Genomic DNA, 72,089 nt, shown 5'->3' on the forward strand with positions numbered 1-72,089 from the left:
AATAATGTACTGTTCAGAAAATCAAATAGAAAAACTCTGCTACACCGTTTCACATCAACGGAAACAAACTGGTGCTGATGGCAAATAGATTCTACTAAATATGAACCAACTAATTAGACAGACAACGCCCTGGTTATGCAGGTTGAATGAAGAATGTGGCGGCTTTATTTTTTTTGTATAATCTGGGAAAAGCAAGTGAGTGACTCTTTGAGAGTCTCTTTCTCTGTGTGTGTGTGTGTGTGTGTGTGTGTGTGTGTGTGTGTGTGTGTGTGTGTGTGTGTGTGTGTGTGTGTGTGTGTGTGTGTGTGCGTGTGCGTGTGTGTATGTATGTATGTATGTGTGCGCACGTGCAGGATCTTGTGCTTTCTGAGATGCCTTTACCGATCTGCTTCTCTATGTCTGCAGCCTCCTCCGGCGTGGCCCGGGGCAGGATGCCTGGGTCGGTGAAGCTGGTCTGCAGGAGGGTGACCACCACGAACACGAACAGCACACCTCCGATGGCAGGGATGCAGCGGGTCAGGTGCTTCACCAGGAAGGGGCAGCTGTGGCAGGACAGAGGGGAAAAAAAAGAGGACAAGATTGATTGCGGCCCACTGCAGCGATGGGACAGTACTTAACTGGCCACATGAGAATGTTCCATCACCTGAGGGTCTGTGTCTGTCTATAGTGAACCCAACTGACATACCTGTGAAAAACACAGACTTTACCACCCAGGGATTGAGTTTTAATCAACTTGTAATGTTTTTAATCACCACTTTATTTCCCCGGAGATGTGAAACATTTTACTTCATAGGAACCATTAAATGAGAAATGAACAATATGCTTTAATTTAAATATTTTTGAGAACAATTCTTTCCAGGAGGAAGGTGATATCTCCCATCTGTTGTGTTGTGGCTTGCCAGGGGTTGAGGCCAGTGCAGCTTCAAAGATATTACATATTATAATTAATATATATGTATCTGGGGTGGATACATCACTTACTCAAAATATTATAATTAATATCTATGTATCTGGGGTGGATATATCACTTACTCAAAATATGATAATTAATATCTATGTATCTGGGGTGGATAGATCACTTACTCAAATATGAAGAATAATCCACTTGTGACCAGAATAAGGCCAAGCGTGAGAGGCAGGACGCCACTCTGGCGGGCCACGATGATTCGTCCATCGCAGTAGAAGCGATTCTTACCGGGGAAAACTTCCCATTTTCTCTTGGCTTTCTTGACCTTCTTCTTGTCGTTTTCGGGAGCGGGTGGTGGAAGTGGAGTTGGGGTGGGGGCTGACAGTGCCTGTGGGACGATTTGCTGATATTCGCAATTTTTCATGATTTACGAAATACAGTGATGTCCTTCCAGATTCGTACGTTCAGTTGGGCAGCAGCTGGTTAATGCTTGACACCATCCAGCCAATCAGCTGACCTTACATCGCATGGCTAGCAGCTAACGTGTTTACAGTATACGGACAGGAGCTGGCTAGTTAACTAGCTAACGTTAGCTCCCCTAACAAAACCCCCAAAGACACTTTCATGACAAAGTACTTTGATATGACTTTATGATGATAAACTTGACTGGTGCATGCCATCACCAAAACGTCTGTTTAGAAGATGTAACATGACGAGCTACCCGTTTCGCTAGCCATTCTGCATGGTAACATTAGTAGGGTAACGTAGCTAGCAAAACAGTGACTATGAACTGAGAGATGGTGGCTAGCACAGCTAGCGAACACATTACTAACGTTAGTTGTCTCGCTGTAAACAAGAGCACTGCGTTGTAGCGTGTTAAAGTTGAATGTTGTGCTAATAAATAAGCAAAACAGGCGGATCCTACCAGGGCTCAATGTGGTGCTCTTTGTTCCCCAGGACCAGCCAGCTAACTGAGCTCTGGCTCGAGGACCACGGGGACTCGTTAGAACCTGCGGAACCTGGCGCTCGTGCCACCCTGATAATCACCCTGATAATCACCCTGATAATCACCCTGATAATCACCCTGATAATCAATGCACTGGCAACAGATTTCCTCCCAAAATGTACGCCACTTTTCCGTGCTACCATTGATCATTTCTAATCCACCGTTGGCTTTCACGCACTTTCAGCTGTGCGCAGCTAAAGTTAGCTGCTAGTGGTGATGTAGCTGCTAGTGGTGATGTATGAGAGCGAAGTTCCGAGGCGTTTGTCGAACACGGAGGGCAGGTCACAGTATCGAACACGGAGGGCAGGTCACGGTATCGAGACTCGATTGGTTTTTTAAAGCACGTGACCGGTGACAAACGAGGCCTCGGTCACGTGATCGGTTTGGTTCGAGATTGATTCGAGTTGATGTACGGAAGCGAAAGGTTGTAATAGTTGGTTGGTTTGTTGCATCGAGTTGAAAGTGGAGTAGACGTGTTCAAGGATTGTTTTGCAGGGCTTTGTTGGAGGAGTCGGAGTTGAGGAGTAAGAGTCACTGCCACTGCCCAGTTATAGTCTACAATCAATCACTCAGTCTCCAGTTTCACTGCCCATATATGCCTACTGAAGCACATTCGCGGTCACTGTCCAGTTACAGAAGCTCACAGTCCCCAGTTACAGAAGCACATTTAGCCTACTGCCCAACTGCACCCCTCACAATGTTGTCCCTCTTTATTTTATTCTTCCTGCTTTGCATGTTTAGTCAACATGGTCAGTCAAATAAATGTAATAGGCTAATTACCAGTTTTCATGTGTTGACCAATAGACCCATGTTATAATACATGTCATTGTCATCCACTTTAGTTTGAAATAGTTACAACAACAAACATACTGTAGCCTAATGATAATTTTTACTATGGATTATGAGTAGCCATCATACAGTGAAGTCACAACCATCCTCATTGTTTAGTGTTGTGGCTGGATATTCCTTTGGTAAATTCTAGCCACTGCCCCAGCAATAGAGCAAGAGCTGTTTTAACACAACTTTATCATATATCTGGGCAGATGAAGATTATTCTAAGACGCATATTAAGGGAAGATGGTTTGTTCTCAAATACAGCTTGGACTCTGTTGTTCCGCTATTCAATTTTATTGCAGACAGGTCCAGATAAATAACCAGACCCCGATAGGCATACATTCCCCCTTCCCTTGGTTTGTATGCAGCACACGCCAATTAGGCTCGGCCTACAGGTGTAGTGAAACAAAAAAAATCAGTGATGAAGTTGTCAATCAAAATCAGTTATATCAGTAAATGTTTCAGCGCTCCAGCAGGTGCGCGGTGATATTGGCTGCTCTAAATGATCTTTGCCAGCAGGTGTCAGTAGCCTACAAAACATTTAATGAGGCTTCGAGTAATGAATCTGTTTGCGATGTGCCCAAAGGGCTCGGGGTTTCAGAAAGCCTCGTTTCGCCATCACTAGCTGCTAGTGCTAAGCTCACAACTATGGCAAGCCGGTACAACGTTGCTCCGTTCAGATGTTTACGCATAGATCTACCACTCATCAGCACGAGGGGGGCCTGGTGACGCGAGGCTAGCTAGATGCATGGTTTCGCGATAAACCCATTTCCTAAGGGAAAAAGTGACGTTGACGCCCAAATCATGAATTATTAGAAGCACTGCGACAAATGGACTGCATATGACACGAACTTTGGCTTAATTCTAAATTTTCTCCAAACAATAAACAGTAGGCCTACAGGTGTTAAAATGGTCAAATGTTCTGTATAAATAAATGTACAGTATAAATACTGTGAGTCGCACAATGACTCACAATATTCACCTTCAATGCTGTAAATTCACATAAAAAGTGAACATGTTTTGCATATTATTGTTTTAATAGGCTTTTAAAATTGAGGGGGAAAACTTTCTGCATTCAGGTGCAGTAAACAATTTCATGAGGCAAGAGGTCTTCTATCTAAGGATATCTCCTTCTATAGTGAGGAGATCTTTGGTATGATATCTAGGCCTCTGTCGATGACCTGAGGTCAGGAGAATCCTCCTTTAACAGCTTGCACATTACCTCCTTGGTTATCTCAGATGCAACCAGGGATGTGTTGGAAGAGGCACAAGAGGAACTGAGAGGTGTGGATGTGTCACTGAGACTGTCACTGCTCTTCACTGCATGGACGATCCTGCTGCTGGTCCCGGAGACATGAAGGGCCATGGAATTAGGTACCCGTTTGGCAGCCTGAAGAGTGCGGAGAGATCGACCTCTCCTCCGGTTTCCCAGGGAATCCTCATGTGGGTGCCTATCTTTTTCATTCTTGGTGACAGAGGGCCGAGGAGGAGGAGTTGGCACTAGAGTTTCAGAATCTATAGATTGAAAAAGATTAATTCATTTAAATAGTATAATAATAATAATAATAATAATAATAATAATAATAATAATAATAATAATAATAACAATAACAATAATTATTATTGTTAAGGTTTATAGGCTATCTATTCTGTGAATTAAATGGAGGTAATGGCTATTCATAAAGATCTGTTGTTATGACTTGAAAGGATTATCTTTCTAATGAATAGAACTAACAATTAAGTTTGGTCATCGACTCACACGGTGTGGCCATCAGTTGATCCCGGGTGTTCTGTGGCGAGCACTCTCCTGACCTTGGCTGAGGACTAGAGGACATCCCTCCCAGGAGGGCCTTGTGTTCACCCAATAGCTTGCAGGCAAACTTCTCCACAGTCATTTGCAAGAGGTTGAAAGAGGATTTGGACATTCTAGCCTTCAGGAAGCATCTCTGGTCAAGATCGCTGGTTTGACCTGTGACCTCTGTTACCTCAGAGCCAGAGGTGAAACTGTCCAAACGTAGGTTCGGCATGCCCAAGCCTGACACTGTGGCTATGTCTCTCTCACAGCTTTTAGGTAGAAAAACGTCCTTGATTATCTTTTGGCGGGTTGCCATCAAACTATTGGGATGGAACTGCTGCAATGGTGCATCTGTAGTGGACGCAGTGGTGGTGGAAGACAACGGCTGACTGTCTGACTTGCCATTTGCTGGCTCTTTAAGCTTATAGTGTGGTAGAGACCTGGTTACAGGTGAGTGAGTGTGGAGGGCGCTGGTGACTTGAGCTGCAGGATCTTGCTGTATATTCTTGGCCTTCACCTGAGAAGGACGAGCTACACATGCGTGTTTGACCATGGTGTCCGATAAAACCGTGGACAGATGATCGACTGCCTGCTCACCACCAGCATCCACCTCCTTTCTGTGACCCTTGAGTGTCTGAAGAATCTCTGTGAAGGCACATTCTACCTCCAGGCAGCTCTCAGCCATCGTCTCTGCCAGGCGCTGTCTTGGCTTGTGGGACTGACCCTGAGTGATGAAACTCCTCAGCTTGTCCATAACCAGTTCTAGGACCTCCTTATATACATGGTTAATCTTGTGCTCTTGTGAGGTCTGCTGTATATGCTCTGCATGGCTGTTTGACAAGCCTCTGACAAACCCACGCAGGTTGGTCATGGAGCTGTTGGTCTTACTACTGCCTAAGGCCTCAGTGAGCTTCTCAACGACACTAGAACTAATATCAATGGCCACAGCTGACGTCAAAGTATGGCTCAGGTCAGTGAATGAAACGCTCTTCCTGACGGAGCTGGGGGACCACTTGTTATCTGCTCCAAGGCAAGACTTGGGTCTGATAATGTTGGCAGACATGTGTTTAAGGATATCACTTATGAGACCAACTGTGGCTTCCTGCAACTTTACATTGAAGCTGTTCGAATGATTAACATTGCTGTCATTGACCTTTAGGGCATCTGTTAGGGTTGGTAACTTCATATCCTCAGCTGGAAAAATGCCTGCATACCTTTGTTTGAGCTTATCAAGCAGGATTTGGATGACCTCACAGAGAAGACGACTCTCTGTTGCTTGCTTGCCACTGAGATGAGTCTGTCCCAGCCATCCATGTCGTCTCTGAATGGTCTGCAAAACCCACATGACCACCCTGATGGAATTCGGATTGGCTTCTGAAAGTGATCTCACGTCAGCCTTCTTCAAGACACGAAGCACGGGGATCTCAGACATTGACGGGCGGCAGTATTCAAGGAACCCCGGGTGCAGCCTCCTCCTCAGCAACAGGCTTCTCTTCCCGCACCCCACGGACTCATGAAAGTGGCCATCGCCATTTTGCATGTCCTGCATGAGAACATTGATGATGCTGTTAGCGTAGGGCAGTATCTCCCCGTCTGACACATCCTCCTGGTTCAGGGACAGCAGGGAGCTGGAGTAACCTCCTAGAAGCTTGCAGGGGGTGTCGGGGTCTTCGCCCGGGCGTTGAATGTGTGGTTCCTGACCACCAGACACACAGCAGAGGGGCTCGTTGCTAGGCCTGGACTCTGGGGGGCTGGTGATCATGCTGTATGAGGTGGCTGGTCTGTCCTCTGAGAAGATGACCTCATGTCCTTCTTCCGTCAGGACCCCTATGACACTGTCCAGGATTTCATCCACCTGATGAGAAGATAATGATGTGCTCTTCAACAGGCTTACCCAGGGGCCTCTGTGAGGACTACACCCTTCCTCTTCATCTGACTGAAACATCTCAGGGCTTCCTTCGCTGCCAGAGCTCGCCTCAGTTTGTGCATTCCTATCAGCGTCGTTTGCGCCTGTATTTTCATCTATGACATTTGCCAAAGGTTCTCCAGCTGCCTGGATTAGCAAATCACTCCCAAAGTTTCTCTCAGCTGTGGTACCAGGCTCATCTGCGTTGACCTCAATCTTGGCCTCCTTGTCTATCATTGTATTCACTCCCAATGCCCCGGTCGGTTTGGCTTCTGTATCTAAAATTCCTTCTGCTTTAGCCTCTTGGGTGTCTTTGTCCTTGGCCATCACATCCGCAATAGTCTCCTCTGCCTTCACATCCATATAGGCAGTGAGCTCCTCTCTAATTTCTGTCCTGGCCACAACATCCACAATACTCTCCGCGCCCATGACTTCTCTCCTGTCTATAACATGGGCAATGTACTGCTCTCCCTTGGCCTCAGTCTTTCCTATCTCATCCACACAGGTCTTGACCCTCTCAATGTTGCTTTCTCCCACTGCATCCACAATAGCCTCCTTAGACTCAATATTGTGCATGGTATCTATCGCATCAACCATGGTCTCCACACCCCTTACTTCAGTCTTGGCCATCACGTCATTAGTTGTTTTGTGACCTTCCTCTACCTCAAGCTGAGACATTGCATCCACAGTGGTCTTAGCCTCCCTTATTACAGTCTTGGCCATTACATCTACTATTATCTGAATTTCTTCAATGTCCATTTGGGCCATCACAGTCACAGAAGTGTCCACTTCCTCTGCCTCCATCTTGGACATCATATCCTTAATGGTTTCTACCTTCTTAATGTCCGTTTTGGCCGTTACATCAGCCACTGGGTCCAATACCCTGAGTCTCATTTCATCATTTGTGTCTCTTGATGCAGACTCAACACTTTTGGAGTTTATGGCAGCCTGTTCCTCCGGACTCATGTTGGTGCTTGTCCTCTCATCCTCGTTGTCCCCCTCTGCCTCAAATTCATGCACTGCTCTATAGACAACATCCCGTAGGAGGCCTTCCACTTTCAGTAGCAGGTCTCCTGTAGGAGATCCCAAATGGCCAGGGCACATCTCGGGTGAGGCCTCACTCTCTGAGGTGATCAAAGGTGAGGCCTCACTCTCAGGGCTGATCGAAGGTGAGCGCTCCCTCTCTGACTCCCTAGGGAGAGTCACAGTCCAGGTTCCTTCTCTGACGATGGTGGGATTAGTGAGCACAGGGGGGGTTGCGCTGGATGTTATTATTTGGGGTGTGGAGGACTGCAGACTGTCACTGACAGATGACCGGTAGTAGTCCGATGAAGACAGGCTGGTGTGGGTAGTAGATATATCACTGGAGGTCATCAGACACTCATATTCAAAGGCCATAATGGCTGGGATAAGGATACCATTCACCTCCTCAACCACTGTAACAACCATATCCTGTATGATAGCGTGCAGCTCTTCTGTGGTGATCTACGTTAAGATAGAAAAGAAGAGTCATTGAGCAATGTCTATGCAACACTCAACCAATACGATATATCCAGTAGATGTGATAAGAATTTAGTTGAACTTCTATAGAGCTTCGATAACAGGAAATAAGTCCAAACTCACAGTTCCTTTAAAATGCTCCAGTAATTTATGTTCTCTGTAAAGAGGAATAAGAAAGATTCACTTCACATGTTCTGCTTTTTTTTGCATGAAAGCTCATTACTCATATTGTTTATTTTATATATCAGCTGTTTTGTTTCTCTTTATCAGGAGTGTGAATAAAAAATGAGTCTACTGTTATCCTTCCCAATGCATTCTTGAAACAGCCTGAATATGGCTTCAAATGTATATCAAATATTTACAATCAGACATTTTGTATAATAAAATAATGTAGAACAATAATGAAAGATTGTATAACAATAAAACTTATAGACAAAAAACAGATTACTTGAACTTTGACTTACATGTCAGACAGTTGCTGGGTGATGGACTGGAGTGAGCCAACATTCCCAATCAAACTACTACAGGTTGCCTGCGTGGACGAGGTCACCAATCCCTCGTCAGCTAGGGTAAAAGTTCCACATTTGCACAATACAATGAACACAGTAGGTCTCTCATGATGTCCGTGTTATTCAATTGTGAAAGGCTTTCATGAAAAGATTTTATTAAAGAATATAGTTACATTATCTGACTTACATGAACAAAGACCATGGGCAGAAACAATGGATCTCTTTGTCACTCCCACAACCAGGTTTTGACATAAAGCTGAGAGTTCCTACAACAATAATACAGCTTTTACTGAGCACAATGTTGATTGATGTGTCACACACAGCGGATTCAGGCTGAATAGATATACAGTACTTACTGTCTTTGAATTAGTTTGTGGTTCCATTTGAGAAGGTGAGGGTTGGTTTTCAGAGGAACATGGGCAAGTGGATGCAGTCAGGTCCACTGATGGAGCATACAACAAAAGTTCATACTAAGTATACATTTTCACTTAGTAGACTGCTCTGTGCACTCACCAAGGGGGAACTATCACCTTGTGTATTGTCAGGATCCAATGTGTTGTTTTCTGGGCTTGATGGGTTGTATTGTGGAACAGTCTTTGTTTGACATTTTTCTTTCCTCTTCCCTTTGAGATGCATTCTCCTTTGGTGTCTTTCTTTTTTCTGAGGCAACAGACAAGACCAAAGCCTTTCATGTTGAATACATATTCTAGCTGTCTCTTAGGAAAAAGGGCACTGATGCTTCTCACAAAAAATGGATAGGATCAAATGAACTGAATCAAAATAAACACAAAATGTAGCACAGCTTTACCCGTTCCTCCTCCTCCTGCTGGCCTCTGGCCCAGTGACGTTCCAGCCTCATCTCTCTCTTCACCTCTCTGGTCACCTCCTCCAGCATCTGCCGGCCCTTAGCATTCCACACCTGGGAGATAAAGCCTCCGGGTGAATCAGCACAACGTCTTGTGAATGCATCAAAAATAAAACTGTTTCACAGAGCATTATTGGCCTAACACAGATGGCAGAGACCCTGATGACAGAATCTGCGTCACTTACCAGCTCAGACCTGCAGGTGGAGTTCAGGCAGCAGTGTAGGTTCACCATGTTGCTCCTTGCAGAAACGCTGGGCAGCCTCAGGGGGGAGCATTCGGGCTGCAGTTCACCAGGGGCAGGGAACCTGCAAGGCATGTTTCACAGTCTATTTAATCACCCATACACTGCCCACTTCAGAGGTCTCACCTCACGCGCTCCTGTATGTTCGCTCACCTCAGCCTGCTTGCCTGCTGCTGCTTATTGAAGAGGCTCCTCCCTCTCTGCAGAAGCCATTCAGTGACATCAGACCAGGTCACAGTGTGAGAAATCCTCCCCTGTTCCTGCAGGGTCAGAAACTTCCGCACCAACTCTTTCTGTAACCAGGAGAGAAATACAACAAATCTATCCATGTTCCAACCATCCACAAAAGGACTGTACTTGGTACCTGTATTATGTATGACAAATAAACAACCTCGAACCTACCTAATCATTAAGTGTGGAGTGAGTCCACTGTAATGCAGTGTCTCAAAAGCTGGCCTCTCATGTTAGACTCACCTGCTCTGTCCTAAATCTGCGCTCCCAGTCCAATTCCACCTCAGTTAAGTGACCCCTGTACAGATTTAACTCCTTAACTGAACAAATGACCTGTGGGGGCAGCGGAGAGGGAGAGGCGTTGAGACAAGGATAGGCCAAATAGTTCACTCAAAATAAATATCACTTTTCTTTTCTCGGTTAGGAGCTCACTTTTTCGTCTTTAGTGATGAACCCTCCAGCTATGAGTCTTTGATGGATGTCTTTGCGCTGGAGGTAATTCTTAAGATTGGGGTCATGCAAGTTATTATACTCGGGGTTCAGCAGGTATCCATTGGGATCAGTCAGGTCAAAGTCACTCTTGGGCTGGACCAGCTAGCAAAAAAATAAAATATCAAAGGTGAAATCAAAGTGGGGATTAACACTGACCAGGACAAAGGCTATAATACTGTATAATGCCTAATTGAAATATCTATGGCCTGGGTGGAGAGTTATAGCCTTGTGAGTTATGCCTGGGGATTCCCTTCAGCCTTTACCGCGTACCCTCTCACAGAGTCGGGTGGTGTGGAAGACATTTGACACCCCAGAGACATGTATCTTTCCTCGGGCAGGCAGGTCTAGTGGATGAGCGTGATTCAGTCTTCCATCATTCTAGGAAGGATTATAAAAGCAATGAGTCTGATGCACATATGAAGTAAGTCACCAAAGAAGTAGCCTCATAGCCTTAACAGCTTTTCCCATAGGTCTATTTAGATGGTTGATAAAACATGATTATATTATCCATAACAGCACAACAGGCCATACACATAGGTATATCACTGAATCAAACAACGACAAATAACACAACAACCATTAGGTTACGAGTGGGCTACCCGTGTCAACTTAAATAAATCAGAAGCCTATTTTCAGTAAATTTCAGAAACTTTACCTTACGGTTCATGTTGATCATTCAGTTGATGTAAACTAAATCATTGTGATAGGCTAGTTCTACATTTCTGAAATGTTTACTTAGTCCTTGAGACGAAATGTCTCACAAAATTGCCCATGGCTTGCATGTGCCGTTTCTGAATGCAAAAAACTATAGCCTATTCTGTCATAATGAAATGAATGTAGGCTAATATCATTTTTACGCAATAATGATCGCGTTCTGATTGGCCGCCTGATCATTCTGTAATTGTAGCCTAGGCTACCAAACCGCCAGAGAGCGCTATCACACAAACTATTTACACAACCCAGATATCTCATTCCAATAGTCTGTTCCTTTAACACAACGCCGCATTTTAACAAATGAATTATGTTTACACGATGTCGTCTTCATAAACATCTCGAAATTATATTTTTTTTAACCATTTTTGCAGACGTTCTTGCCATTTGCATTCACGAGACGCAGCCCGAACGTCGGTAGATTTGGCCCATTGCCATGCATATATGCATTATGTTAATATCTAGGCTACATGTGGCCAATAGAGCGAGGCGAGATGCAAGGACCATCAATATTCATCATCGCAAAATCATTAGGCTATAGTCAATTGTCTCATTTCATAATATGCATTTTACACAACTGTAATTGAGATTCAATTATTATTCTACGCATGAGTATCCCAAGCACAACCCCACGAGTCCTAGCTGCCAATTATTATGGTCGTTTACTTGTATGGCAGGGGCCATTAAGAGACCACGTTGTAGTGTAGGAAGTCTTGCATTCTGTAGCATGGTTTACTGTAGTTGCATGATGATACATGAGGATGAGACATATGGATCAGCCATTATAAACTGTCACAATTGTGAAAGATATACACTTGTGATGAGTAAGGAGCATCTAATGTGCATCTGATAAAACAATGTATATGATCATCTCTCGTGGACATTAACAGTAACAGTGCATATTTACCCAAAGGCACAGTGAGTCATGATTAAGTAATATAATGAATAAAGCCATCACAAACGTCTTACGAAGATTTAATGTACATTTATTCTTAACACGTGGAACATATAGTATAAAGATTTCATACTGAATAAATGATATTCATTAAGCCAAAAAAGGAAAAAAAGGAATTTACATCAAGTTTTTAGCTACATCGTCTGAAATACAAATATGCAGAATCCATATCACTGGAGGGGGGAAAAACAAAATAAAAGGAAAACAAAATTCAAACGGTTTCTTCATAAGGGTCTAGCTTTGTTGTTGAAGGAGCTCAAATGGAACCGCAGACATGATTTTTGTTATGTTATATTCTCTACACCTGTACTGGAGACCAACTGAAACATGATCTGTGTGGGGTCGCCAGGGACAGCAGCTGCACACCCCTGGAGCGCAAGACTGGTGGGGTGAGACGCCAGGGGAAGGGGGGGGTGGTTAAGTAATCACATGGCGTACTTGATGCAGGGAATTTCACTTGAGTGTAACCTTTAATTCATCAAAGATTAAAAATGGTGAAGAGCAACAGAAGGTGAGAAAGAGAGAGGGAGAGTGTGAGAGAGAAAGAGAGAGTGTAATGTACAACATCATATATACACTGCAGCTTGGACTGCATCTAGAGTTGAGGACCAGTCCTAAGAGGTGACTTCTTTTATAAGGGTCAAGTCATACAATCAAGGGACAAAGAGAAGAGGTCGGGGTGTTGTACGTTTCACGATACTTTGGGGGGAAAGCCTTTTTTCTCTCTCAACATGAACTAAAATCGGTTTTTAAAAACTACAGTTTGCTGCCAAGCCAGCGTATCTCAGTGTGAAACAGTATTATTACAGTATGTTTACAGTTTTTTTAAGGTGTACAGTACAGAAAAAAGTCCTACAATCTACTGCACAGGCCTCCCATAAGATGTCTGTTCACAGCCGATAACCTGGTACCTGTGGGACTGAGTATATAGCATCCAAGTTACAGCAATTATACCACACCAGAGTCCATGAGTCTATTTAGCCTCCAAACATGAACCAAAATATTGTTTTCCCCCATGCCCTACCCCCCCCAACCCCCCCCGCCCCCCACCCCAACCCCCACCAACTTTAAGGGGAGGACCCGGGCACATATCCCCCAAACTCACTGTAAACGAGACAGCAACTTTGGTTACAGTTTTTGTTTTTATTTTTTGTGTAGGTTTTTCTTTTCATTAAAAAAGTCCTTCCCGCGGGGCAGCACAACGCTCTCTCCTAGGCCAGGGTCCCGATCTACTCCTCTCGTCCGTGCTAGTTGATCTTTTTTCGTTTTCAGACTTTTTAAATCCACGGCTACTTCATGAAATTCCTTCTTTAGTGAGAAGTGGGGTGGGGTAGAAGGGGCAGACAGTGGAATCCGAGGTTATTTTTGCATAAATTAAAAAAAGGACAGTCAGTTTTGCTCTTAGTTCTCTCCACTCGCACGCAACAGACACACAAAACAAAAGAAAAGAAAGGGGGTTCTGGGAACGGAAAGAGACGGAGCTGAAAGCCCACGGCTGTCATGACTGGCCGATCAGAAACAGTACGTCACAGATCACGTGGGACACCAGCGAGTTCATGAGGGGGGACACGGAGATGTCCAGTAGCCGCGACTCGTACAGCGTGAACTCCGAGTGGTTCTCCTCCACCTTGGCCAGGGCATGCATGGCCCGGGCCGCCCGCCGCATCATGTCCACGCTGGTGGGCTCAAAGTGGGGGCCGCCCTGCATGTGCAGCAGGGAGCTCTGGCTCTGCTGGTACTGGGTGGCCGCCAAGCTGTCCTCCAGGAAGCCCAGCAGGTTCCCCACGCTGCCCTTCTGCACGGCGATGGCGCGCGCCGCCAGGCTGTCCCCCTGGGCCAGGTTGGCCAGCAGGACCACCGCCATCTCCCGGCAGACGGCCACCTTGCGCTCCCCGACGAGGCGCACCAACATGCCGTACAGCTTCTCCAGGCGGCTAAAGGGCGGCGTGGCCAGAATGAGGTCGACGTTGTTGTCTTGGATGCTGAGCTTGCTGAGGGTCTCGAGGACCAGTCTCTGGGGGGACAGCGCCCCGTGGGGCCCCAGGGAGGGGAAGGGGTCCAGGGCCTCGGCCGAGGGGCACACGGCCCAGTGGAGGAGGCCGTCCAGCAGGGGCAGGCAGATGCTCTCCGGGTAGACGGAGAGGTCCAGCTGGCCGGAGATGTTGGCCATGGTGACCAGGCAGTTCTCGCGCAGCGCCTCCAGGCAGTCCCACCACCACTCGTCCCGCTCGCAGCTCACGCCCTCGTCCTCCTCGTCCTCCTTCTCGTAGGTGACGGGCGCCTGCTTGCGCTCGGGGTGCCGGTGGTGGAGCAGCAGCAGGCGTCCGAGCAGCAGCAGCAGACCCGGGTGTTTGGACATCTCCAGGTCGTTGCCGGGCACGAAGGACAGGCTGCGCAGGACGTTGGACACGCAGACGCAGCGGCGGGACAGCGAGTCCTGCCAGTCCAACAGCGTGCTCAGGGGCGTCTCGTCCTTGCTGTGCGGCTCGTCCTCCAGGATCGTGAGGTGGCGGCGGCCGTACTGCTCGGGGTTGATGCCGAACGGGAACTTGCCGTCCTCCCGCCGTTCCCCGGCGACGCGCACCGCGCCCTCCGTCACCGAGCCCGGCCGGGCCAACAGCACGTCGTCGATGGTGGCGGTGACCGGGGCGCTGGCGGGCCTCTCGGCGGGGGCCTGTTGGGACGCAGACGACGACCGGGGCTGGGGCTCCTCCCCCTCCTCCTCCTCCTCCTCCCCTTGCTCCTCCTCCGCCTCGCCGGCCTTGGCTTTCTCCGGGTCTTCGGTCACCATCTCGGGCACGCCGACCTTTTTCCTGCTCTCGGCGGCCGGCGTCGTCGGTTTCCGCTGATTGAGGGGGTCCGCCCGTCTCTCGAAGTGAGTCTGGATGTGCTCCGTGGTGTCGCCCCCTCCGATGCTCCAGTGGAGCAGGCCGCTGTCGAAGCTCTGCCGCCGGCCAAACTTGGTGGAGCGCCCCCCCAGGAACGGGTCTTTCTTCCGCACCACCTTGATGGGGAGCTTGTCGAACTTGCTGGCCTGCTTGGGCTTCTCCTGGGGCGGGCCGGGGTCCTGGGCCGAGCTGGAGCTGCCTGGCTCCTTAGAGGAGGAAGACGGTCCTTCCCTGTCCTCCTCCTCCTCCTCCTCCTCCTCGTCCTCCTCCGACGCAGACTTCTCCTTCTGCGAGCTCTCCTCCTTCTCCTGCTTGACCTGGACCAGTGACGGGACGTCCACGCTGATCTTCTCGTCCTCCTCGTCCTCGTCCTCCTCGCCCTCCTCCATGTCCTGGGCTTGTTGCTCGGGACCCTCCTCGTCGGAGCTGTCTTCGTCGGCGGCGTCGGGGTCGATGAGGGTGCGCTGCCCGGGGTCTCCCACCTCGTACTCCTTCAGGATGCCGAAGATCTCGATGAGGCAGCGCCTGAAGTACTCCACCACCAGCTCCAGGAAACCAGGCAGCTGGAACAGCATTGGAGAAGACATCGGTCAGAGGTTCCCATCACTATCAAGTGTTTGAGGTCACATTCCACCTCAATCACCTCGACGGCCATTACCAGGCTACGTACAGAGAATACTGGTCAAGTGTGTGCTGTTTACTACACAAGCTTCAAGGATATGACGTCAACCCTCTAACCACTAACGGTGTTGTGTTGGCGTGACTCACCTGGCAGAGGTTGAAAGTGGAGATGCTGTTGTCATCATACAGTAGAATATTAATGGTGTCCAAGGCCCAAGTGCTTTCAGCTAGTAAGCCTGATTTTAGGGACATCATCACTCGCCAAGCTTCTGGTGTGCCTGTGACATACAGCAGAGAATGGTGTGAGTGTGTATGTGTGTGTATATGTGTGTGTGTGCCTCATCTCACGAGACGACATGATTTTTAAAGCGAGGCGACGTCGCCCGTACCGATGTCTTTCATGGTGAGCCGTCTGCGGGGCTTGAGGAGGGGCTGCGAGGCCTCCACGGACCCCGGGGGGAACGCCACATCCCTCCTGATCAGGGGAGGCTGCACAGGGGCCTGGCCGATGTGCGAAGCGGGCACCGGGGGTCCGGCTTTCTGCATCTTGATGCCCGAGTGCATGTAGGGGGACTTGCTGGGCGACGTCCTGCTCTCCATGGGCCGGGGCATGGGCGCGGGGCTGGACACCTGTGGAATGTGGTTCTGGGAGGACTGGTAGTTGGACTGCAGGGGTCTGGACATGGGCGGTCCCGGGGGGCCCCCGGGCCCGTAGGGGGGCTGCCGCTGGTTGACGTGGCCGGGCCACGGGCCCTCGTGGTTCATGCGCTGGTCGGCGGGCATCATCTCCTCGGAGCGGTTCATGCCGTGGTAGCCGGGGCCCTGGCCCGGTACCGGGGGGCCCTGGCGGTTAGGGTAGTTGGGGTAGCCCATCTCGTTGCGGCCCTGCCACATGGGTCCCTGGGGGCCGTCGGGGGCCGACTGCATGGGGCTGCCCATCATCTGAGGAGGCATGGGGGACTGGGAGTTGGGCCCCCCGGAGGCCGGCCCCCGTTCTCGGCCGAAGGGGAAGGGGAACTGGTTCTGCGGGCCCGGAGGCCGGCGCTCCCCTCCTGGGTAGGCGTTGTACTGGTTGTACATGTCCTGCTGGCCCTGGGGGCCGGAGGGCTGGGGCCCCGGCTGCGGCTGGCCGCTGAAGGGAACGTTGTACATCTCCCCCTCGTGGCGCTTGGCAGGAGGGCCGTAGCCCCCGTCCACTGGCCGCTTGTAGTTCTGGAAACACACGGGACCGAGTGTTCAAACATCAAATGCACTCACAACTCAAATACATTAGTTATCTTCTAAACAACAATAATCAGTCATAATGTTAACTATTAATAATATATAAATATATATATATGAATCATAGTGATGATATAAAAAATACACAACGGCATCACTGTTTGAATTGTTTTTAGTAGCCTTTTGCGAGGTCTACTGAGCAGCACTGGGTGGGCAGCAAGCAATGGACAAAATGTTCTCACCGGTTGTTGCTGTGGATACATTCCTGGCTGCTGATTGGGGTAAGGGCCACTAGGGGGTACTCCTTGGCCAGGGTACTGATTACCATAGGAATCATGCCTGGAACCAACCAACAAACAGCAACCATCACACACATGAATATTCATAATGAAAACATATCAAGAGAAAAGCTTCATTATTTAATTCCTGGACTGGGAGCTGCAGGTGTGTGTGTGTCCTGCTTGGTCGGAACTCGGTACTGACCGTTGCTGCTGTGGGGGTCGGCTGGGAGAGTACATCCCTGTGTCGGCACCAGAGGGCATCATGTTGGGCTGGGGCGCTGCAGGGCCCATGCTGGCGTCTGGGCCCATCCCCGGCTCCTGTCTGCAGGCGAACAGAACCGAGGGAGAGGGGGTCAGAGGTCTGGACGTGGAGGGGTGGGCGACCACCAGCGCGCACCCAGGGGCTCTGGTGGCTGTGAGAGAGTCGGTACACTGAGACAGACCGGTGTGCCTCTAGGTGTGCGGTATTGTGGGGATGGTGGAGGGGAGGGGGGGGGTCTTACCTCCTGTCGTATCCTGGTCCGTAGGGGTACTGCTGTCTCTGGCCCATCTGAATGTTCCCCATGGGTCCTGGGGGCCCCCGGTTGAACTGCTCCGCCATGCCGCTGTTGGGGCCCGGGCCTGGAGTCATGAACGGCTCTCCAGCTGCAAACACGAACACACACACACACACACACACACACACACACACACACACACACACACACACACACACACACGGGTTAAAGACCTTGCACCGTCTCAGTGTCGATGGCTTTATGTTGATACTAATCCACAGTTACACTGGCTAAGCCAGCAGGAGCCAGCGCTTACCTTTCCTCATGCCGCTGAAGGGGTCCTTGTTGGGCTCGTAGGGCCCCCCCATACGGCCCATCATCTCCGGCCCCGCCATCCCGGGCTGGTAGCCCGAGTTGGGGGTCAGGGCGTTCCGTCGGGCGAAGGCAGGGTCGCCCCCGTCAGCAAAGGGGTCCTGCAGGTTCACGCTACTCCTGAGAGAAGACCACAGGGAGCAAAAGGAGACCGTTAAGCAGTTTCATTGCGGTGGTCAAATGTTGCGTCTCCTTCGGATGACAAGAACATCAATATTGATGTGTGCGTATGAACGTGTCCTCGGTTGTGGGGGGAGGGGGGTGTCACTGGGACGTACCTGACCCCTGGCATGGGGGGCATCTGGCTGTGAGGGGTGGAGGCTGGGGTGGGGGGCTTCAAGTCTCCCCCCTCCGCCATGGAACTACTGGTGGACTGGGGCGTCTGGGGGCCTTGCAGAGATCCGGAGCCGGCTGCAACGACGGAACACGCACGTTATGCACAACACATACGCTACGCACAACACACACGCTACGCACAACACACACGCTACGCACAACACACACGTTACGCACAACACACACGCTACGCACAACACACACGCTACGCACAACACACACGTTACGCACAACACACACGCTACGCACAACACACACGCTACGCACAACACACACGCTACGCACAACACACACGTTACGCACAACACACACACTACGCACAACACACACGCTACGCACAACACACACGCTACGCACAACACACACGCTACGCACAACACACACGCTACGCACAACACACGCTACGCACAACACACACGTTACGCACAACAAACACGCTACGCACAACACACACGCTACGCACAACACACACGCTACGCACAACACACACGCTACGCACAACACACACGCTACGCACAACACACGCTACGCACAACACACACGTTACGCACAACAAACACGCTACGCACAACACACACGCTACGCACAACACACGCTACGCACAACACACACGCTACGCACAACACACGTTACGCACAACACACACGCTACGCACAACACACACGCTACGCACAACACACACGCTACGCACAACACACACGTTACGCACAACAGACACGTTACGCACAACACACACGTTACACACGACAAGCCGCTGGACCAAATCCGACTTTAGACGCAAGCGCACACACCCAGGCTGTGTAATAGGGAAGACCGTCTTCCCATCTTCCCCCCGGGGCATGAAGGCTTCTGTAGCGAGGCGAGATCAACCCCGCGTCGGGACGCACGCCACTTTCTGGCGAGCCGAAATCCCCCCTGGTGCGTCGCACTGAGGAGCGCAGCTTGACTCGAGCAGGGTGGCTTTGTGTACACACAGGGAGCGAAGCGGCGAATCCCTTCAGCCCAACTCCCCATGCCAGCCTCCGACCCCCCCCCCCCTTGCTCACTCAACCCCACCCGCACTGGCGTCCGCGATGGAGACGGCGGGAAACAAGCAATCATCGAAAATCTGCCAGTCGACTACGTGTCCGAGATAGAGAGATGGAGAGAGAAACGCGTGTGTGTGTGTGTGTACCGCCATGTGTGAGGGCGTGTTTATTTGGGTGGCGTGGTGGCGCTGGTCCTTAGCCCCGGCTCAGGACTTCTCACTATTAGCACGCCTGTCTGATGACTCATGTGTTCCAGTCATTAACTGGCACGCGCGCACACACACACACGCCAGGCAGGGGTCAATGCCAGGTCACAGTTATTCACATTTTCTCACTTCGCCCTGTCACTCGCTCGCTCTCCCTCTCTCTCACGGCACATGCACATCAGCCCTCCCCCTCCCTCCCTCCCTCCCTCCCTCTGGGCAGGGATTTCCCTTCTACAGATGATAGCAGGGGGGGGGGGGGGGGGGAATCTCACGAAGGAAAAAAAAAAAAGACAGAGCGAGGGAGGGAAAAAAAAAAAGTGTGTGACTTTACACACACACACGCACACACACACACACACACACACACAACCCACCCCCTTTTTTCCCCATTCATCATTTTCTGGCTCAGCACTAATCTCCAGGGGAGTGTTGCCTGTGAAGCCCTGGGCGGCTGGGCCAAGCATCAGGCATCACGCCCTGTGTAGTACTACTAAGGAAGGGGAGGGGGGCGCGGGCAGTAACAGATGAGACACCCCCCTCCTCCCCCCTCCCACACGGTTTCCATATTGAGGGGGAGTGCAAGTTGCAAGCCAGCAGACAGAGGATTGGTTCTCCGAAGCACGGAGGATTTCCCCTCGCGTAAATCCAACCCCCCCCCCCACCCCCACCCCCGCCTCCCTGGCATGACTCGGAGCCCCGGCCCCGTTAGCGGGGGCCTTGGCCAGGCGGCGCGGCAGCACATGGCTGGGCTTGGCACACTCCCACCACGCAGGGAGGTGAGAGGGGCTCGCCTTTCCAAAACCAAAAAAGCTTCCAGGCAAGAACACGCAACCTACTCTCCCTCCCTCCCTCCCTCCCTCCCAACCAAACGGGGGAAGCTGGTTCTCTGCTCACTGGGAAGGACCCCTGTACCTCATGCAGGGAGCCTGGGAGTGGGACACCCCCCTCAAGACTAGACTGTGCTCTATGAACAAATTTCTGAGCTGACCGGATATTAGTACGCTGAGGGCAGAGACGGCCGAGCTAAGACCAACAGCGACGAAAGGACAAGTCGATTCCGGCGCGAAGCTTCGCAAATGCCAGCGAGTATTCCCCCGGATGCGCTCGCAAGGTCCCGAGGACGCGCCGGGCCGGGCAAGGCGCGCGAACACACACACACACACACACACACGCACACACGCACACACGCACACAAACGACTTACAGCTGTGTCACTATCATTTACAGTTAGCTCTCCACCGGCCAAAATCAGCAGTGATTTACAGAGGCAGGCAGCTTATATAGATGACAGACGGTGGCGTAAGATTGCCTTTTAACATCACAATTAATAGGATCCGATAAAATATACAAGTTTATGGACGCATTGTAGGGTGGCAAGGAAGAGAAGAGCAGTAGTTGTGATGAATAGAACACTAACCACCACAACCAAATATGGAGGAAAATAAAACGGCCTGAATTCCAATATGTAACTCAGTTTGACTGGGGGTAGACCATGTCCTGGGGGTTCGGGGGGTGGGGAAGGGGTCGGGGGGGGTACTGACCTGGGCTGGGAGGCTGGACCTTTGCCTGGTGCTTCTTGTCCGTATTGAAGATGTCCGGGGGCGGGTCTTCCCCGCGTTCGATCTTGCACTCGAAGGCGTACAGACACTGGATGTACTGCTTCTTGAGCGAGCTGGCGGCGCTGCTGGACGTGCCCACGTTCAGGTTGGTGGCCAACTCTCGCCACTTCTTGTTCTTGTTCACCTGGTTGGAGTGGAGGGGGGCGGGGGGGGGCAGAGTGCTTACTAAACCAGACCCCACACACTCATGGGTATGCAAGTAGAACTCAACGGGCGGGCTAGATGAAACGACATGGAGATATATCCAGGTGAACACACGCACGCACAGTACAAAGAGCAAGCCAGCCAGCAGCCGCCCACCTGTGTGAGGCCTCCTATCTCCTTGACGGACACGTAGAGCCTGAACAGGTCCAGGGGCTTGCGGCCCACGGCCGGGAGGTTGTTCATGCCCATGGCTTTCTCCTCGGCGAAGGCCAGGTAGCGGTCCACCCACATCTTCCTCTCCGGCTCGGGGCCCAGCTCGTACAGGCGCGTGATCTTCTCGTTGGTGGTCGTGGAAGAGCTCGACTTCTGCAGGGAGGAGAAGACGGGGGACGGTGGGGGGGGGGAGTGGGGGGGGTTAGAGGTCAGAAGGAGCCCGTTTCGTTCTCAAACACCAGGTGGCGCCTCGCGCTCACGGGAGCGGTCAGTGCTGTGGCTGGCTTACCTTTTTCGTTTCAGGTTTGGGGGTCCCTTCCACTTTGTTGTTCATCTTCTGGGCAGGGTTGAGCTTCACGTCCATGGCGAACTCTGGACTGGGGGCCATGCCTGGACGAGCAGAGGGGAAGAAACGGTCAGAAACCTCCTAGACCAAACTCTTCGTAGTTAGTCGCTCATAAAAACCGCATGGTCTCCCATGTGAAACCCACCATCCAGCCCTATAGCCCACAGCTGGGGTATCCTACCCACTCACCGGGGGTGTTGTTGGGCATGTTGCCTCCCATGGGGTAGGGCCCTCCCTGGTTCATCATGCCCTGCATACTGTTCATTCCCGGCCCGTACGGGGAGCCCGTTCCCATCATGCCCTGGGGCATGTTGGGGTAGCCCGGCGGCCTGAAGGACGAAGAGGAACAAATATTAAACAGCTACACAGAACAGCGGTGTTTCAGAAGGGGATTCTATTTACATACTATTACTCAGATTATGTAAAAAAAAATCGTCCGAACGGGCTGAGACTCTGGGTCTTAGCGCTTCAAATGTTCCTCCATCTTCATCTCTCCTTCATACGTCATCTCCTTCCACTGCACCATTTCTCCATTCTCTCTCTCTCTCTCTCTCTCTCTCATCTTCCTCGGTACCTGCCTGCCTTACCTCCTCCGAGCCCACCTGCGCGCGTCTCTCTCTGCGCCTGAGCTGAAATCCTGACTGAGTGCGAGTGGTCGACTCACAGCCTGCATCACTGATCTCATCCCTCTCTCGTCTCATCCCCAGTGAAGTCATCCTTCATCCGCCTCTCTAAGCTGCTGATGCTGCAGGCTTGCTCTTCCGCCAGAGCTCTGCCTACGAGCGGCAAAGGCCGCGCGACGAACGTCGAGGGCCGCGCGCGCTTAAACACACACACACGGCAAAGGAGACGACAATTAACGGCCGTGCGTCTCCGAGGACGGCAGGCCCTTGACGCTGCTTTGCCCTCGTCCCCTCGTCCCCTCCTTGGACGCGGATCCCCGACGGGCGGGCCTACCTGTTGTGCACGGAGTTGGAGGGGTGGTGCATGGGGGTGCCGGCCTCCTTCCTGGTCATGACCGGAGGGGGGCACATCCCCGAGGCCACCTGCGGGGGCATGGCGCCCATGTTGGGGCCCATCCCGGGGCCGTAGGGCCGTGCGCCCATCTGCCCGGGGCCCATCCTGCCGGGGGGCATGCCCGCGTAGGGGGCCCCGCCCGCCTGGCCCGGCATGGGGTTCATGGAGCCGCCCATGCCTGGACCGGGGTAGCCGGTGGCGTTGGGCATGCCGCTGTAGCCAGGCTGTCTCGGGTAACCTGGGGGGGAGGGAGGGAGGGAGAGAGAGAGAGAGAGAGAGCGAGAGAGCGAGAGAGAGAGAGAGCGAGAGGTCAAAAACAACCGCAGTCATTGGTCCAGGTCATTCTTGACAGAATACATTGAGGCTTTTTATTAGACTTAATATTCCATCAGACATTGAAAAAAGACGACGGCTATTTCAATCCCTCAGCCAACAATTCAATTGAGACACCCACTGAAGAATGTTGTATAATGGATCCTGATACAATATTAATTGAGGGGGAGGTTTTTCATTCAAACAGAAAGAGCAGCGGTGAACCTTGAGGTCACTCCCGTGGTGAATTCAAAACCTCGCCTCAATCATAAAAACTGCGCTGTGAGGAGTTTCGGTGGTCCGGCTATATTAAGCTCAGCCGGGGTGCCTGGGGGGGGGCTGGGGGGGGGGGGGCCTGGGGGGGGCCTGCGTGTGGATATGACTGATCGCGCTACTTCAAAGCCGTGGAAAATAAGCCCTCTGAGGCTCAGATATTCCACAAGTTCATACATCTATATTGAAAAGCGATGCCTCAAAGGCTCGACTGTATTCAGGCAACCTGAGAAAACAGATTGTGACGGTCCGTAGACGACGATGGAGAATGCTTTTAAGAGAGCGTTCCACCGATGATCAAGTGGCGCAAGTCTGCTACAGCAGTGGCACTCGTCTGGAGTCTGTAGACTCGTCTGGAATCTGTAGACTCGTCTGTAGTCTGTAGATGAACGCATGACCACTCTAACGGTTCCCGCTTCCCCCTCCCCTCCGCCCTCTGGGGGCCCTGAGGCGGTACCTTGTGGTCCGTACTGGCCGCTTTGAGGCCCATAGTTGCCCATCGAATTATTCTGGGGGTAGCTGGGACCCATCCCGGCATGCATCTGGCCTCCCGATGACTGGCGTGGGGATAAGGCAGAGCCAGGCTGGGGCGACACGTAGGGAGGCATCTGTGGGTTCCGCATGTACACTGCACAGAGAGAGAGAGAGAGAGAGAGAGAGAGAGAGAGAGAGGAGAGAAAGTAGTTATTACGTGTTATGTATTACGTTGTCATATAAATCTTACAGCATCCAGTTACCTTCCAAATCTAAACTTTAACATGTATATATATACTGAGAGTGTTAAGTGTCCATCGTCCACACTCACCCCTGTCCTGGCCCATGGGTGACTGATTCATGGAAGAGTGCAGGATTCCATCTGACTGGACACTGGGAGGCCTCGGGGGCATCTGGTTCCCTGCACAGCATCCAAGAGACGGTCAGAAACACACCTTGCTGGACCACACGACTGTACGACACAGCTGACTGAGAAACGGATTTCCGCATTACAACTACATCTGTACGATGGACTTGGAAGTGCATGGTTGGAGTTTACTGGTTCTCCCTCTGCTTATATTGTCTAACGTCAGGCTAGGTTTATCGCTGTTGATGACCGTAAACAGAGGACCGCAGACTGGACCTGATTCTGGCTCTTCTCTGCGTTACTAGAGGGCGCCGTTTCCCCCATAAGCCCCTTCGCCACTCACCCGGCACGGCAGCGGGGGACAGGGGCCCGGAGCGGGAGGGCGTGACGCTGGCGGGGGAGCCCACGGGGGAGGGCGAGGGCCCGCGGATGCCCGGCAGGTGGGGCGAGGTGTGGGGGGAGAAGGGCGACTGGGCGGGGTTGCTCTGCTCGCCCTGGCTGCTGGACACGCCCGAGGTGCTGACCCCGGGGCTCAGGGCTCCTTCCGTCCCCGTGGGTAGGTCGTCGATGGAGCCCGACAGGTCCTGGACCAACAGGAGAGAGAGCGCGAGGACACGATTGAGAACACGGATTTATCTGAAAACACAAATGTGGTTATAACCCGGCAATGGACGCCACCGATGCTGGTTACAGTGGGTTTTATCGTACAAAAACATACTATGAGGAAACGGGAACACCCACACACCGGCTTCACTTGCACAACAATCTCAAATTTAATAAACAACATTTCGGTACATGGCCTTCATGTTACCTGAAGATCTTCTTCAGATATGGTGAAGAAGGTCATGTATCCACACATTGAATTCATTGAGCAAGTGAAGGGTGTCCTGTTTCCTCATAGAACGCATCTGCTCCACCTACACACCTGTCACTGAGATTTAGTTCAGGTGCGCAAGACAAATTAAATTATCCGCCACACAAAAACATGACGGCAAACGTTCCATTCTGTACATGCTCAATTATATCCATGTTGCCAGGGCGACCGGGCCCCAGCCAAGCAAAGACATTAGAAACACACCACGTCACTTTAATGACGCCGTGTGATCTAAACTGGAGAGAACGTTTGGCTCATGTGGACCCTCTTTGTGAAGTGAAAAATGATATGAAACATTAATCCGGCGATAGAGAGAAATTAATTGGCTCTGGGGCGGACGGGCTCTGGGCACCGCTGCCGTGCGGTTTGTGTTATTGAGTGGAGAAGCGGAGCTGGCTGTGACTGGGGACCGGCCGGCGGTCCGGGCAGGGGATGACCGCTCGTGGGAAGGTGAGTGTTTACCCTCGGGCAGCCCTCACGTGGAGGCCATGTGCTGCTCAGAAATGCAAACTCATCTGCCAGTCAGATCGCAGGAGGGAAAAAAAATTGGAGGGCGGGAGGGAGGAGGAGGGGAAAATAACACACACACACACACACACACATACAAGCAGGCACACACACACTGGAAGGTGGCCAACTATTCCCATAGAAATCTCACACTCGCAGGCTGGCTGCAGCCCCGAAGCCGGCGGTTTTGCACTTGAAACGGCGCCCGCTGCTATTTTTGGGACGTGACCTGATGGAGGAACCCCGGAGGGAGCGACAGGAGGAGGACGCTGATTCAGATTCCCTCTGCCTGCCCCCCTCCCCCCACCCCCCTTCCCCTCCCTCTCTGCCACACGGCAGTGTTGTAAGTGACCCGGGCAGGAGAGCAGCGCTAGTACAAGGCAGTGAGTGTGTGAGTGTGTGTGTGTGTGTGTGTGTGTGTGCCCATGTGTAACCAACAGTATAGCGCCGCTACTTTGTTTCAAAGCGTTGCGGTGTGCGGCCATGGCGGCGGTGAGCAGCGCACAGGCAGAGCAGGGCTGCTTCAGAAGAGGCCATTCAGGGCGACAATCAAAGTAGTGGATTTGACTACATTGAAAAACAGGCACAATCCTGCAGCCATGGCGGAGTCCGTACTAACTCAGCAGAGTCAGCTGACCTGCTGAGTGGGGTGGGGGTGGGGGGGTGGGGGGGGGGGGGGGTTAGCAGACATCACAAGACAAGTCATCTGACGGCCTGGGACTTGGGTTCCGGGCCGGGCGCCGCACAGTGAACGCCTCAGTAGCCCTGCAGCCACAGGGGCCTCTCAGACACACAGATCCTCCCCCCCCCCCCCCCCCCCCCCCCCCCCCCCTCCAGGACACAGGGCAGGAGGCAGGGGTCACGGGGTCAATCCCCGGAGGCTACGCCCGGGAGCCTCCCCTCCCGGAGAGAGGTCACGCGGGGACAGCAGGCCACAAATCAGGCTCAGACCCGTGGACCAGGACAGGGCGTGATGAGGGACACAATCCTACTGTACACAGAGGAAAGGGAAGCTGCATGACCAGCACAATGGCTTGTGTGCAAAATCCACGTGCAACGTTTGTTTTAAGATTCCCAAAATATCAGACTCTTAAACCAAACTGACAGTTCGCATCCCTGGGTGGATAGAGAGCGCTTACACGTACAGGCATGCGTGCGCACACACACACACCCGTGTGCACAAACACACACACACGCACACACACACACGCACACGCACACACACACGCACACACACTCTTTTGCCTAGCTACTCCCACTCTGTGGTCATTGATTTTTCCCTGCTCAATATTGCACAGCAGCACCAGGCAGACAGGCACGCAGACAGGCAGACAGGCAGACAGGCACGCAGACAGGCAGGCAGGCAGGCAGGCAGCGTAGCTCCCGTTCTGCTGACCACACAAGCTGGACGGGGGTGAGCTTAACTCTGGAGTTGGCTGTGCCATTCAACATGCTAGCCACTTATCACACTGAGGGGAAAAGACAGGCTAAAGAAGCAGGGAGTGGAAAAAGGATGAGAGTGGGTGTGGCATTATTTACCAAAAGAAATCTAGAACAGTATTTATCCCCAAAATGCACCAAAACACACTCCAGGACGTCTTCTACATCTCTGAGCAGCCAGCTCTCCACTGTGGAGAGGGGGAGTGAGAGCCGGTGCCTCAGCTCTGTGGTGCACCATGTTTCCCTCTGCTCTGCGGCAGCCATTTTGTGTTTTACACTGCCTCTCATAGAACTTCCACAGAGAGCTCTTAGCCAAAGCTAGGAATGACAGAACAGCCAGAGTAGACAGAACCCTGCCCCTGAGAATTCAGTTTTCCGAGAACCAAATCATTATATATATTTTTTTAAATGTACCTGAAATGTAAAAATGTGTAATTATGACTTTGAAATAGTCTGGCTGAGCCAGTGTGTGTGAGTCGGTGGCCATGTTCTCTTCTTTCCACCACAAGCAACGTGTCCAAACTGTCTCTGGGTCATCCGAGTGCTTCGCCCGCATGCTCCCCATCTAATGTGTTCCATTTGCAGATTACTTCACTGAATCAATCAAGTCAAACTGGAGTCATTAGTCTGCCGAGCTGTTGATTTCCTTCCAGCTGGAGCGCGGTGCGGAGGGAAGCCGCGGCAGCTAGCCGGTCAGCTAGGCGGTGAGCAGAGCGCGCCTGTGCCCCATCAGCGCGAGCGAGATAATCAAGGCTAGCTATCGGGAGTGCATGACCGAGGCCAGCGCTGTAACCAGATCGGGGGATGTGTGGGGGTGGAGGGGGGGGTCCAGGGTTCAGCTCACAGTCATACTCTCCCTGACCCTCCCCCTCTCTCTCTCTCTCTCTCTCTCTCTCTCTCAGGCTCATCTACTCCCTGGCAGCCTTTCTTTTCCCAGACCAGCACGGGGGAGACACGCACACACGCTCTCTCATCCTCTCCGGAGACGAGACGGGAGGCGGGGAGAGGGAGAGAGAGAGAGAGAGAGGGAGAGAGAGAGAGAGAGAGGGAGAGAGAGGGAGAGGGGAAAAAAAAGAAGCATGCGTGTCTCAGGGGCTGCCATGGTTACGGTGCTCCACGTGCTTTGACACATTAGCGCAGCCCCCCCCCCCCCTCCCCCTCCCCCACACACACACACACTCCTCTTCCCCTGGCCTCCCTCCCCGCGAGCCTGTCGGGGTCACGGTGCAGTCAGCAACTACAAAGACGAGCCCGTCATTGTTACAGGAAGCACAGCCAGACCAAAGCCATTCTCCCCAGCTCTGGTGTGACTTTAATTACACACTCAGCCTCTGGGTGCGATCAGGCGGCCTGGGAGACTCACACACGCACGCGCACACACACACACACGGACAAACACAGACGGCAAAGGCAGAAAAAACCTTCACCTGCTCAGATCGCCGTGTGTGTGTGTGTGTGTGTTCACGGTCGTCTCGTCACCGTGCGCAATTCAAAGGCCGCCGCGCCACTTCACCTTGTGTTTCGGCCGCGGCGCCGCGCTCTTGATATTCACAGAGGGTCATGGGAAATGTCAACCTCCACCTCATCCCAGCATCTCAGCTGAGCTCCTCCAGGCAGCGCTGATTCTCAGCCTCGCCGGTGCCGTCTGAACACGTCTGAAGTTTGAAGCCACTACGCGGCATCGGAGGCACAGATCACATAGTAGAACTGGGACATTTTTATAACCCCCCCCCCTTTCATTTTTTTATTTTATTTACGTCCCATCCTTTCGGCACGTGGCTCCACCAGGCGTCATATCGATCGATCGATCGACCCCCGGTTGTGGCACTGCTCCTGCGAGGGACAGGTGTGAGGGGGGCCTGGGGGGGCAGGTGGGGTCAGGGGAGGGCAGGGCTCGGCTAGGGGGTCAGGCTTGGGGTGTCCTCCATCAGCCTGGGACTGGGCCGCACTGCAGCGGGGTCGGGGTGGGGGGAGGGCGCTCTGGGAAGCCCACACTGGGCCTGGAGAGAGGCAGCCATAGCCCCGGCTCTGGGTTTGCAGGGCTGAGCTCAACCATAAGGGGGCACTCCCATCCCACTATGGAGGAAGAGAGGGAGGAGGAGGAGGAGAGGAGAGGAGAGAGAGGAGAGGCAGGCCCCTGCCTCACACAGCAGCAGCCATTACAGTGTTCCACAGCACGAGGCTGGGGAGAAACCCACACTAGAGCTAGGGCTAGGGCTAGAGCGTGCGGTGTACCCCACACGGCCCACTGAAATCACAGGCCAATTACCCAACTATCAAAAATACTTGAGTGTCGAGTGGGATATTTAGTTACTATTCGCTAATGGAATTAAAAGCAAGCGCACCCGGGCCCCGAGTCATTGCTCTAGGGGGTGGTGGGGGGGGGGGGTGGTCAAGCCCCAAAATATCTGAAAACTAAAGCAGGGATCTTCCTCGCAACCAGGTTCCTCCCAGAGTCCCTGCTGGTGGAGACTGGTGTGCGTTTCTGCTCACTCACCCCCCCCCCCCCCCCCCCTGAGACCACCATTAGCCTGGTGCCTCATCACAATAGACCACACAGGACCGGTAATTAATGCAGAGAAGCCAAGGGACACAAGTGTGGAGGAGAACGGGAGAAGGAGGAGGGAAAAAAGGATTGATAGAGAGAAAAAAGGAGGAAAAGGTGCTAATCAATATTGTTCAGCTGCTATTTCAGCCGTCTTCCTCTCTAATACACTTGGGTTGCCGAAGGCTACGTTTCTGGTTGTGAAAATAGGCTTTACTTTCCCAGAGTGACTAATAAACCTTCAACATTTGCCTAATTGAGCTTGCGCACGCGCGCACACGCACAAACACTCCTGCACCAGTGTGTGCCGAACAGAGGGAGGGAAGTGAGGGGAGAGGAGGGGAGTCTGATTGCTTTGAATAATGGGGTGATGGTGTGTGTGTGTGTGTGTGTGGGGGGGAGGCTTTTGTACTGATCACAATAGTAGGGGGGAGTCCCAGAGCTCCGCACAGATGCCCGAGTGAGTCAGGCAGCTGCCCAGCCCGAGGTGAGGGGTGCTGCCTGGGACAGAGGGCTCCGAGGGAGCTTCAGAGCCAGCCAGTCTGCCTGCCTCCCTCCCTCCCTCCCCGGCACCAAGCCCCTCCCACACGCAGCGGCAAACCAAGCTAGAGGGCGCTGCCAAAGCGCCGCGCAACACTAGTCCGTCTCCGAGAGCAGGAGGAGGAGAAAAAAGAAAAAAAAATACTGGAGGAAAAAAGCATGAGGATTTTTGTACACATAGAGCCCTCCTCTATCTCAAACTGATCCATATTCATCCAGACACGCGGACCGAGACTCGTCCTGCCCCAATCAGCGGGGCTGAGCCGGGGACAGACAGTGCTGCAGTCAGCCTCAGTCTTTGTGCTGCAAAACTAGCTCAGCCCAGCAGAAATGGAGGCAGAGGGGAGGGGCTTGGGAGTGTGTGTGTGTGCGTGCGTGTGAGTGAGTGCGAGAGAGAGCGAGCGAGCGAGAGGGAGAGAGCGAGAGAGAGCGAGCGAGAGGGAGGGAGAGAGGGAGGGAGGGAGGGAGGGAGGGAGGGAGGGAGGGAGGGAGGGAGGGAGGGAGGGAGGGAGGGAGGGAGGGAGGGAGGGAGGGAGGGAGGGAGGGAGGGAGAGAGCGTGTGCGTATGTGCTCACAGGAGCAAAACAGGGCAGAATTTTCCAGCTCCAAACAATCCACTGAGGCAAATCCAAAACAATACACTTTGTCAGCAGATTGAATTTTCTCAAGTACATTAATTAAAAATCACATACAGAGAGAAAGGGAAGAGAGAGAGAGAGAGAGAGAGAGAGAGAGAGAGAGAGAGAGAGAAATAGAGAAAGAGAGTGAGAGGGAAGGCGAGTGAGACGGAGCAGAGAAGCGAGGGGGGAGAGAGCGAGAGAGACAGTGAGGCCCTGGAATCTGAATAAGACACGTACACACAGGAAGCGCAGGCCCCAGAATAGCAACAGGAAACACGCCCCAGACACTGAATACTGCAATGGCAGAGCCTCGCAAAACAAGGTTGAGCCGCGCAGCGTTACGAAAGCTGATTTACAGAGAGGCGACGAGAGAGAGAGAGAGAGAGAGAGAGAGAAGGAGCGAGAGGGAGGGGAGAGCAGGCTAGGGGAAGGAGAACATTAGAATAGAGACAGAATGGAAAGCGCGATCTCTAAAAAGGAGAAGACGTATAGAAAAGAGAAAGGGACAGAAAATACAGTCTATATGGAGAGGCAGAGGGGTTGGGGAGGGTGGGGGGGGGGGGGTAGGAGGGAAAAAGTGGGCCGGCATAGCAAAGGAGACTCCAGAGCTGTGTCGCACACACAAGCTGTACTGCTGCAGAGAGGCGAGCATTGGAGGAGAGAGAAGGGAGGAGAGGAGAGCAACGGAGAGAAGACGGGAGAGGAGAAATGATGAGAGGGAGGAGAGAGATGGAGGAGAGGAGAGGAAAGAGGAGGAGAGGAAAGAGGAGGAGAGGAGAGCAACGGAGAGAAGACGGGAGAGGAGAAATGATGAGAGGGAGGAGAGAGATGGAGGAGAGGAGAGGAAAGAGGAGGAGAGGAGAGGAGCTGGGGCTAGTGGACTGAGACTGGGGCAAGCTGGGCTTGGCACCATATCATGAGTCTTGACACGCGCACACGATAAGGTCATGGAGGTCTGTTTTGAGAGGGGTGGGTGGGTTGTCTATGGCGATTCAAGCCACCGGAAGCCCGGTGAGAAAGAAATCAAAAGGGCGGGGTCCATTTGGGCTTCACTCACACACAAACACTGTGAACATACACTTCCTGGAGAACATGGACGCTCCCCCTCTGGAAGTTCTGAATTAAACTACTCCAGATGAAACCTTGTTGCTGAGAAGGGAAGGAAAGAGGGAGCGAGGGAGAGGGGGAGGGGGGAAACAACAGTGCGAGTGTGTGACCAACATGTGACCTGTCCTTCTCGAGTCCAGAGCGCATTCAGTCGTTCCCTGAACATCAATCCGAGAGACGGAGAGAGAGAGAGGAGAGAGAGAGAGAGAGAGAGGAGAGAGAGGAGAGAGAGAGAGAGGGCTCAGCTCGCCACACCCCAGAACCCTTGGCGGTGCACAGGACCAAGACCAGGAGGGGGCGGGCCTGAGTGGGATTAGCCCCACGTTGGGAAAGGGGGTACAAAGGAGCTCTGAGAGGGCGAGGAGGGGATTAAAACTCGGTGGAGGCCAGGGAGGGATGGAGGGAGCGATGGAGGGAGGGAGGGAGGGAGGGGGGGCGGTGTAGTCATTCCTATTCCCACGGGCAGACATGGAGAGGAAGTGTCACTTCCAGGGAAAGTGAAAGCCCTCACACTGACAACAGAGGAAGTCACTTTTACAGAGGCGCCACCCCTCCCCCCGCTCCCGCCCCCTCAGCCAACCACACACGTTGGCCAGCGGCAGAGCGACGCACGCCTCCACACACCAACCCCAACACCCGCCCGCCCGTCGTAAAAATAAATAAATAAAAAGCCTTAAAAATACAAAACATCAGCGGTGTGATTGTTTGGTCAAGAGGTTCGTCGTCTCGTTGGGAATAGGAAGCCCTTATTTTCTACCGATAGGAACCCCTTCGTTTCTAACTCCGCAGAGCTGTATTGCCTGTCCTTCCGCGCTGGTGGTCCGGAGTCACCTGAGGCCAGCATGAAGACCAGACGCCCCCTGCGGTCGATGCTTATAAGCAGGGTTAAACTAAATCCCATCAGGCCACCAAGTCATCTACAATTCTGCAGTAGCGGCGGTGTGTTAGTGTGTGCTGTAGTGTGTGAGCGGGTGTGCGTTTGTGGTTGAGAGTGTTCTCGTGAGTCTGTCTACTGCTCCTCGCTAAGGAAACGAACAGCTGAGCTTGACACATTTCGTAGCGCAGAAAAGGGAAACGTTATTCAAAAGACAAACTCAAGTCAACATTGTGACTGCAGCATTGGGGAACAAACAGTTTGCTGAGCTCAACAGTGAGGCCTAGAGTTTTTTGTGTAGTGTAGTGCGTGCGTATGTGTGTGTGTGTGTCTGAGCCCTGCTGAAAGCAAACAAGGAACTGGCCGGACGCGTTCGGCAGGTTCGGGCTGTTCTTTCCGCTCTCTCTCCGCGGCCCTCTTCTCAACGCTGACGTGTGTTTTCCTACGTGTTCCTGTTTTCCTACGGTTCAGTTACACCGCTGCAGGTTGGTCCCACAGGAGCGGCAGACAAAACACACGGTTTCTAACAGCTGGCTCAAGCAGCGTACCAGTCTGCAATTTACAGTGGGTGAGGTGACGTCTGGCAACCGACAGACGGCTCGGCCGAGGGCTACCTAGCCAGAACCGGGGAGAGAATGAGCACCGGCCGGCTTCCCAGGCCCGGATAAGGAACACTGACTTTAATAGCACGTGGCTAAGGGCTGCCAGGCAGAGAGTGTGTGTCTGTGTGTGTGTGTGTGTGTGTGTGTGTGTGTGTGTATATATACGAAAGCATGGCTAGAGTTGGCGGGCTGTAATCTGCACAGTGTCATGTGCCCTTCGCGGAGGGGGGGGTGGAATCTACTCATCCAGACCTTTAGCCAGATTAATGGTTGTCACGGCCAATCGGACGCTGCCGGTGGGGAATTCCCCAGGAGAGAAAAAAAAAGCCCCGGTTGGCCTTTCTCGGCCAATGGCGGGGCCCGGAGAGAGATGTATAAATAAATAAGAGAAATAAATAAAAGAGGAGGGAGACACATCCTGGGGGCATCCCCCACTGGCACAGACAGCTCTCGCTCCATCACACAGGTCTCCCTCCCTCCCTCCCTCTCCCCCTCTCCCTCCCTCCCTCTCCCTCTCTCTCTCTCTCCCTCTCTCCTCTTCACGCAGTAATCACTCACACTATTTAAGTTGTTTGCTTGTTGGCCCTCCCGCTTCCCTCCCTCCCTCATTAATGATCTCATTTCTCACTCTCCCAAGTCCGGAATGAGGTTATCTCCGTGTGTTGACCTATAAACACAGACCACAGACACCGCAGGTGTCGGCCGGCACTCTTTCCCAGGGACGAGGGGCAGCTGTCCCACCCAAATTCTCTTATTCTCATCCCGGGCAAATTTGGACCAGATCAACATAGGACTGGGCAGATCGAAATGCATGTCAGTTTGAGGTGGGGGAAAAAAAAAAAAAGTTACATCCAAATACACGCCACGCCATAAAATTCTGTCTACAACGTTGAGAGTCCTAAAAGGAGTGGTGAATTTAAATTCCTTTTTCATAGCACCTCCAATCCTCCATGTGCACCTGTGCTCTCTCCTCCTCTGAGAGGAGCGTCAGAACTAGTGTGTGTGTGTGTGTGTGTGTGTGTGTGTGTGTGTGTGTGTGTGTGTGTGTGTGTGTGGTGGGGGGTTGTTGCCAGCTCCAGAATGCTGACTCTACCCACATCCGTGATTCAGAGGCTACAAAGAGCCGTGATGTGTGTTCCAGCTGATTACCATGTGAAGAGTCAAGGTCAACGCAGACGACAAATGGAGAGGTGCGCGTGGGAGGGCGCATTGACACACGGGGGATGAGGAGGGCTGGGTTGGTTCAGTGACAGGGAGGTTGTGTGTAGTCGTGTGTGTGTGTGTGTGTGTGTGTGTGTGTGTGTGTGTCTATGTGGTATCTGTGAGAAAGGCACAAGCGTGAGTATGTGTGCTGCACACTGCGGTTGACTAACAGATCCGTGAGAGCCGAGCGCCGTGTGTGTGTGTGCGTGTGTGTGTGTGTGTGTGTGTGTGTGTGCGTGCTTGTGTGTCTCGGCTTGCGCTGGGGTCTCACCGGCAAGCTGGAGGGCCGTCCCTGCATGCTGTCCTCTTGGCTGCTCTTGTTGGAAGCCATGGGCTGGTTGGAGGGGGGAGCGCTGGACTGGGAGCTAAAGGAATCCTGGGATAGCTCCTGATGAGGAGGGGGGGGGGGGGGGATACACCAGGTATCAGGAACACCGGAAAGGCAGGTGTGCACGTGTTTGCTGGGTCACAGTAGACAAAAAGCACAGTTGGATTTCGTGAGGTTTTTTGTTGTGGTTGTTGTTTACCTGGGGAGGAGGCGGGAACCTCTGGAAGGGTGACTGCTGCTGCTGTTGCTGAAGGGGCGGAGTCTGGGAGTAGGGAGAGGGCTGGCCTTGTTGGGGCTGGGGCTGGGGCTGGGGCTGGGGCTGGGGCTGAGGCTGAGGCTGAGGCTGAGGCTGGGCCTGGCCATGGCCTGGTGGCTGCTGGGTCTGGGGAGGGGGCGCCGTCTGCTGCTGCTGCTGCTGGGCTCCTTGCTGCTGCTGCGAGGGGGGCTGCTGGGGAGCCTGCCCTGGGCCGGGAGGCTGGGGGTAGCTGGGCTGGACCTGCGGGGGTCCCTGCTGGTTCTGGGGACCCTGCTGCTGCTGAGGCAGGGCCGGGGCGTAGGCTGGCTGGCCTGGCTGGGACTGTGGGGGCTGGTTGTAGGGCGGCTGGCCCTGCGGGCCCTGGGACTGGGGGTAGGGAGCCCCAGCCTGGCCGTGTTGGCTGGGTGGCTGGGAGGGGTGTCCCTGCTGGGTATAGGGGCCCTGGGCTCCGGGGGTGCTCTGGGGCTGGCCGGCGTACGGGGGCTGCTGCTGCTGCTGGCCGGGGTGTGGCGGGGGGCCGTGCTGCCCGTAGTAGCCCTGGCTCTGCTGCCCGTAGCCCACCGGACCCTGCTGTCCATAGGCTGACATCTACAGGAGGGAAGCAATAATTAGACAGGCAGCTGTTAGACGAAAAATACCCGACTGATCGATTCCCACGTCAACCCTGTGATTCCCACATCAACCCCGACTACCAAGATTAGAAAGAAGCTAAGATACGGTGCCATTTTAACTTGCTTCGCTCAAACTGGCAGTTTGAGGGCACTCAAACCTTTTAAAACGCCGCTATTCTGTGCGCAAAAAGCTTTCAGTAACGACATTCGTTTCATTACTCAAGTGCTGTGAGAGGAGAAAGAGCTGACCTTGCCAGGGAAACATGGAATAGAGAAAAAACAAAAGCTGTGTGTCTGGTAAAGGCACTTAACCGCTCAGGGATTCAAAGAAAGTATGAGATGGTGCAGAAATGACACATCAAAACAACCTGGAGTGGTTGTTGTGTGAGGCTGCTGACAAAGGGAAATGCGTGTTTTCTTGGGGGGGGGGGGGGGGGTTTATCAAGCTCACAGTGAGAAACCTGCCAGGCCTGGAGTGAGACCATCACACAGCACATTGGACAGGAAATGCAGGCCTCACAGGTTCAATTTAGTGAAGACGACAGGGGGGTTCGAAGGGGCGATAGGAGGGGTAAGAGAGACTGGAGACTGATGAGACATGATACGTGAGGAGGACAGTGAAGAGTTACCCACCTGCTGTCCATACTGCATGCCTGCCATGCTGCCAGGGGTGCGACCCTGCATGCCCATGGGGTACCTCTGAGGGCCCGGGGGCCCGTAGCCCTGGCCGGGGTAGGACCCCCCCTGCTGGGGCCCGGGGGGCGGGCCCTGACCCTGGCCCTGGCCCTGACCCTGACCCTGACCCTGGCCCGGCTGCTGTGGCGGCGGCGGCTGCTGCTGTTGCTGTTGCTGGGTGTAGGGGTTGGCCGCACCGTACGGCGCGGCTCGCATCTTCCCTACCTGGTCCATCGGGCTCGGGGGCTGGAGAACAGAGACAGAGAGAGTGAGAGAGAGAAAGAAAGAGAGACCATTAGTTCTAACTTAACATCATAGACTGATGAACTGAGAGTACCGTACACGCAATGAGAACATGCATGTACTACTAATAAATCAACATCTTGTACCTGTGGTTGGAGGGTAGAACCTCAGACTACGGTCGAGAGGTCTGAGAAAGGAGTGCGCTTTTGGCCTGTGATATCGCTGGCCTTGTTTACAATCCTTTACCATTGTGATCCTGTCAGATGGTTATACCAGGCAACCTGGTCAACCGTGAGGACCACTCTAGTGACCGATAGACAGTGATGGGAAACTCCTGAGCTCCCTGACAAGAAATGGCCGCCGTTGAGCCCGTTTAAAAACATAGCCTGCGCATGCCTCTTAAAGGAGAAGTGCTGTAAAGGAGAAGTGTTGGGTCAACACTTCCTATTACTCCCCAACCTGAACGCCAACTGTAACACATTGGGCTGGCCTTCATGTCAGACGCTTCTCAAGCTCGAATCAAAGCGAACTGGCAGACTCTCCTGTGCAAACAGTCTTGAGAGAAAACCAGTGAGGGTACAGCAAAGAAAGAAAAAAAAAAAAAATAGTAGCGCTGGATATGTTTCCCACTAAAAACGGGAGGAAAAATTGGCCCCGAATGAATGAATGAGCCCACTATATCCGCCAGGAGCGTTTCCCTGCCCAGCAGATCAGTGCCAGTGAGTGGATACTGTTACGGCGGAGACGTCAGGGAGGGTTTCTATGAAAATAAGCTCAAGGAAATGGAAGTGTCTGCGGTGGCTGGAGCCGAGCCCACCCCTCAGCTGGAGCTGCGTCTGGGGGGACGGAGGGGGGTTTGGGGGAGGGGGGGGGGCTGACCTTGGCTGGGCCTCCCCGGTCTGGGCCTGGACTGGGGGAAGCTCCACATGGCCCGGGCAGCGTCACAGCGCCTGGCAGCCCGGCAGGAGGGGAGGGGAGGGGAGGGAAGGGGAGGGCGGGGGAATCCACAGGTTTATAAGCGGGTAGCCTCGCCTGTCAGCAGCTGGAGCCAAGGTCGTCAAGTCTCCGTGGCGGCGAGTGAATGGAGGAATTCATGCCATCGGGGTCTCCCGCGCGTAAACACTTTTGGCTGCACGCGTATGGTGAAGTGATGGCTGACGAGATATTCTCACACACACGTCACCAAGGAGGTATGGGGGGGGGGGTTTGGAATCGGGAGCGCCGCCGGGCACGATCCGCCCCCCGCGCGTGGTAGGGGAGGGGATGTCAGAAGAAGGCCGGACCGTCGCGCGACCGGAGAGTGGACGCTCCTCTGACGGCGTTAGAAGAATCTCCACTTCTCCTGCTGCACCGTCGGCCAACTAGACACCAAAGCCTCTGTTGTTTCCCACGGTTATTAATCTGGGATTTCTCTTTTTTTCTTCGTCTGTCCTTCCACAAAAACCTCAGTCCTCAGTTAAGGGAGACAACCGCCGAAAAGCTATTTATAGGCCGTGAGAGATAGAGAGGGCAGTCTGCCGAAAATGTAACAGGTCCCAGCTGCACTGCTGTTTGAACCTGGGCCAGGCTCTGCTCTTCCTGGCCTTTAATAAAGCAGTCTTGGCACGGTATGAATGACACAGCGGCCGTACGCGCCCCCGGGGACCGACTGACTACGCCACGCTACGGGGGCGGAGAGGGACACTGGCTCTGGGGGCGCTCAGGGGAGCGCAGCATCCTGAGATAACAGTGCGTGCTCCACTCCAGGTTTTCCTCCAGCCTCCCAGGCCACACTGTGCTAAGCTCCTTCTTCCAGATTCATGGACAGTGGGTGTTTAGCCAGTGTAGTGGTGTACGTGTGTGTGTGTGTGTTAGGGTTGCACGATTATGACAAAAATGACTAATTGCGATTATTTTGCCTGATATTGTAATCACGATTAACTGTGTCACGTTCATATAGGCTAAAATCAAGGTGATTTGAGGTGCTGCAACAATCTTTTTACAATGCCCACTGAAAGATTTTTGCGAAATAATCATCTTATTCATCATGAATCAAGAATCAATCTTATTCATAATTACCCTCTTTGCAAACAATCTGAAGTAGATTTAGGCCTTATGAATGTCATGCTTCTACGGATAGAAGGATGTGTGTATTGATAACGCGGTGTGCTGTTATCAAAAAACAATGCACAATGCGGTGGCCAATTACCCCACAAGGCAAAGCCGAGGGGGCTTTTCATTATTTTTCTATAACAGCATACCTCGGAGCATATTAACCCGCTTATACCATGGCTACTTGCTGAAAACAAAAAAAGTGTCATTTAATCACATTTTTCTACATTAAAATATAAAGAGAAATGTTATTTATGCTTTGCTCACTTTCATTATAGTCCCTCTGCACTAAATCTATGCGCTAGTTGCTATGGAATTACAAATGGTATATTATATTCATTGTAGGAACAGCGATAGTTAACATGGGTTTGGAGCCGCAAGTGCAATGGAAAGTGTCCATTACATTTTCTTTCAGCAATTTCTCCCATCCCTGGAAACGAGCAACCAAAACAATCAGCCAAGAAACCCAAACTAGCTAACCCCATAGCCTACTGTACTTGCTTGACATGGCTAGCAAGCCATGAGCGAACTGTAGGCTACTGCATATTCCCTGTGCAACATATCAGTTAACCAGTTGTCAAATCTAGTTGCCAACAAACTATCTGAGAGCCAGACACCTCCTTGTCCCCAAATCAATAACTTTTTTTCCCACGACGTGGTATATCACTCAGTCATAACTTCCAGTACATTCATTGCTAATTGAATTGCAACCGGACATCATCATTATAGTGCTGAGTGAAGGGACAAGGTATTAAAATCCAAGAATAGCCTCTTCACATAGCCTACCAATCTGCATTGCGATCTCTATCTTGGAGAAAGAATAATCACCAAAAAAATAATACTGAACGCGTGAGAATATGTGCTTCAGTCAAGTGTTTGATTCAAGCGTACTCAGCTGAAGTGGACTGGACAGGCTCCACACTCCAATCTACATGGTTACTTTCTCGTCTGAAAAAAGATTAAAACGTAATAAGGTGTCTTAAGAGCCAAGATTAAGAGACTGTTTCATTGTAATGCTGAGATGTGAAACTAGCGCATTAATTTGTGAAAACTGATGAGGCTGTAGCCGTGCATTTGTTGAAATAATGTACACCCCTCCAGCCAATCAGAATCGAGAATTCACCCAGGCCACAGAGACCCAACACTTTAAATAAGTTTTTAGCAAGCAGGTATGCTAGCTAGTATTATATTAGCTAGCCAGCTAAGTTAAGTTAGCCAACACTAGCTATAGTTATCTCGCTAGCCTAGCTAGATACTGTGTATCATGCTAACTAGCGTAGCTATAGTTATACAAGCCAATGTTAGGAAGCTCAGACATTCTCTAACAACAATGCCATTAGCTAGCTACTGTTTGTGGTGGGGGACCTGGATGGACAAACAGCTCATCCCTCGTTAGCAGTGTAAAGTGGGTGGCACTATGAGTCCACAGTAAAATCCCACTAACACAAGCTCATTCAATTATGCAATAATTAAGAGCAGTGTGAAGGAAGTGTGGCATTAGAATGTGCCAAAGGCCACCAAATTTGGGGTTGGGGGTTGTACAGTTTTTCCTCTTACTTTACAGAAAATGAACCGAACCATGACTTGACCAAAACTAAGGTACGTACAGTTACACACCTAGTATTATCGTTATCGCGATTTTTTGTGAAAAATCACAAATTCCTGGTTTTAAATGGCTCTACTCAGGATGTGAGACAAAACACATTTGCGTTGAGCTCGCTGAGAGACTCACGCTGTCTCACAAATCACCGGCATTCCAATCAGTGCACTGTGAGCAACTTCACTGATTGAAAGATAACTCTTCCCCTCCCTAGTCCAAAATAAATGTAGCAAGCTTGCTAGGTTTGTCGTTAGCTTGTTGCTTTTGAGTCGCATGCTGTCAGATAACAAGCTATCTTGTTAATGTTAGCTATATGATAGACCCATTTGTCCCTAGGGTCATTGAGGACTAGGGCTGTCTTCAACTCAGGATTTTGTTATTCGACTCAGACTTGGTGTTCAAAGCGACGCGTCGAATCGTCAATGTGTTTTTTCTCTTTCTCCTGGCTATCAGAAAATCACTTGACATCAAGTTTCCATGATTATTTTGGTTAGGCCTATATTGGTCGCCTAGAAAGAACCAATTGTTGCCGAGGCACATTTCTGAGTAGGCTAGGCTATTTAAAATAAACGAGAATGACACTTACATAATTACAGCATTTTTAAATAGCTAGAATAGCCTGGCTATCGGTTTGTCGAATAAGATCGAGGGATGCTTCATTTTGTTCAATCTTTTTCTGAACGAACTTTCGTCCATTTATGCTTGAATAGCCTTGGGCTATTTTACCTTGATTGGTGTTTATTATTTTCCTTTGAACAAAAAACTAGAAGAAAGTTCTATTAGGCTTGCTCATATTTCCGCTCCGCTAAAATCCTCTCTGCTGCCTCCGAATGTGTTTGATAGCTTGTTTCAAGTGCAGCCCATCCCCCTTTCTTGCATTGTCCATGGTTTGGACCACTAATAATCAAGATAATTAATAGACAGGTTATCAATATCTTAAACATTTTGTCTTCATATCCATTTTGTGTCATGTCGGGAGAATTCATTCCTCCCCCCCCCCCCCCCCCCCCCCCCTATTGGGCAATTTGACGATAGTCTCCTCAACTGCACATTTGAAAGCTTGCGCGAATAGGCTCACACGTTGGGCAGCAGTCAACAAGGAAATGTTTTGGCTGTCAATAAAGCATTTTCACAGACGTTAGAGCTCAAGCTGTCTATGAGTAACCCTATTTTTACCATTGGATATGCAAGAAGATTGATCTAGGAAAGCAGTGTGTTGGGATATTCCATTTGGGAAATGCACATGATTGCTGGCGCATAGTAGGCTAGACGCTTAGTGGAGGGGAGAAGGGCTCCCTGCCTGCCTCCCTCTGCTATATCAGTCTTAACTCTTCTTTTACAGCCCAACAAATAGCTACAGTAATAGCCTAGGTCCTAAACGAATGAATGGCCTGTCCTATATAAATCACAAGGCAGGTGAGTGATCTTAGTCCACCTCCTAATCCTTGACAGTGGAGCAGAAAACGACTGCTCGACTTAAAGAATCTGTCGACTTAAAGGTCTCCGACTGATGATTCGACGCGTCGACTTTCAGGGGGCAGCCCTATTGAGGACCACACCACATGGGTCATTATGGAGGCCAAAGGCCCCAGTAGGCTCTCTCTTCTGTGTGATGTCTCCTGCACTTTTAGTCCTGGACATGAGGGGCCATACATAATGGCGGAAGGTTTAGCCACACACCTACACCAACCTACTGACCCCTCATACCTCAGCATACTGAGACATGGGGACAGGGGACAGGTAAAATGGGGCGGGGGAGTATTTTATCAGACTAGCTAGAGTGGAAGCAGCTACCACCTTTTCCTCATCATCTCAACTTCAGAAAAAAAACAACTAATCACTCAAAAGAAATCTCCTTTAAGAAAGGGCTAGATGTTAAGAGATGTTGAGGCTGAACCAGGGCTGCCAGTCCTCTTCCTCTTTCCTAGCCTGTGCCACGTATAGCCGGCCTGTCAAGAGTTCAGTTGAAATCCCCATGGAAACCCCTTCTCTGTTTGTACAGTAGCTAGCATTCCACTGCCAGTGACTGGATAGGGCTAGAATCTAACATCCTCTGCTAATGTACAGTAGCTAGCGTTCCACTGCCAATGACCAGGCAGGGCTAGGACCCAACATCCTCCTCTAATGTACAGTAGTTAGCATTCCACTGCCAATGACCAGGCTAGGACCTAACATCCTGCCTAATGCAACAGTTGATAAAGATGAGGGTGGGTGGGTGAATATCAAATACCTACTGTCCAAATAGTTCATCCACAAGGGGGGCAACTATTTACACAGTAATAGTAACACATTATTCATTTGAGCAAGTATTTCCAATAGCATTTAAAGTGTCAAGTAGGCTAGTGGCAATACGGTAGTGGTCAATGCTCTGCTCCTCCATTGATCTGTTGTTTACCAACACTAGCCTCTGACTGCTGAAGTTGTGTACACCGCTGAACAACCACGCTGCAGCAGAAAAGCCTCGAGGGCAAGCGAGCCCGGGCTTCAGAGAAAAGCAGGAGAGCGCGAGCATGCCATATCGCACACCAGTTCCCTTTTCTGTTTCCTGGACAGAGGTCTGCCAGTGATTGTTCTAGCTTGCGTTCTGTCTTCCCTCTGGAAGGGCAATGTGCAGTGTCCTTTCTACGATTCTCTCAAGTGTAACAATTAAGGAAGATCCATTGAGACGGACTTCGGAACATGATACGATAATGAATTGTCTGACCCTTTTCCAAGATGCAAGTCTACTGTAAGCTGATATGAATACTTATTCACAGTTGGCATCAAACATCCAGCACTCCTTTATACTGTAGGTTAGCCCATTCATCAATGTGTACCAATGTTGCGAAAATTGGCATGGTGGAAAATCTGTGTTAAGTCTGTTCCATTTCATTCCTAACCTGAGAGGTGAGAGCATGGGACGTTGGAGGAACAAACCTGAGGTTAATAAAGCTCAAAGGTTTATGAGCAGAACTGTTAGATAATGAGGCAGACAGACACAAACAGCCACGCTTGCTAGCACACCCACCCCACACTCTCTCCCTCTCTCCAGTCATCTCTCTCTCTCTCTTTCTCTGCCCAGTCATCTAATCAATCACTGGGGGAACTCCTCCCTCCGCCCTTTTTTTCCCCCCCTCTTTCCCCAAAAAATAAATAAATAAATGCAATTAGCACATGGCTAATCTGCATAAAGGAAAGCCAAGACTCTATTGGCAGAAAAGGTTGCACTGGGTATATTGTCTCACGGCTGGGTTGGTGGAGGGGGTGGGGGGCTGATCCAGGACGGGGTGTGTGTGTGACAAACTGTTTGTTTGTTTGTGTGTGTGTGCATGTGTGTGTGTGTGTGTGCATGTGCCTGTGTGTGTGTGTAGGAGTGACCGGGGGCACAGGCTGGAGTTGTGCCTGATAGCAGAGATCGCGCCGACTCGGTCGAGTCACACAGATGGACTGGGGACAGACGATAAACAACTGCTGCTAATTTAATCCGCCACATGGCCTAGGCCGTGCACAGACTATTGTTCTGCAGTAAAACCCTCCACACGCACACCGGCACTCACGCACATGACCAGGCCGGGGCCACCCTCAGATGGTCTCTCTCTCACACACACACACACACACAAACACACACACAGTTTTCTGCTTGTCCACCTTAGATATAACCAAGGACCAACATAATAAAATCAACTTCAATGTCATCTACTGAACACCTGACCTGATCCAAGAAAAACAGTCTCAAAGAATGTGTGTTAATCCTTAGCGTGGTCCACTGACCAACACCTGTCAAAAGAAAAGCTCTGAAGTGCAAGTCAAACACCATTCACTAGATCGTGCACCGCCACTGAGCGAAAAAACATCTGATAAGCCAACTCCTTTCAAATTGTAAATATCATGGCTGGCGGCTAGATTGTAATTTGTCTGAGTGGATTTTCCACTGGAACGATCTGTAGGTCCTACCTGTTTAAGAGCAAATGTAAACAAAACGCTTCAAAAACCATGCCGTGTCTGCAATTAAGCAATTAGTCTGCCTTCCCACCAGCAGCCTTGAAAGCACTGGTTACGACGTAAAGCTGACCGTTGCATGACTCTGGAGGAGGGGGAAGACAGGGGAGGGGGTCTGGCTCTGCTGCACGCCTCTAGTTTGGAGAGGCACGGCAAACTCACCCAGATGTTCACCCAGCTGTTCAGAGGAATTCTTAAGACTTGGGAGAGGGAGAGAGACAGAGCTCACACGCACATAGGAACACTATCCATTTATGTCGCTGCGGGCAAAGTGATGATGGCACAAAGTACCGATTGATCTCGAGCACAGATGTAAAGAGATCACACCTTGGGATGTTGTCAAGCCTACCACGTGGTTGGACCCAGGCAGTAAGTGGGGACATCCGTGCATGCATGCTCTGCCAGAGTGGGAATTATAGCCCAAATTGACATCAACAGGTTCAACCATGCTGAAGACACCACTACCAGACCTGCTGTTCTTCAGTGACAAAAGTCTTTCCTTTAGGGAGATCAGAGAAGAACAGGCTTGATGTCAGGTCAGAAAAACACTGCAGCATGTCTACCTGTCAGCCAAACTCACGCCAGGTCGCCCCATCTGGATCCCTGGTCCTGACTAGAGGAGGAGAGGCAGGGAGGGGAGCACTGCACTGCAATGTCCCGAGATCAGACTCCAGCCACGAGCGGGGGGGGGGGGGGGGCGGGGGGGCGCAGAAAATGCCATGTGACCTTGCCGGCCGAGGCTCAAAACGCTGGCGTCTGTGCTGGGGTTGCTTATTCAGCCCGGCCGGCAGCGCCCCCGACGACACATTACGATAACTCACTGCTGGGGCCAAAAACACCCTGCCTGTGGAATGAGGTGAAGCCAAGGAAGGCTGGCCGCCACTGGAGGACCCGGGTCACTGCCGGGCCGCTATGGTCGCACGCCGCTGCCGCTGATGTCATTCTCACTGGTCTGAGGAGACTCGGGCGCTTCAGTCCGCGTTAGGGGATCACAGCCGCCAGGCCTTCGCCAAACAACTCTGGTCACTGCACCTGATTAAAAGCTGCCTGAGGTGAGGACGGCCGTTGGGGAACGGTGAATTTGCACGTTCTCCAATACAAACGACAGTTAGGTCTCCGACATGCAAATCCTGGGGTCAAAGAGAGGACCAACGCAGCAGAGTAGATACTAGTGCTACCGTCACACCTACAAGGTGTGCCCCAAGGAAAACCAGCACCAGAAGTCGCTAAATATTTAAGAATAAGACATAAGAACAAAGGGGTGCATGTCATTTCAAGCCCATGAGCCTGGCAGGTAGTGCATAGTTAAAGAGGGCTCCACGTGAGAGATCGCTGAGGCAACATCAATCTCTACCTCCCCGAACCAACAACTGAAGCCCCCATTCGCTCTCTGCAGCGCCCATTTAAAGGTTAACCCTTTTCCTCATAAAACACACACGCGATACGTCATGTAAATGAAGTCTGCAGTCACACACCAGCTTGGAAGGGGATATTACTATGCTAATCTGGAACATTTTAAAGGTAAATGTCAAAAGAAATGAATTACCCTTACATTCCAACATAGCCCTGTTGCAACAGCACCAGTTTGACATTTCCCCAAACACGAGGAGACGAATACTCTGCTGGGTTTTGAATACCTTTGCACCTCTGAATGTTCAGTGAGACACGTCCAGAGTGGTCAGTGGTAGAACACTAGCATGTTCCCAGGTTCCAATCCTCATTTTAAAGTCGCACTGAAATGAAAAAAGCATTCCGTCCCATTTTGGTTCACATAATTGGTCATAGTGTTCACCTATTCAACGATGTATGCCAAAAAAATTACAAAATTCTACTTTTGTTGTAATCTTATATCAAAGTATATAATTTCTTACTTCCTGGAAAACGGTAGGTCACGTGCAATGACGACAACAGGTACCTTAGATTTTAGGCCAATAATCTCACGACATCCACCCGTCAATCAACGCTATCCTTCTATCGAATCTGTCTAAAGTTCTTAAAACCCGTCCACTTGTCAATGTTTCAATCAAATTCCTCTAAACATATGTCCCACCCTCATAGCTTGTTTGTGTCGGAAATACGTCAAACTAGAGAGGGGAAGAGAGAGAGAGAGAGAGAGAGAGAGAGGGAGAGAGAGAAAGAGAGACAGAGACAGACAGACGGAGGCAGACAGAGAGAGATGGGAGACGGTCCCTGGTTAATTCTGCCTCATAGCCCGCCGTCTCTGGGATGGAAAAGCCCGCTGTTACTGCGGAGACGGATGGCTGGTGGCACGTGGAGCATGAGCAGGTCAGAGAAGCTCCTGAGGCATCCACTGGGAACACACACACATACACACACACACAGACACACACACACACACTCGACCCCCCACCCCTCAAGTAAGCAAGCACACACACTACACACACACAGCTGTCACAGGCAGCCAAGGATCATTCACAAAAACATTCCCCCTCCCTCCTTGGTATCACTGACACACTCTCTCTCTCTCTGTCTGTCTGTCTGTCTCTCTCTCTCTCACACACACACACACACACACACACACAGGGTGCATGCACACACACACAAACAGAGCTCCGTGGGGCAGCATGCTGTCCATGTGGCGTGTGGAGAATCATTACTCAGCACTGCAAACTGAGGAGTCAGAGAGCTTCCTTGAATGCAGGCCAAGGCCCACCTCTCCTCCTCCGCCACCAGCCCCCTGTGCAGTGCATCCTCACTGACTCTCTCATTACATAGCTGGGCAGGTGGCTGAATACCATCTAAACCAGCCCCTACTACGGACCCACTACCCATAGGTTCCAACCGATCACATCCTCTGCTCATGGAACATGTCATGTTAGCTCATTAAACAACTTAGTCTCTTTAGATGGCAGATGCCAGAGCAAAGTAGGCCAGGTCTGCGAGAAAGACCCAAGGCTCTCCTCCTCATCCAACCACAGAGCTGCATTAGGGCATCACAACATCCACCTATCACTAAGCTTTGAGATTTGTGAAATCTTGACAAAATGTAATAAAAATCAGCTCAAATGCAGGGTCTTAATTAAAGCGGGAGGCCTAAATATGTCACTAGGAAGAGTTCTCGTGGAGAGAAACCAAAGCCTGTGGAGCTGAGGTTTTCAAACTGGACTTTGGTCCATTGGCTGCCACATCACATCTGGCCCCCAAGCTAAACTTCAATACCACAAAGACACAACTTTCCTCTTGTTAAGCCCTAAATGAGGACCCCATCCTTATCCCTAGCCTAACATGATGTGCCCTGGGCCCTTAATTGAGACTACAGCGGGGCTGTTCATGTCCCAAAATAAAACGATGTGACTTACTGAATGAACAGGGACATGAGATTTGATGACGTCATCTTTAAGCATCTTTTATCAACACGAAAATACAGTTTAGGCCAGTGATATTCTATATCTGTTTCATGAAATTTCAACATAACGATATTCTTATTCATCAACATAACTTGATCTGTACACATGTCCTCCGAGGAGACTGGGACTGAGGAGCATCATCGGGTTCTATATTCTCTACACATGCATCAAATTCATCACAAATTGCATTCCTGGGCCTGAAATTGTTCACACCGCAGTTTGCATCTGAACAATGTAGACAACATTTTGAAAGAATATAAAAATGTCTGGAGACAGTTATTCCCAGTGCCATAAGTCATGAAAGATATTTCCATAGGAGGACAGCAGGACTGAACAGTGACCGGTAGAAATATGTAAAAACCTCCAAATGAATAGAAAAGAAAACTCATTACATTCAAACTGAAAACACTTTCCGACCAAGACATCTTAATTATGGTCTGCTCATGTCACGAATGTTTAACTGAAAATACAAGATGCTATTCAGTGTGCGATATTCAGTACAGCCAGTGAAAGCAGTGGCTTTAGTCAGGACTCAGGACATCACTAAAGCCACTGCAGTGCACACATGTGGCTCATAATATTCAAGAAAATAATATAGGTTAGCAGTGTTGACATGGTTACACACTGCATGGGAAAGTAATCGTTGTAATCCAGTGAACAAAGCAGTGACACTTGGCTGACACCCTGGCTGCTTGTAAACACAAGTGCAGCGAGTCAGACTCCCTCACACATGGCTCAAGACAGTCTAGTCTCAACTGTTCTAGGATCAGCCAGAAACACTGCTCTAAACTGGGACAAATGACCACACCTACTCTCTCTGCTGCACCAGAGTCAGCCAAAACAAGAGCACTGCTCCTGTCTAACCAGATTGCCTGTAGACTTACTTATAACCATCAACACTATAAATAAACACAGACTACCTGCTGAGATCCTAGGTGGCAAAACATTGTATTTGATAGTTGCAAACAAGAGGGCTATACAGCAATCATGCAAATTACTGCAGTGGGACTTATACAACAAGACATCTTCAATAAATGCAACCAATGAGGATTTTTTTCACAGTTACTGTTTGTTTTTTACTTATTTATCAACAAGCATTCACCTAAAATTCCTACACTGCACATAATGAATAAATAACAAAATAAATACAGTATTCTTTAAAAACATAAACACGTGCAGAATACCCATCAGAAAATTACATGATATGAGTTTGTTATTTTGACACAATCGAACAAGTCGAGCTGTAGAAGCTTATCATGGCTCTGCAGCGTTACATTACATGCAATTATAATGGCCAAGAGCAGGGGGTGGGGAGCCAATCAGATCTCGGCTAGCATGTCAACCTAAGACCAACTGTCTCCTGGCTTTGACAGAAGGATTTTACCTCCATAATTCAAATCCCAAAGCAAAGCAATCTGCACTTACTCAAATCACTGGCCGTGTTTACAAGCGGCACATGGAAAGAACGTCGCACTAACGGGGTGAAATGAACACACACCCCTCTTCGTTACAAAGCAGCAATATCGGAATACTAATCAAACGATAGATTGCTACTATTCTCGCCGAGAAATTGTTACAACTTCGACTATCTGCGACACTTATAAACAACAACAACCTGACACTGAAAGAAGCAATTTTTTCACAAGATGTGCTTGCTTGCAAATTATTCCTATGTAATCAAACAGTCGTTATCATTTAGGCTACGTCTGTTAGATGGATCGATAAGAAAGCTTTCAACAAACTTGAGTGAACATATCCGAACAGCTATATCCAAGAGAGATTTGTTAAACTGTACAAGAATTGACCGTGCATTTTGTGCTGTATAGACTGACTTGAGGCTAAAAAAGCACAACCTTTGCTAAGATAAAATCACATTTAGCACTCAATTTCTCCATGCAAACTCTTGTCCCCTCGCCCCAAGTAAGCAAAGAATCACACCCTTCACCTTAGCTCAGAAAGTTGTGTCTTTAAACGCAGATACAGCTTCTTTTTCTATTTAAATGCTCTTCTTAGAGCTGGTGTTGGGAAATAACAGAGGCAGCCATTTTAGAGAGCTACACACATAGACAATGGCAGGTCCATAGCAATACAAGTCTCTGGCATTACTGGGAGCTGTGTGGTGGGTTTAACTTGCTCAAAGTGTATATTAACTTAACTTTACCTGATTTCTATTTAGAGGTTGTCCAGTGTTTCCCGGGCTCATTGGAGGAGGATGGTGGCTCCTTTGTTGCCAACCCGGATGGCCTCCACCATACTGGCTGCTGCCCATTTCTGCTGGTCCCTTGCTGGCCCCTTCCTGGTTACTATAGTCTCCTTGTGGGTAGTTCTGGTAGCTCCTCGTAGAGCTAGGAGATGTTAGGAGTTGATTTAAAGTAGGGGTAGACGTAGGTTGTGGGTTTCCCATGCTATACCTCTGATTATTGTAAGAGGCAGCCATGGCTGTAGTTCCTCCTGCTGGCTGTTGCTTGCCTGGCTGGCCCCCAGCCGCCGGAGGCTGATTATTACGCGGGGAGTTCATGGCGTATCCTTGGCCCTGATAAGAAGTCCGATTGGGGAATGGGCTGTAATTGTTGTAATGGTTGGGGAAGCCGTGCTCATGCGAATTGGGCGGGTATGGGTCCATCATGCTGCCTGGCTGCACTGCCGGCCCCGCTGCAGCTGCCATGCCAGGGCTTTGTTGTCCGCCATGTTGATGAAAAGGGGCCCGGCTGTAGTGCTGGTTGTAACCGTAAGGAGGTGGAGGAAAGGGCCCCGGGTGGTGATGCCCCATTCCGGGATGGTTATTCCCCTCCGGTCCCCCCGTATCATTCTGGCTGTTATTATTATTATTCACCCTGGACGAATTCCCGTTCCCGTTCTTCATGTCAGAATCTCCACCTCCCCCTACATCTCCACCAGCGGCCCCGTCCTGCAGTTCCTTCTGTCCCGGAGATCCGCTGGCAGATCCCGGCTCCTTATTTTCATGTTGTTTCTCTCCCGGTACCGACTCCTCCTGTGGGTCCCGATCCGGTTTTTTGAGTTCGGATGGCGGGCTAGTGTTGAGAGAGGCTACGCTAGCGACCTGAGCGGCCATGATATTCCTCTCTCCCTCTCACAGCGAGTCACTCACAATCAAGCTCTGAATAGCATTGAACATAAATACAATTATTTATAACAATGTACCCGTGTCCCGGTTCATTCCCGCTACCTCCGGACCGAATCCGGCATCCACTCCCGACTCCGGTTCGACTGAAAAGTTAGTGAAAGAATATAAATACGTATCCAGGGAATAAAACCAACCGACACAAAATGTGGGGGGGCTTCTGTTACAGAACGAGAGTATGAGCAAGAAACCGACCAAACCAGCACGAGGCTCCGCGAGACACAGCCATTTTACTGAAGCGCTAAGATGAAGGTAAAACCCGGAGCGGAATCCCAACCTACGGAGTAGGACTGCATGTGTGAAGTGTAGTCCATTATTGTTTTATTTTAGATTAGGATAGAGTCTCTGGTTAACACATTGCAAATGAGATATGTAAATAGAATATAATTCATAAATTGTACAATTCCTAGTCTTAATCGAATCTGAAACCTTTCTCATTTTCGATCTGAAATCTCAATTTAAGCAGATGGCTCCCAGTACAAGGTTTGCATTATGTTCAATTGCTTATTTCAATTTTAATCAGATGTGACTATAATTCACAAGATGGTGTATGTATTATACTGTTTTGATACATAATAATGAATAACCTAATAATACAACCATGCTTTTGCAGGTGCTCAAAGCACTAGCCTAATGTTCAGTGCATGTCAAATGCATTGTTTCTGATCTGGTTGACAAGTTGTTTTATGTTCTATTCTATTCTATCCAGTGTTCAGAGTCCCAGTGTAAGAAGGGGTGGGAGTGAATCCATCCATGTGCTGAGAGCAAATGAGAGGAGTAGAAGCAGCAGAGGGCTTGATCGGAGAGGAAAGCATGAAATTACAGCCTGTGTGTGTGTGTGTGTGTGTGTGTGTGTGTGTGTGTGTGTGTGTGTGTGTGTGTGTGTGTGAGAGAGAGAGAGAGAGAGAGAGAGAAAGAGAGAGAGAGAGAGAGAGAAGGATAGAAAAGGAAGAAGGATGGGGGATGGACTGAGCCAGTCAGAGAGCAGGAAGTGAACATAGAAAAAAAGAGAACAGCGTGAGAGAGAAAAAAAACTGTGTAGGCCACTGAAATCCAACACAAAATGGTATATCTAAAGTAAAATGTAGCATAAAATTTGTTTGTGAGTCTGTGTAGAATAGGCAGGATAGTACACGGGAGGTTTAGAGACAGCATAAAGTAAATAATCAAATGAGAACAACCACAATCCCCCCCCCCCTCTGCTGCTCTCTCTCCCCCTCTCTCTCTCTCTCTCACTCTCTCTCTCTCTCTCTCTCTCCCCACCCCCTCTCCTCATTCTCTGCCTGCCTGCCTCTCGCTCTCTCCTAGCAGCAGCCTCACTGCTTGCAAAAGCAGCAGAACTTTGCTATCTGAACGTGGGGGATGGGCAGCGCATACAGCTCAGCACAGCCCTTTCTCCCTTTACAATGCAGGGCTTTCTAGCAGCGAGGCTGCGTCGATCTGGCTGACATTTCTCACTCAGTGCACGGAAAAGGGTTCCCTTTAGTATAAGTTTTGTTTAGGATCTTTTTGGTCATGTGCATTAAGTGTAGAGAGACAGCTTGTGAATGTTTAAAAGCGGAGGCGTGGGGGTGGGGGTCAGCTGCTGCTATCTAGGCTAGGAGGAGGGTGCTGGCAGAATGTAGACAGAAGCAGAGGAAGGGGGTAGGGAACTCTTCTCTCTCTCTCTCTCTCTCTCTCTCTCTCTCTCTCTCTCTCTCCCTCCCTCCCTCCCTCTTTAGCATAAATGTGGTGTTTTTTAAGAAGTCCTGTCTGCTTTTTCTATATCCATATTTTACGCCCTCTCCTTCTCAGAAGCCTGACTTACCTGGTTTAACCTTTTAACACTTGTAATGTAGTGTGCAATAATTGTGAGATGTGGCTAATGTAATAAATTATTATACAGATGCAGTATAACTACATACATAATGTGCTGAGCTGCATTCTTGCATTTTCAAGTGTTTGTTGTGTCACTAGTAATGAATCGACACAAGTCACTCTGTGAAATAGAAATGACTTGAAATAATGTTGTGGAATGGTCCCTATTAAATATTAATACAGGGCTCTAATTGTGATTGCTTATACAAGATCCAAATACGAGAAGACAGACCTCAAAGACCACACAACTGACAAATAATGGGACACACAGTAGAAGCCTCTTGTGAAGACTCATTTGGATGAATTCTAGAACCTTCCACAGGCTCCTTTCTAGAACCTTCCACAGGCTCCTTTCTCAAAACCCAAGCCCCCTAAAATGACACTGGTTGAATTGCAGACATCTTTCTACAGAAAAGTGAAACCATGCATCTCCATCACAATCCCATGCGGTTCAGCTTCGAATGTGAGTATTCTGAGTCTAGTTCCCGCTGAAATATGCCATAAAATAAACATTTGATCAATCACATATTGACAGATGAAATGGCATCATATATTCTATTTATTCTCAAATGTGTATGTTAGCTGTTGCAGAGCAACAACTTTCCTTTCCGTTTCATATCCTATCAGACTTTCAGTTGTGGGCCTAATAATAACCAGAATACAATAGAATAGAATAGAACGCTTATTCACCAATAGAAAGGCTCTCTCTGTCTGTCTGCTCTCGGCTGGTCTACATGGGTCACGTGACACCCCCCCCCCCCCCATCTGTCCCAGAATGATGATTCACTTTGTACCCCACCGCCACCTCTCTGTGAGGCTGACCATGATGCATCACTCTCGGCCTCAGCCCACTCTGGTGCCTGGGGTTACTCCACAATCACCAGTGGCCCTGGACCAATGCCAACCAGGGGACCACAGCCAGCAACTTTTTATTAACTTGATATCAAGGATTGATTAGTGGCCCCTGGAGGGAGAAGACAACAGTAAACAAAGCCACAAGCAATGGCAATATTTCAAGTTAAATGATTGGTGAACTATGCGCTGAAAAGGCAGGAATAACTTGCGGACGATTGTTGATATGTATTGATATTATTAAGCTTTACATGAATTCTGTCAAGACTGCATAGGGAGCCTGGGTTCAGTAGCTCATTGCTAAAAATGTCATCATGAAACATTCTAATTTCTTGGTTCTTCTACAAATCACAGCAACCACAAGTCATTGCTGGCAAGTAACATACTCAATTCCTTTCAGAGCTTCAGGGAATGAATAAAGTTCATTTGGAGGGCCTGTTTTTCATAGCCTCAGCCATCAAGCTAAATTGTAAATAAAGAAATAAAAATGTTCATACATAATACATCCTTTTTTGACCTCGCCATGATACATTAAAAGTGTCACTCCTTCTGAGTAAGTTAATTGATGACGGATCATTGAGAACCTTTTTTTTCTCCCCTGAGATTCAGTCTGGGAATGGAGCCATTTGATCACTAAGACAACCCAATAATATGGAGTGGAATTTCCTAACAAGAATGGAATTGAGTTTGAAGCAACAGCAACACACACACACAATTGCAAATTCCTTGCTACCCCCCCCCCCCCCCACACACACACACACACACACACATACACACACACACACACACACACACACACACACACACACAAACATAGCCTAGACTTCAACCCACACTAACAAAACCCACAATAATTGACTTAAAATCATTTAAATATGCACATGCTCACCCAAATATATTATGGACACTGCCAAACAAGGACACACACAATCACAGTTTAGTTGGGCCCTGTCCAGCTGGTTGCCAGGCAGCATGGTCTGGAGTGTGCAGAGGAAGGAAGTGTCACTTTGAAAACTCCAATGGGCGTCCGGCTTGCTCCCAGACGCTTTATGCACGTGGGAACATTCTGAGTTCACATACACCTGACAAACACACATTTAATGCTGTTAGTTGTTCGTTATCGTATAAGAAATTGATGTGAAATCTCTGTGAATTCTCAAGGGACAGTCAAGGGGCATCTTCAGTTCTCTAAGGCTAGACAGTTCTGTGTCAACAATGCTCACCAGAACATAAGAAATTGCTGACATTGTGAAGGGGACATTTTGTATCTCATAAAGACCTACTTGACATTTATATGGAAACGGTATCTACCTTTTATTAAATCAGTAGAAGCCAATGGGGCCTAAACACGAAGCTTTAATAACATTAATAAGCACCTGTGAAATGATCTTCCTCCCTCATATGCACCTACTTCCTGTCTTTTAGATACGCCAAGAGATATCACCTTGGCCATTATTCTCAGCACTGATTAAACAAAATGGGCTCAAAGCGAATGTGTGATTCTGATATTCTGTATTCTACAGAAGTGAAAAGTCCAAAAGGTGAGAATTCTAGGCTAGGAGAATTCCGTGCACACTGACAGGATTTCAAAACAATGCTAATAAGATATTCAGGGGTGGTGCACTTGTATCTGAGCTGAGAAGACTAGACTCTTTAGACTTTTTGTCTAACGTAATCATTTTGCCAAAGGGCACATACTACATAAATCTGAATTCATGAAATCCGCAGTCACACCTACGCACTGAGACACCAGATTTTAAACACCTAATTTCTCACAGTGTGTGCGTGTACGAGAGTGGGAAGCAAAGTCCAAGCAAAGTCAGAAAATGTTAGTGCCATCCTCAGAAGGACAGGGAGGTGCTCAATTATTTTCAACAGCGATGGTAACAGCACCGCGCCTGGTGACAAACACTCACCGTCCCCAGAAAGAGAATATCACGCTGTGCAGGCCGTCAGAACCTCTCACTGAGAGAGGAACCCAGCAGGGTCAACATAAAGATGAGAAGAGGTCTCCTGGGCTGCACTGTACCGTTTCAAGCATGGGGAAATCAAGCATGTCCAGGCACTGCACACACAACCGCTCCGAGCCACTAGTTCACCCTGTGAGCAACATCCATAGACATGTTGGATGAATGAGTCCCAATCCTTTGTCTAAGAAACATATTTAAACAATACTGATTCAGCAGGCATATGGAGGTCTGTAACGTTAATCAAAGGTTGGAGGTAAGAGGTTGCAGATTGTCGTCTTGCAGAGAGAACAGACACTTTCTAGAGCAGTATGGATGGGCAGTGTGAGAGATTTGTTGTCAACCTGGACAGTATTGACATAGTGCAGATTGAGTTATTAAGTTGCCAGGTTTGGACCAGCCCTTAAGCTGTGCGTATCAATCTGAAATACGACAGCCTGAGAAGATGAATTGAGGCTGCATGGGTGGGTGGGAACAGAAAAGAGAGAGAGTCCGTGTAGAAGTTGAGACTTTGATAGTGTCTGCTCAGCTATTTAATATGCTCACCAAAATAGACAGGGTCAACAAACACAAATAACTAAGTAAAGTAATTCTGTGACAGTGTACGGTAGCCTGTGTGATGTAGATGAGCTGTATCGCAGACATAGCTGCAACTGAATCATTCCAAGGCCCTATATGCTAACCTATTGTTGAGATGTGCCTGTGTTGTGTGTCAAACTGGCTCTCTTATGTGGATTGATGTTTGTGTCGTTCAGACAGTGAGCGCCACAACTTGCAGAGGGCCAAGATCAAGGAAAATTAAAAAAACGGGGACTACATCAGCAGCATCGTATGATTTGAGATATGTGCAATATATGTTGAAACACAGAGAGACTGTGTGTGGATATGTGAATATATATGAAATTGTACAGCAGAGTATGAAAACAGACAAAGAGACACAGGGCCATACTAGAGTATGCTCCCACTCTAGTAATGCCAATTCAGAACTGGAATAGGAGAGAGGAAAGACAGGTGTGGAGGTGTGAGGTGCCTACAGGGAGGTCGTAGCATGAAGCCACAAACTCATAGCTTTGGGGGCATATTCAGGCCCACCCTATAGCCCCTTTTAAACAGAGAACCCGTTATATTGCAGTTAAGAAGACCCTTCATTAGGCCGGCTTTGCTTGTTTACACTGAACCAAACAAAGCCGGTATAATGTGGCCCCAGTTCAGCTCTGTGACTACGCCCACTGCTGCTTAAAGGCCAAACAAAGTGACCCCCCCCCCCCCCCTTCATTCCGTGTTCGTACCTTTTACACCGAGCAGTGAGGTGGAACAAAGGGGAAACATTCCCACCTTGAACAGGCTGTGTAAAAGGGACTTATTCGTCGCCTCCTCCACAGGACAGGTGCTGCTGTGACAGGCCAAGCCCCCGCGTGGGGCGGCACACTTCAGGGACGACCTCTGCCACCCACGCCGCGGGGTTCCCGCTCCGCCCACCAGTCGTTTGTGAAAACCAAACTTTGGCTCAGCATTGTGGCGTCCCCGTAGGGAGGCGGCCAGATAGAGGACCAGCAGGGCCTTGGGGGGGGGGGGGGGGGTCTATTCTCCTGGTGGGGGGGGGGGGCTCTGAAAATCTCTGCATTGAGATGCTGATAAAAGAGAGACGTTCAGCTGTGATTGCTCCTTTGCTATGAGGCTGACTGAACACACCTCCTATCTGAAAACCTAGAAATGAGACACACAGACGATGTAGCAGCTGCCAGCCCGGCCCATTAGGGAGGTCCTCTGAGATTAACATACAGAAATGACTGTAATGTGTGACAATAACACGAGATGAGGCAATCTTACACATGGCATCAGCTTTTATTTTGTCCAACTGTTGCCAGATGAGGTGACGGAACATAATCCATGAGTTCCTCAGTATGTGATCTGCTTACAATGTGGAGAGCATAATTTATCATACTTGGAACATTTAGGCTTTGGAACAGGTTCAGATTTAGAGAGGGTATTTGAACTAGAACCTTGAGAGACACTGCTGGGCTCGACATAGTTCTTGCCAAATAGGGCATTTATAAAAGGTTGGCACTGGCCCTGCAGCGCAAAGGCTGACAGAGGCATGATGCCCACATTGGAGTGCCAGGGTTTTGTTTGGCATGTATCACTGCAGTGTGCCACGGAATAGGAACAGGCTTACAAAGGGGAAACCTTGGGTGAATTAACTGATTAGACTGCTTGCCTATTTGATTGGGTCCACACTTCAGCCTTGACTGGAGGAGTGAACATCCACAAATTAGCATGGTCACAAATGAAAGTTAACCAGGTGAACTGAAATGTGTTTAACTTCTAATATCACTCTGTTACAAATCTAGTGTGATTGTGCCTTTTCCATGAACTTATTTTTTTTCCACAGGAGGATTTGGATGAGTGCCTCTCAAAGAGAGATTTTGATATCTCCTCCTTTTGATAGCAGCAGGCGCCACATACGCAAAGCTCGCTGAAGCTGTTACAATAAAGTGAGTTCTAAGAACACAGCCAGGGACAACAGCAATGTTTCATTTCAGGCTCCAAGGAGAGCAGTTTGCAGTCCTGCGTCTCCACATCAGACAGTTGTGAGGAGGGGGGGTGGGGGGGGGGGGGTGGAATATGGCTCAGTTATTACAGCCTGTTAGCTCTATTCTCTCAGAGAAAGCAATTTAAAACCAGAATGAAAAGAGGGAGGTGGTGGCGGAGATAATGGATCAAAGGCTATAGACTCCACCCCAAGCAAACCTCTGTCTGTCAGTCAAGAGGAGGAAGGTAAACGCATATTAAAGGGGGGGCTGGAGGGAGGTTTAAAACAATAGTGTGTTTATTGAATATTACAATACGGGCATTATATAACTTGAATGTACGTAATGCCTCTGTAACCTGGTATGTGCTGTTTTGTTTGAGCGAATCAGTGTGCACAGCGCAACAGAAACCATAGAGCAGACGAAGAGAGACTTGGTTTGCCTGTATAAGGCACTTCCACTGCAAGAGAGGGGGAGAGAGAGAGAGAGAGAGAGAGAGAGAGAGAGAGATAGAGAGAGAGAGAGGGAGAGAGAGAGAGAGAGAGAGAGAGAGAGAGGAGGCCCGGCGGACTAGAAAAAACACACAAGGCCGGTTATGCAGAAACACAGATTTAATGTAAGGCTTGGCTCCCTGTTATAACCAGGAGAGAGAGGAAAAAGCTGGCCTGGATCGAGTGGAGGAGGGAGGCAGGGAGGAGGGGGCGCAGAGAGAGCTCCTACCACAGACGCTGCTCCACACGCCCGTGGGATGACAGTTAGCTCCCAGATGGACCACTGGACAGAGCTATCAAAAGGATTCTGGGATATCACCAGCCCTGGGGCTGACTAGATCATCCTCTATGGGGCTCCTCCTCTCAGAAGAGTTGTTTCCTCACTGAAACTATTGCCTGCTCTCTGGGTACACAATGCTATAATGTGTTAAATTAACCACACAGAGACTCGGGGGAAATCAAGCCTCACTACAATACATTGACAACCCCCTTACCCACTGCCCTTGATGGTCATGCCTTCAATTCATACCCAATAACGCTGTCATCAAACCACATTTGATTCACAAGCATGTCTTATAGAGCAGACATACAAACAGATTATATTGGTTGGATCAAATGAAGTAGTGACTTAAGACTGTACTTCCTGTCATGTGATTGTATTATACCTTGACACATAAGCAGCTACTCCAGGATAGTTCCTGGAAAGCAGAAACGGCAAACAGACTCTCCTGGAGGTCTTCACACAGACAACCGATTAAGCATCCAGCATATGAACAAGAAATGTCATTCAGAGACACAAAAGCCCAACGTGAAAAGGGAAACAACTCTGATCTGTGCTAAGCAGCCTCTTACTCCGTGACCCTGTTATGTTTGTTTTCCCTGCTGGAGACCAGGTAGAAACCCCCTTAACAGTGGCTTCTCGCCCGCCGCTTAATCTTACCCACAATCACATTCAGTGACAGCCGCACAAAGCCATCCGGCGAGCCCAACAAGGCCCGGCTATTATGTAACCACCGACAGCTGGGCTTTCAAGGGAGGGGTAAGCCCCGTCGCCGTGGCAGCACTTTGTGTCAAGCAGATGTGACAGTGGAGAAGGGGGCCAGAGGAGAGTGGGGTATTATCAGAACAGGGAGAGACACACAGTCCAAAGCAAGTGCACCGTCAACAGAGTCCAAATCTTTAATAACGGCACAGGCACAATGCTTGACCTTCCCTTCAGATCAGTAACTGAATGTCACGAGCAGATGAGGTTTTTTGTTATTTCACCCCAGTACTGCATACTGATTTCAAACAACGTGCCGTGAACAATATGTAGGCCTACAGCATGGGAGAGAGGAGAAGAAGAATCGTCGGCTTACTGTAGAGAGAGAGAGAGAGAATGAGAGCAAGCGTCTCTGTGATGGGAAACAATTCTTTGAAGTGCACCCAAAAAATCTTCTTGGTTGCATGTCAACCAAACACCTCCCTGCTGACTGCCTCCTTTCAAAAAATGGGAGTGCAGCATATGCACTTGTTTAGACTGTCAGCACTCTAAAGGGGTGAGTTTTTCCCCCCTCATTGTGCACCCTAATATCTCACATCTTTGAAATGGTGGCACATTAACACTGAACACAGTGGCACCCCGAGGTTTGATTAAACTCTGTCGTCTCGTCTGCCTTTTCACATGTACCTCATCCACCGGCCTTTTGATGCTCTGGGAGCCAGAGGAGACCCTATAGCAGGGGACAACCAATAGGAGGTGTGTTAGTTTTACCACCCATTCCAAATAGTCCTCTCTGTTGTTTGAGGGAAGACTCACTGGCAGTTGAGGCATTCCGGGAGGAGGGGAGAGGTCAGACAGACAGTAGAGATTGCAGAGCTACAGCATGAGGGTCACACTAGTGATGGATCTTAGGAAGTTTGTGGTCTGAGTGTTCCGGCCTTCAAGCTTGGATACTGTCTGTAGATACACTTGAGACCAACTAAATTAGTAACATTATTTATGTGATAGCCTATATCGATGATAATGCTTTATACATTGTATTGTATACATTCATATCTCACTGACGTTAGCTATCCTAACGATTTTTAGATGTTTGTATTGCTTTATCTTATTATCAATGTATAATTCAACAATGTAACGTTTTGTTTTTATAATCTCCAACCAACATTCTACCATTTGAGAGGAGATGTGTGGGATGGTTCAATTTATTCCCTACAGAGCTATTTAGACTGTATCAGTATTGTATCAGTCAATTGTCTCCTCAGCACACAGTAATGCATTTGGTTTGTGTGTCTGGCGTTCAGTTCAGTTTCAGCTGAGTCTGGAGGTCAGAGTACACCAACCCTGCTCCCTTCAAGCTAAAGCACAGAATTTGGGTCAAACAGAAAAATAGGCTACATGGTTACGTGTGGTAAAATGTTTAACTGCTGTCATTCAAAACATCTCTTTAAACATATTGCATGAATAACTGTTTTATATAATGGTTTGGTGCGCACTTTTTATGGTTTTGTAGTAGATTGAAATCAAAATCCAATCCAGGTTTTGCGGGCGATTCTAGCTTCAATTTACTGTGTGCTTTCAGCGCCGAGGCACACACTGACAACCTTAAAGATTCCTCCGCGGCTCACTTGTGTGCGTGTAAGTGACTGTGTTTCAAGCCATAAAACGACAGAATATCAAACAATTGCGCTTGAGAAAATGCTATTGGAACATATTATTTTGCTCACCTTTTCACAGCGGTCTACGAATTGTGTCCTGAATTGTTCTAACGTCGGTTTTAATTAACTTAGGCACTATTTTGCCTGACTGTCCTGCCTTTCTAACACATACAATGCATTCCTGTGTTGCTCCGCGTGTGATGGGGCCTGCCTGCCTGCTGTTCCTGTAAACTCCCGCCTTAACTAAAAGGGTGACGGGGAAAGAAAAGTGGAAAGGACCGGATAGTTTGGGCCTACAGTGGATGAATGAAATAAAACTATAGCCTAAAAGAGTTAGGTTCTTTATCAAAATGGTGTTTGTATGAGGACAAACATAAATATGAATTGTGAATAGCCTATGAAAGATAGCACAAATATTTGCCAACACTAGAAATAAATTGATGATTCCACACATTGAATTTATGAAGCCTGCAAGAAAGCTTAGGCCTACAGGCTGTTCATGTTTTTTGACAAAATAAACCAAAAGTAAGGTAACCGACTTTCCTAAATAGATTTAAAAAAAATATAATAATAATAATAATAATAAGAAGAAGAAGAAGAAGAAGAAGAAGAAGAATGAAAGAGAAAGTTTTTGAATGGTCATTGCTGGAAAATAATCTATGACCTTTAATAAAATAATCTTTAGTAAAAATATGTCTCTTGCTGTAGAGGCTTTCTGCTTTTTAGATAAAAGTAAAAACGGTTTGTAAACCACAGGATAGCGTACACTAGGCTATGTGTAGCCTATCTGTTGATTGGTAGTGACACTATGAGCAGTTACTTCAGTGCATTCTTACTATCCTCATATTCCTGAAGGGAGTTTTGAGTCAAGTTCTATTTTGCATATAGCTCTTTGACACTGTGGGTGCACATGTGTGAGGAATGACTGACGTTTTCATAGCCAGACTTGTGGGGAAAACGAGATTCCACTGCCCCTAAGTGACAGTTTATGGTCTCTGATTTGGTTTGGGCTAGGGATTGCCAGGCAACAAAACTACCCGGAGTCCTGAATGAAATAGCCATCTGTTCGATGGCACGGTAAAACTGAATTAATTTCACATAATCCTGGAATTCAACTGTAGATCGATGTCTCTGGGTAACATGTGCATCATGGCACACTGTGCTTTTACATTGTTGGACTTTTTTTTTATCACTTTTTTTTTTTTTTATCACATCGAACACGGAAAATGTCTCATTGCAGGTGTATAGAATTAGAAATGAGATTTTCAGCTTTCAGACGAGATGAAAACGCATAAACACATAAACGCGCACGCACCCACGCACGCGCGCGCGCACACACACACACACACATTCACAAAAACAAAAGAACGGGCCCATTAGTAGTGACAGTGCTAAAGCAGGTCATAGCGCACTAATCTTGTCTTTAGGCCCACCAAACATGTCCCTCATCTCTGCTTGTCATTTACAAAGCTAAGCCAATAGGATTGTTAAGGAGGTAGCTGGGGATATGAGATTATGAGACCTATGGGTTATGAGACTTAAAGATCTTCAAGTCAATGATATGAGCAACACTAGAAATACTGTGTCTGGGTGTTGTGGCTGGAAGCAGACCCAGGTTAACTCACCCACACTCGATGACAGTGACCTCTTCACCTGCTTACTCCATCGCCTTGGCCTTCAGACTGAGGGCAGTCAAGGGCCTTTAGCTGGGCAACCAGCAGCGTTTCCTGGGTTAGTCTTCCCGGCTTCATGCCTGTTAAACCCAGACTGGTTTCCACCCCGATCCACAGCAGAGGAGTTGGCCCCGCCGACACAATGCCTATTGAGGGAGAGGTCAGACTCACAAGTGCGACCCCAGCACCAGCCGTGTCCCAGTCTGCGGCCTCTCTGATGTATCAACACACACGCGCTCTGCTCGCACTAAATCAGTCAAAGAAAGAGGGCTTGGGCATTAAAAATATGTCCACCTCAAAAACGGTTCAGCTTTTTTCATCCTTGCATTGTAGGCTATTTCACTCCCTCGCGGCCATGGCGCTAACTGACATAACAGCCTTACCACAGTCAAGGGAATACGATTTACACTGACAAATCCGTTATTATGGCAACGGTGTAAGACACTTCCAGACTGCCTCCTAACTCCATGCAGTGGCTGAGGCTGATAACCTACACGTCCTCCTCTGTTGTCACTTTGGCTTATTGCAGGTCCGCTTAACGTGAGGGAACATGCCATTTGAGTGTGATGATGACTGTGATAATGATGATTTTACAATTGATCCAACCAAGTGTTTCTCAGCTTGAATAAGTTGTCCAACTTCATACAACCTAAGTTAGGTGAAAAGGAAAACTGGAGGTAGCCTAACTGATTTTGTTGTAGGCTTACAAAATGGGTAGATAAAGGCAACAGACACGTTTGATACCCTCTTTTGTTTCAACCTAATTTCAGAATAGCATTATCTGTTCGAAATGGATTAGGGAGAGGGATAATGAAGGGAAGAGAAGATATGTGGATGAGATCTGTGAGTGTCTTTGAGGGCAGCAGCTATTTTGAGTAGCCCTATATATTTATGGCATAGCTGCTTTTCATTAATTTAATCAGCCTATTCTTCATTTGAAAGATGCTTTGACAGCAGAACAGGAGTGTCTATCTCCAACTAGGTAGTGATGATGATCTATAAAAGATGTGAGGGGAAAAAACGATCTTTTATGTCAATAAACCAACGGAAAGAGTATGAAACAGCCACAGCAAAACAAAATGTTAGCTCAAGACTGCTACCTCGTGGACAAACAGATGTAACACACACAATGCCTTGTGAATCCTACAGAGGCAAATTTGCCGTTGTGGAACACAGTATTGTTTTTGGATAGTTGGATTGGATAGTTCCTCGATTCCAGTTCAACAATATCTGAATTTTATTCATTAAATATTATTAATAATCATGTCATCTTAGCATTATGAGTTAACGAGTTCAAGCATGAATCATCTCTTGACCGTTATATAGGCTACAGCACGGATGACAAAGATCAATAAATATGCTGACAAACACTGCCAGCGGTCTGATTCCTGATATCCAATACGTGAGTGCTGCCGACATCTCCAGTCCTCAGAGGAGCAGAGGAATGTCTGGGGCAAATTAAGCTGGAGGAGATTAATTGTGAACAAGGAAATTACGTTTTCCAAATCTCTGACTACTGGGATAAATATAGAACTGAGCCGAGTTGGAGTGGCTCATGTCTCTGTATGTGCAGCAGGAGTAGCCTAGCCTACCTTCCACACTTCACAATCAGCAACCTCCAGAGGGGTGTGGGTGTGTGCAGGAAGACAGGATCTAAAGTGCCACTTAGGATATTGCTTGAAGGACTACTCTTCTTGTTAAACTCACTGCCATGGGCATAAATATAGCCAGGCATCAGATGATTTATTGGCACGTGCTCCCTCTCTTCATTCTTCCCGCTAACAGGGCTGTGGACAAATGAATTGTCCAACGGGAGGAATTCTGCGTTGATTTAGGGTCTGCTTCCTTGGCCATGGGAAATGGCAGTGAAAGTGGTGTGTGTGTGTGTGTGTGTGTGTGTGTGTGTGTGTGTGTGTGTGTGTGTGTGTGTGTGTGTGTGTGTGTGTGTGTGTGTGTGTGTGTGTGTGTGTGTGTGTGTGTGTGTGTGAAAGAGAGAGAGTACATGCTTCAAGGATCAGCCAAGGCCAGTGCATATGCAAGTCTGGTGAGGGGAAATTAAGGGGTAGTCTTTGTCAATAGTATGTCAATAGTATGTGTTTGGCCAATTGGAAGTGAGATAATTGTAGGCTACATGTTTGTAGCTGTCTCTCCTCACCACCATGTGCTCTCTCTCTCTCTCTTCTTCCACCCTCTCCATGCTTCTCCCTGTGTCTGTCTCACTCTGCCTTTCCTGGTTCAAGTGTATTGATGGACCTCTTATCACGATGTGTTTCTCCCCAAGTTATGGGTGTCACGTCAAGGCTGATTCACTCTGACAACGAGCCACTCACACTAATTTACTCATTTAAATGTAATTTGATTGACATTTCATTTTAGCGCCCCCCCACCCTTCCCTCACCCCCAAATTGGTAATCACTGACAGGCCTATTAAAAGACACTGCGTATAATTATCTTGATAATTCAGAAGATGTTTTATTTTTTTTATTTGGCACTCTAAAATTGTCAATCTTCACTGTGTAACCATGCCAGGCCAGAACTAAAAATAAAATAAGAGCATCTTGTTAAACCACCTGCAGCTTTCAGCCAGATCATGTTTCCTGTTAAAGGAAAGCTAAAGGACAAAGGTAAAGGTGTGTGTGTGTGTGTGTGTGTGTCTGTGTGTGTGTGTGTGTGTGTGCGCGTGCTTGCGTGTGCGTGCGTGTGTGTGCGTGCGTGTGTGTGCATACAGTAGAGAGAGGGGGCTCTGTGCGAGTGCATCAGGGAATGAATATTCATCTTTTAATACATCACTTCCCCTGTCATCCACGTCGATTGGTTGCAGTGGACGTATCATAAAGCTTTTTAAAAGATTTCATTTACTGATGTTTGTCATGTTGAATGTCATTAGTAGAGAGAAAGGTGATGGGATAATGCAAGTCATGCTTTGCTCTGTTTGTCCCCTTTCTTTCAATATCAATCTGAGATACAGAGGAAACTTGGTCACTGAAACCATTAAACCATAAAACTACCAGACAAATGTAGCCTTTTTACTATGCAGAGCAGTGGTAATAGAGTTAACAATCTGGCGTCCCTCAAATGTCCCCCTGCTCTTTGAGCGTCCCCATGGCTCATGAGTACCGTGAGGGCGCCCCACTCCACCCATTCAATGGCCAGCCAGTGTCAGAGCACGGAGCAGGAGAGAGTGGCTGGGATTTCAGAGAAGCCAATTGGCTGTAATTGTGAAACCCCCCCCCACCCAGCACCACACACACACACACACACACACACACACACACACACACACACACACACACTCCTCTCTCCCTCTCTCTCGCTCACTGCAGGAGATTCAATTACCTCTCATGCAAATTGCCTTGGCTTTTATTTGGGGACGGCAGCCTGGGTTACTCATAAGGCATTTCTTTGGAAATCTCAGCAATTAGGCTGCTAATATGCCGGTTTGTCATGATTTGGAGGAAGTGGAAGAGACTGAGGAGAATGAAAGTGTGCAATTGATGGAAGAAATAAAGAGAAAGACAGACGAAGAAAAAAATACATTTATGCGCTCTCACTTATATGAATCCAATCACACGGGATGTGACAATGATGAGAAGTGGCTTCAAACATCTAATATTTATTTTTCCTTTCCTCTGTGATATGCCATATTTGTGATTGTTCCAAGTGTCCTTCAGATATGTTGCAAGTGTCCTTCAGATATGTTGCAAGTGTCCTTCAGATATGTTGCAAGTGTGTCTGCTAACTCAGGATCAAGTTTTGATTCAGTATTATCTGAAAGAGGAACAGGCACAGTAGGTCTGAGGAATAATACGCCCAGCCTACCTGAAGTGATTGCTTGTTCAACCACGTGAAAACTAATTTGGTGGAATCTTTGTATGGGATTATTTCTTTCTTTGAGTGCACTCATGTTTCTGCTACCACTGTGCCCATAGTTGATCTAAGGCTAATGAATAAAATATCCTGTTGTAATCTTTGGGGTGGTGTACTGTTTCATTCATTAACAAGTCTTGTACCCACAGGACTCAGATTGTTCATATTCATGACCACATGGTGGCTGTCAGACAGGGTTGGGTTTCTTATCTCCTTATTTCATATCTCCTATGATAACCATTCATGTGTATGTTAGAACTCAGCTGAGCCTTCATATGATTGTAGAGGATTTTGATTTTGATTGTTTGATAGAAAAAATATTATTATATTTATGTGAAATAATATACTGCATGAGTCCATTTACAACTATGAGAATCCAGGCTGATAGATTGATATATAATATCTATATTGATATGTTGTCAAAAAAAAGTAAAATTCCATCCTTATAATTTCAAGCAAATTAGGGGTTCTCTTTCTGATGCAGCTGCCCTGATGTTTCTACACTCTATGATCCTATCACATCTGAGCTACCGTATAACCAGTTGGTCTATGATCCTATCACATCTGAGCTACTGTATAACCAGTTGGTCTATGATCCTATCACATCTGAGCTACTGTATAACCAGTTGGTCTATGATCCTATCACATCTGAGCTACTGTATAACCAGTTGGTCTATGATCCTATCACATCTGAGCTACTGTATAACCAGTTGGTCTATGATCCTATCACATCTGAGCTACCGTATAACCAGTTGGTCTATGATCCTATCACATCTGAGCTACTGTATAACCAGTTGGTCTATGATCCTATCACATCTGAGCTACTGTATAACCAGTTGGTCTATGATTCTATCACATCTGAGCTACTGTATAACCAGTTGGTCTATGATCCTATCACATCTGAGCTACTGTATAACCAGTTGGTCTATGATCCTATCACATCTGAGCTACTGTATAACCAGTTGGTCTATGATCCTATCACATCTGAGCTACTGTATAACCAGTTGGTCTATGATCCTATCACATCTGAGCTACTGTATAACCAGTTGGTCTATGATTCTATCACATCTGAGCTACTGTATAACCAGTTGGTCTATGATCCTATCACATCTGAGCTACTGTATAACCAGTTGGTCTATGTCAGGTGCAACAACATTGAAACCAGTTGAACTCCTATACAAAAAAGCCTTAAAAATTCTGGACAGAAAACCTTTTACTTATCACCACTGAAACATTTTAACAAAATACAACATGCTAAGCTTTGAAAATGTCAGCTATTTCTCCTCTGTGTGCTTGATCTACAAAGTGCTTCACGGTCTAGCGCCACCCCCTTTGAATGAGTTTATCAAATACAGATCCACCACCAACCTAACTCGGCTCACAAGAGCCGTTGCAAATGGGGACTGTGCGGTTACCTTTAGAAAAACCTCTTTCAGCCAAAATGTTCCTCTTTCAGCCAAAAAGGGGTCCACAATCTGGAACAGCCTTCCCTTAATCATAAGGGATTGCCCCACTCTTGCCACCTTTAAGGGGCATCTAAAGGTGTGGCTTAGAGCCAACCAAAAATGTGACCACTTTTAACTGCATGCTATTTTTCTATGTTTTATATATTGTACTGTGTCTGTGTTTTATATATGTTTAACTGCCTCTTGTAACTTTGTTTTGTAACATCAACCTGCCTCATGGACTCCAGATGGAAACTAGCCTCCGGGCTCCAATCTGGCATATTTACATGTATTGTACATGTTCATCAATATGCACTGTCCTGATTTAAATAAACTAACTAAATAAAAAATAAATAGATAGATAGATAGATAGATAGATAGATAGATAGATAGATAGATAGATAGATAGATAGATAGATAGATAGATAGATAGATAGATAACCTCTCTGTCACTCCCCTCCATCTCTTTGACCATTATTTCATGTCCTACTGCTTCAGCCAGAGTCGCCCCCCTCCTGAAAAAAACATCTCTTGACCTCTCTGACATCAAAAACTACAGACAGTTTTCCCTTCTATCAAAAACACTTGAACATGCTATCTTTAACCAACTATCTTCGTATTTTCACCAGAACAACGTCCTAGACCCCCACCAGTCCAGGTTCAAGGCTGGCCACTCGACAGAGACCGCCCTCCTTGCAGTGATGGAGTCACTCCATGCCGCGAGAGCAAACTCTCTCTCTCTTCTGTCCTGATACTCCTAGACCTGTCAGCAGCATTTGATACAGTAGACCACCAGATCCTCCTCTCCACCCTCGAGGAGAAAGGCGTCGCTGGCTCTGCACACTCCCTGTTTGCATCCTACCTGACGGGCCACTCCTACCAGGTGACATGGAGAGGGTCAATGTTGGAACCATATAGTCTGACTACAGGGGTTCCACAAGGGTCTGTCCTGAGTCCTCTCCTTTTTCACTCTACACTACATCTCTGGGTTCTGTAATTCACTTGCATGGCTTCTCCTATCACTGCTATGCCGATGACACGCAACTGGTCCTGCCATTTCCCCTTCTGACACACAAGTGAAGACACGCATAGCTGGGTGCTTGGCTGACATCTCGGAGTAGATGGAGACACACCACCTCAGGCTCAACCTGGACTGAACTGCTGTTCCTGCCGGGGAAGGGATGCTCACACCAAGACCTGGCCAGAGATAGAAAGACAGCCAGTCAGGGGATGCATTGAACAGTCTGATGGCAGCTGGTAGGAAGGGCCTACGTAAGGGCTCCGTCGGGCACTGTGGCAGGATCAGTCTGCAGCTGAAGGTGCTCCTCTGCCTGACCGGAGAAGACTTTATTCACATTTTCTACTCATATTAACCAGGAAGTATCAGAAATTACAGCTGTCCTTCCATGGTGAAATAAGAGGCATATTGTTGGTCATCTGAATGGACGAGGTGGTATCTCTTCCTACCAGCAGAGGGCGACCATAGCATGCATGACAGAGGACTTGCTGGAAGTCACTGACTCACACAGCTCAAGAGTGAGCTCACTTTTTATGGATGCAGCAGAGACATCAAAGCGTTGGTGCCACAGCGTGTCCTTGTTTACCTCAGCTCGGCACACACATCTGCCTCTGAAGTAGCTGAGCTCTAAACAGGCCTAGTCTGTCTTAAAGCCCTTCATCTATTCCTAATTTGTACAGATGTTTTCCTCCTGCCTATTCTGCTGTAAACACCGGGGGGCAGTTTGGACAGGGATAACCAGGGGATCAATGAACATGTCACCAAACCTTTATAAAAAGAGTGGGCAGCTGTGTTTCCTGAAAGCAGAAATGGAGACAGGATATGCAATGGATGCCTGTCCACACACTTCAAATTCATTGATGCTTGACACACTGGCCAATGGCTATAATCAGCTGTATTGTTTTATTTCCCTCAAGTGAGATCATCAACCCGTCATTAGGTGCTCATCCAGGCATAACTGAAAACCAAATGTGGTTTTACAGGAGCCTTTATGGAAATATACAGTTTTACACACCTGAGGCGTTTTAGGAACAACCCTAATCTATGTACCTCAATCACTGTGCTGAGGTAAACCGAGTTGTTGTAAACAATGTAAATCAGCTGTTGTAAACAGAAACAACTGATTCATCGTAGTAGACGGCTGTACCTCTCCTGTCACCTGGGATGAGGCAATCTGTAAAACAAATAAGGCTCCTGGTGTAAGGAGCCCTGCAGGGGCTCAGGGGCCCAGAGCCCTGCTCCTACATCCAGCACCCAGCCTCGCTGGCTCCCCCTCACACAATAGGGCAGACAGTGATTCCAGCCTCCAGCTTTTGTCAGGGTCCACATGGGGCCAGGGTTAAAACAGCTCAGCTCACTAAGGGGGTCCCCTTAACCCCCCCCCCCCCACACACACACACACACACACTATCTCTCTCTTCCCCTGGACTGCACAACAACCAGCAGCCTTCCTCGGGAAAGAGGGGAGAGGAGGTGATACGGGGGGGGGACTGTAACTACACTCAGAACCTACTGTTATTACATATGCATGGGAGTGTTAAGAGCAAATGTATACATCTTACATTCACTATTCCCAGATTGACTTGAATGTGACCTGCTGAGAGAGAGAGAGAGAGAGAGAGAGAGAGAGAGAGAGAGAGAGTTATTTGCCCACCCAGTGGGACACAGTACCCCACCAGGTGAGAGCGAGAGAGAGAGAGAGCGAGAGAGAGAGCACGTTTGCGTTGGTGTTTGCACGTGTCCATGCGTCGACTTGATAGGATTACTGTAAGAGGGCTGCAGATCGTTCTCTCCGCATAGATTCATTCCACTTCCCCTGCATCTCTCCTTTCTCACCTCAGAAGTTCAAAGTGGGATGAAGGGTATATTGGCAGGGGTAGGGGTGGTATGGTGGGGGTCAGGGATGGACTACAGGGGGGTGGGGGAGGGATAAGATAGCCCTCTTATCCTCTGGCTTGTTGCTTCAGCTGGAATTTGCTATTACCTTTTTTTATTTTTATCTCCATCGACAAAAATATTCTTATAACCTTATTATTTAATACACATTAGGCTGCATTGGTTGTGAGATTCTTTCTGCCTGAAGAGCTTTTTTCGCTCCACAATCACAGTCATTCCCCTTCCCAAGTCATTCCCCTTGCGTCGTTTGAGCAAGGACTCATATGAACTTGACATGGTTTCTTATCATATCATTCTCTCTGTCCTCTTCCCTGTCTGGCTGTGACACACAGATGACTGCAGTGCTCTCCATACTGCTCAGTGTTGTCTAGCTGGCAGTGGATTCTTGGCCAGGTCACAGGCCAGGGCACTCTCAGGCACACAGAGCCTTCAGACAGACAGTCTTTTGATGGGCTCATCCATGCACCACGCTGCAGCAGCTGTGCTGGTTCCTCGGAAAAGACACCGGGTTTAGTCTGGTGAACTCTGACCAATCTACTTTTTAGTTTTGGGGGGTCAGCGTATTCTGAACTTTGTTACACAAGCAGTTTTATTCATTTAACTGGTCCTCGTGAAACATGCCATTCAAAACATGCTTGCAAAACATGGTATTATGAAGGACATATGGAGGTAGAGTGATTTCACTACCTCTGAGGGAGCTATCCTGGATCATGTCACCGCCTATAAATACCTGGGCATCTGGTTAGACTCCACTCTATCTTTTTCTCACCACCTCTCAAAGCTGCAGTCTAAGGTCAAGGCCAAACTAGGGTTCCTCTACAGAAATCGTTCCTCCTTCACCTCCTCCGCCAAACTGCCCCTTATCAATATGACCATCCTCCGCCCACTTGACTTTGGTGACACAATATACAGGTCCGCATGTAAGGGCACACTCTCCAAACTCGCCACTCTTTACCACTCTGCTATCCACTTTGCCACAAACGCCCTCTTCAACACGCACCACTGCACTCTTTACTCCCTGTTAAACTGGCCCTCACTACACACCTGACGCAATATTCACTGGCTCACCCTCATCTATAA

The 72,089-nt window shown here is 49.1% G+C and overlaps 2 protein-coding genes across 2 annotated transcripts in view; both read right to left on the bottom strand.

Annotated features, from left to right (window-relative positions):
* zdhhc18b (zDHHC palmitoyltransferase 18b) overlaps positions 1–1,892 on the bottom strand; it is a 5,377-nt gene extending 3,485 nt beyond the window's left edge. Inside the window, exons 1-2 of the mRNA XM_084454839.1 lie at positions 1,084–1,892; positions 382–542 (exon numbers count right to left, since the gene is read on the bottom strand). Of these exons, the coding sequence (XP_084310965.1) occupies positions 382–542; positions 1,084–1,331 (409 nt within the window). The 5' untranslated portion in view covers positions 1,332–1,892. The remainder of the gene's footprint in view (positions 1–381; positions 543–1,083) is intronic.
* An 11,140-nt stretch (positions 1,893–13,032) lies between these two features.
* On the bottom strand, positions 13,033–50,828 carry arid1ab (AT-rich interactive domain 1Ab). The gene is made up of 20 exons (XM_084455420.1): positions 49,792–50,828; positions 36,309–36,596; positions 35,008–35,652; positions 34,752–34,868; positions 24,512–24,752; positions 24,133–24,222; positions 23,785–23,955; positions 22,683–22,980; positions 21,915–22,054; positions 21,669–21,769; positions 21,323–21,532; positions 20,945–21,146; positions 18,112–18,244; positions 17,778–17,953; positions 17,468–17,609; positions 17,167–17,286; positions 16,926–17,022; positions 15,852–16,674; positions 15,610–15,740; positions 13,033–15,404 (listed from the first exon to the last, which is right to left on the bottom strand). The coding sequence occupies exons 1-20, from the start codon at positions 50,701–50,703 to the stop codon at positions 13,452–13,454; spliced, it is 6,990 nt and encodes a 2,329-aa protein (XP_084311546.1). The 5' UTR covers positions 50,704–50,828; the 3' UTR covers positions 13,033–13,451.
* Positions 50,829–72,089: the final 21,261 nt, after the last annotated feature.

This window comes from Borostomias antarcticus, assembly GCF_949987555.1.
Source record: "Borostomias antarcticus genome assembly, chromosome: 21".
NCBI classification, from domain to species: domain Eukaryota; kingdom Metazoa; phylum Chordata; class Actinopteri; order Stomiiformes; family Stomiidae; genus Borostomias; species Borostomias antarcticus.

Bases quoted from the DNA above. Each gene is read 5' to 3' on its own strand.
- arid1ab (XM_084455420.1), bottom strand. From the start codon at position 50,703: ATGGCCGCTCAGGTCGCTAGCGTAGCCTCTCTCAACACTAGCCCGCCA. The intron at 22,981-23,784 runs GTACCGCCTCAG...CCTCCCCCCCAG, and splicing joins CGGCCAGTACGGACCACAAG to GTTACCCGAGACAGCCTGGC. The intron at 16,675-16,925 runs GTGAGAACATTT...GTGTGTTTCCAG, and splicing joins TGTATCCACAGCAACAACCG to AACTACAAGCGGCCAGTGGA.